The sequence below is a fragment of the Hyaena hyaena genome, unplaced genomic scaffold, assembly GCF_003009895.1.
Source record: "Hyaena hyaena isolate Hyena2069 unplaced genomic scaffold, ASM300989v1 scaffold_1372, whole genome shotgun sequence".
Classification (NCBI taxonomy): Eukaryota; Metazoa; Chordata; class Mammalia; order Carnivora; family Hyaenidae; genus Hyaena; species Hyaena hyaena.
The window spans coordinates 161533-233621 of record NW_024082006.1 but is presented as its reverse complement, the minus strand read 5'-3'; the positions used below and the strand labels follow the sequence as shown (position 1 = coordinate 233621).

Below are 72089 nucleotides of genomic sequence, written 5' to 3'. Positions count from 1 at the left end.
CTAGTTTTAGAGTTGGCTCAAGCCTCATCCATTTTGGGAATGTTATGAGATGGGTGTTTCCAGGGAGTTCTGTCCTATTCTGGCCCTGAAGCAACAACACAACATGATCAGCACAAGAAATTCAATACTGTTATTGTGTCGTCAGTATGAGCACGAGACACTATAGAAGATCCAAAGATGGATGTAATTGAATCCTTGTTCTCCGTGGATTCACAAGTTAGCCGAGGAGCTAAATATCTTATTCTACCTCTTATGGTAATTTGATTTTTTCCTTGGTGCTTGCACAAGGGAATGAAGTGAAAATGTGAAGGAAAAAGAATACCTATTTGGAAAAATCAGAAATTACTTCCTAGAGGCATTTGAAAGTGCAAAGGCAGGTAAGCTGGCATTTTGGGTCATAATGAGTTTAGAGGTGATGTTATAGATGAGGTAGACTGCAGGTCAGAGAAAACTAGCAGATGAATAAGTAGAGGGTCATTCTATGGAAAATCTAAAATGCTGGTTTAATAGGAATGCAGTGTGATCTATAGATAATTGAAACTTATGAAATGTATTTTTAAAGAGCACTGACTGAGCTTCTTTACGTACAGTTCTAACCATATGGTATCTTGACTACAAGAAACCTTGTATACAGCAAGTTCTTCTCTCAGGAAGGACCTGTGCTGGGACTATATTATCTCCTTACCCTTCATGTTGTCCCATATTTCTTTCCTCACCCTCACTCGTCCCCAACAAGCTTTCATATGCAGGGTGTCCAGGCAAGCCCCCTCTGGCATCAATCCTATCCCACTGGGAATGTTTCATAAACAGTGTGTGCTGGGCAACACATCTGTATCCCTAAGCATTTAGATAGAGAACCGGTCAACAATCAGCCTGATACCAGGGGAATGCTTTCTGGCTAGTACAGTGGTTAACTACAGAGAAATGTTGTCCACAGTTTATTTTTGAACCACCCCCATCTCCCCAACAGCCCAATCTCTGGCCCAAACAGCCCTATAGAGATTCCTGGTGCTTCCTAATGTTGAGAGGGTACAAAATGGAATGAGAATGCAGTGAGGTGATGCTCACAGAAGAGCACAAGTAGAAAATCTAAAGCCTAGAGACCTTGGTTATGTCACATTCAATGTCGCTCCTACCTCAGAGATACAAATCCACAGAGCACGCATTTAGTGGGGATGACATCACCCCCAAAGGGAGAAGATTGGTTCTCGGAGAGTAAAACCATCAAACTTGTGTGATGTGTAAAACGCAGACACACATACAGTATATGAACAGTATAGTATATCTGTGGTATTGAATTATCATGAGGGAAATTTTATTAACTTACTAGTTTTTTAAGAAAAAACCCATGTCTTAAAAGGCTCCTTAGGAGAGTAACAATGAAAAAGAGATTGAGAAACATTGTCATAGGGGCATAGGAGTCTCAACCTTACCCCACTGTGGGTTCACTGGAAATGGACAGAGGGAGAGAGAGAGACATCTGTGAGCCCATCTTGACTCTATCCCTGGAGCCAAGGCAGAGCTGTCTGAATACATAGCATCCACTCTTGACAAGGCTGACGTAGGTATTCAGAGAACTGATGGCAGAATGGAAAACTCCCGGGTCTCATCAGGCTGCAGAGCGAGCTCACCGAGTGGCAGCTGGGGAAAAAGCAGGCTCTGCCAGCTTCAAAGTGTGCACTCAACTTGAGGGTGGGAATTTCCCAGAGCCCGCATTAGAGTTCAGGTCCATACAAACCTGGGGTTCCCCAATTTGCTGTGTGCCTGGGGACAAACGTGCAATGTTGAGCTTTGCCATGAATGCTGTCTCTCCCAAGCCTGCAAGTCTCCCTTCTCATGGGATATGGAGATATTCCAAAAGGAAGTGTTTGGCTACATCGGGCTTCCCGTAAGCTAGTGGACTGGAATGGAAGACTGCTTTGGTAACCAAATTCTGCATGGAGTGATGACATATTCGCTGCTTTGTAACTGAGGGACAAACAGATGGAGAGTACAAGCAGAGGTCTGAGGCCATCCATGACATCGGAGAAGGACTCTTCCTTGTTTCTATTAGAGTTTCTGTGTAATTGTTCTGTCCACCTACAAACAATTGGAGTGTTGCCCAGTATCTAAGACTTGGGAAGAGGGTGGGAAAATGAACAGAACCAGGGAGGGAGGAAGGAGGTGGCCGTGCGAGAGAGGCATACAATATGAAGGATGGTGGAGGAGAGCTGGCAGTGAGGGGTAGCTGAGAGTCAGACCGCTGAAAATGGAGGTGGCAGAGGGCTCTTAAGGCCATTTTAGCTAAGGAGAAAGAAAATATGAAGAAAACTGCTCTGAAGACTAATTGGCGAGATATGTAATTTTCTCTAATTATGTTGTGGGAGAAAATTATGCATATTTATATATGCCGAGACTGTATATCCCATACAAGCATGCAAACACATGTATATCTCATCTTATTATAATGTGTGGAATATTTGGGTGTGCAATTTTCTAATTTGATAATTATTTAATGAAGTTCTTTCAAGGTACCTTCCTTTGAATTTCTTTTTGTGTTCCTGTATGCTAAGCAGAAAGTGAGAGGATACTTCCAAAAATGGAAATGCATCAAGGTAGACAGTGAAAACTTGATGAGGCTGTCACCCTTTAGATCTTTAAGGGATTTCTCGTGAAGGATGAATAAGACTCAATATAATTACTTGTTGAAGGATTAGGATATATTTTTTTAATTATAAGTTTACCCAGGTAAATGTTTATGGGCTTGCACTGACAAGCTCAAGACAGGTAAAGGAGTTTTAAGTCTTGTGGGGAGAGAAGCAGGTCCACAAAAGGAAGTAATACTGTTATCCCACGTCACTTAGTGTGGAATCATCTTTGGAATTTATGTTCACGCCTTTTATGGTTAAAAAAATGGAGACTTGATTTGCATTTGTCATATGTGCTCAGGTTCATATCCTGTTAAATCCAACTGAGCTCACAAGCCCCATGTCGTTCTGACAAGACTGAGGTGCAGAGGAAATTAAGGCTTTTCTAAGTTATTCAGACCAACGTTAGAGCCATGCCTGCAAAATGTAGTGGAAGGGCCGAGATTTTTACCATGTGAAATTCAGGAAGGAAAAGGTCTGGGCTTTCCACGTTTCTGACGTGTTTTAAACCTAGGTTGTCCACACCATATTCACTACCCTGGTAAGACAGAATCCAGCCTAATCTAAGTTTCAAAAGGGAAATTAATTATACGAGGGTGCTAATATGGCGTGGAGAAAAAGAATTCTTAGTCATAAATCAAATACGCACCATTGAAACCACATGCTTAAAAAATAATAGCTTCCATCTTTATAAGGAAAAAAAATTACAGTACTTGAATACTGCAAGCTTTTGTGCCCAACTTTGCCTCTCCATCCCCCAGAGCGGGGAAGAGTCAGCTTGTCATCAGTGCATTCCTCTCCACAAAATGTCGGTACCACTTAGAAAGGCGCTGCCAGGAGCCAAGGTCATTCCCAACAGTTGCAGGGGCTCTAGTTTAGGGTGCTGATTCTCTCCTCCAAGCTTGTACTTATGTAGGGATGAAATGTCTTTGCATGAGCTGCGCTTCAGCTCAGTTTCTCAGAATGATTTTGCTTCCTTGGTACGTTGGTATCCTGTGCTCACCACTATGGGAGAGAGGCCATAATGTTGTCAAGTCTCAATGAATAGTTAGGTATATTAAAGCTGAAGAATGTACGACAAGTGGTTTTGGTCCAGGCTCGGTAAACATACTCTGTCATTTCCTTTTTTTTTTTTTTCTTTTAAAGTTTGTTTATTTATTTTGAGAGAGAGGAAGAGAGAGTGCAGGAGGGATAGAGAGAGAGGGAGTGGCAGAGAAAGAGGGAGAGAGAGAATCCCAGGCAGGCTCCACACTGTCAAGACACAGCCCAACACGGAGCCAAAATCAAGAGTCAGATGCCTGACTGACAGAGACACTCAGGTGCTCCTCTGTCATTTCCTTTCAAACATTACTAAAGAATCTTTTGCAGTGAAGACCTTTGGTTCACAACAGTTTTTTCAACATGTTTTTATTTATGATCAGGAGCAAGGGTGAAAAGAGGTGAGCACATGCCAAGACTTTTTTTCTGTATTTTCTCTTTTATTGTTTCAAAGAATTTTGGGTGATTTTGTTGTTTTCTCTTTTCTTTTTTTTTTTTTGAATTTTTTAAATGTTTATTTAGTATTGAGACAGAGAGAAACAGAGCACGAGTGGGGGAGGGTCAGAGAGAGAGAGACACACAGATTCTGAAGCAGGCTTAGAGCTGTTAGCACAGAGCCTGATGCGGGGCTCGAACCCATGAACCAAGAGATCATGACCTGAGCCGAAGTCGGATGCTTAACCGACTGAGCCAGACAGGCGCCCCTGTTTTCTCTTTTCAAAATCCACTTGATACACACTCTTTTCTAACTGCAGATTTGGCGCTGATGTCTTGTCATGAGCCATTCCTAAGGAAGTACAAAGTAGAAATAACATGACTAGTTACGCTTCAGTTATTAATTCACCTTTCCACCATGACAAAGCCCAATATACAGTGAAATAAAAGTCATCAGTTCTCTATGCAGTACAAGGAATTAAGGTCTTTAAAAAAAACAAAACCAAAATATTTTCATATGTAAAATTGTGATATTTGTGGCTCTAAGTATGGGATCATTCATTTCTCAAAAAAAATATTTTGATGAAAATGCAATTTTCCAGATAGAAATATCTACATGAGAAAAAACAATTTTTCTAGAAAATGTTAGGGGCACCTGAGTGGCTCAGTCAGTTAAGCGTCTGACTTTGGTATAGGTCATGATCTCACAGTCCATGTGTTCGAGCCCCATGTTGGACTCTGTGCTGACAGCTCAGAGCCTGGAGCCTGCTTCAGATTCTGTGTCTCCTTCTCTCTTTGCCCCCCCCCCCCACTCTCTCTCTCTCTCTCTCTTAAAAATAAATAAACATTAAAAAAAGAGAACATGTTAGGTTTGAGCCTATAACACCAATACTGATGGGCTTTCTTTTAATTAGTCCCACATTTGAGCCAAATTTGAGTCACACATTTGAGCCACATTTCCTGAGGAAAAACAAACTGCATGAACTATTGGTTTTCACAATATTCCACCTTCCCTGGAATAGACGCTAAAAACACTAGGATAAAAGTCAGATTTTGTGTTGAAATAGCCTGTCTTTTTTTAAGGCCTGGGTCACTATGGTCCCCACGAAAACAAAGTCAGAAGATCATGAATCATACATGAATGAATGCCAAATGTTTTTTCTCCACCTAAGGAGATGTTTGAAAGGGCAACAAGAGACTTTAAAGTATGCCATATGTCCTGTGTAATCGTAGTAATGTGTTAAAATATTCAAGTGTAAAAGAGTCACCAAATAGAAGAACCCATTTCTTCCATATCAGAAACCAAAGTAATAAAAAGTAGAAGCAGAATATCACGAAAGAAAAACAGGCTTATCATTTACTTTAAATACATGGACTGAACCTATAAACGTGGAAGAATTTCCATTTCTGCAGGGAGGATTGCAATGTTACTGAGAATTGTGGGTGCAACTGCTTGCACCGTCGTGTTGGAAAACTATTCAGAATGGTTCTAACTTCATTAAAAATATAAGAAGGGCTTATGGTCACCTAGACAATAGGAACTCACACTACCAAAGCTTATTAAAATCTCATTTTTATGATGTTGCTGCAATGTGTAATTTTTTATTCAGGTAGCCACACCAAAATACTCTGGGCAATATCGTCCTACCACCTTAGCCCATGTTCATAACAACAACCCTTTAATTGGCTGATCTGGTGACCCTTGCCATGTTCTCCTTAATATAGTCTTTTACATGGATGACTTTCAAATATTGACACAACCATTAGTAATAATACAAGTAGGATAAAAGAAAACTCTTGCAAGGCTCAATTCAGATAATCTAGGTTATTCTTCAAGCTTCCTCACTTCTTATCTTTAATGTAAACGGTGCCTAAAAACAGCTTCCTAAATTCCAATCCAGTCTTTAAAGTCAGCAGATCAAATTGCCCAAAGCCACACAGCCATTTAATAATCAGTAACAACCTCTAGCAATCTATTCCTTCGTCTGTAATATTAGAAGAATGAATTGATTGATCTCAAAAATTCTTTCCAGATTTACAGTTCTTGTTCTAACAGCAAAAGAAATACAGAAAAGTTTCAAACAAAGTTGGATGGGAAGTCAATATTTGTATTGTCACATGGAGCGATTAGCTCAGCAATTTCCATTAATAGGAGTCATATGGTGAAATCTCCCAGAGCTATTTAGAAACAAATCTCTGATTGCTTAGAACTATAGGTAGAGCCAATTTACTTTGACTTTTTTTATTATTATTAAAAAATTCAAGGTATTTGAGGGTTATGCTCTATCTTTCTTGGGGTGGAGTGAAAGGGAGACATTTAGAGAAGAAATTTTGCCTAGGTCAACACTACTTTCTACATGAAGTAGAGGTTTCCTTAAAAATCTTTTTCAGATGAATCTTGAAAAAAGACTGAACTAAGCAGCAGATGGGGTAGAGAAGAATGAAAAATGTTGTAAAGGTCATAAGGGCAGAAGAGGGCTTTGGATTGGCATGTGATAAGTGTTTCAATGCCTTATGGTTTCTCCTTGATAGTAGGCTAGCCTTCCAATTGTATGTAACACCTTAAATAATGAAAGAGATTTTGAGATATTATGAACAGTTGCATTCTTCATTGTGTTTTGACATCATTGTGGAATAGCTCATGCAAGACAAGGCAAATGCCAGAGTCAAAGAGGGAGGACCGAAAAAAGAAAGTTTTCAAAGATTAAAGGAAACACTTTATCATATTTTCCTCCTTTAAAGCGGGTGTGTTTGGATAGAGGTACCGTGTAGGGTGTTGGGAGGGAGTGTTATTTTTCATACAACGTGCATTTATAAAATCGTTCCTAGAAAATATTGCTAAATGGTTCATATCCTTGCATATACAAAGAGTTTTGGATTCTTAAAAATAGGAATTGAAATATTAGAATGCATACTTAAAAATGGAATCGTTTTTGTGTTTCACATTCATGTGACTCTCTTCAATTGTTCCTTAAAAATACCTACATGATTTAATGGCAATAAGATATATACATTTGAAGAATTCGCTAATCAAAATTTTGAGAATAAGAAAATTTTAAGGTGAAATGTACTAAGAGGTTGCAAATCATATTTGATTCATATACTAATAGCATATAATAGGAATTCAACAGTCAGGCAAATTGACGTGTACAAAAAGCTAAGAACTCAGAGGAATAATAAACGTGGCATTCTTTCCCCTCTGCTCCCAGTGTATACTATGTTATAAATTTATTATAGTGGACTTGTGTATTTACAGGTCTATCTGCTCCTTGTACTAAATGATCTTTATATTCAGGGATCATCCTTCTTTTTTTTTTAATAGTTTACTGTCAAGTTGGTTTCCATATAACACCAAGTGTTCATCCAAACAAGTGCCCTCCTCCATGCCCATCTCCCCCCTCTCCCCCCACATCCAACAGTCCTCAGTTTGTTCTCAGCATTCAAGAGTCTCTCATGGTTTGCCTCCCTCCCTCTCCCCACTATTTTTCCCTTTCTTCTCCCCCATGGTCCTTCGTTAAGTTCCTTCTAATCCTCCTCTACGTGCAAACATACGGTATTTATCTTTCTCTACCTGACTTATTTCACTCAGCATAACACCCTCAAGTTCCATCCATGTTGCTACATGTGGCCAGATTTCATTCTTTCTCATTGCCACGTAGTATTCCATTGTATAGATAAACCACATCTTGATCCATTCGTCCGTTGATGGACACTTAGGCTCTTTCCATGTTTTGGCTATTGTTGAGAGTGATGCTATGAACATTGGGGTACATGTGCCCCTGTGCATCAGCACTCCTGTATCCTTTGGGTAAATTCCTAGGAGTGCTATTGCTGGGTCATAGGGGAGTCCTATTGTTAATTTTTTGAGAAATCTCCACACTGTTTTCCAGAGGGGCTGCACCAGCTTACATTCCCACCAACAGTGTAGGAGGGTGCCGATTTCTCCACATCTTCACCAGCATCTAGAGTCCTCTGATTTGTTCATGTTAGCCACTCTGACCAGCGTGAGGTGGTATCTCAGTATGGTTTTGATTTGTATTTCCCTGATGAAGAGGGATGCTGAGCATCATTTCATGTGTCTGTTAGCCATCTGGATGTCCTTTTTGGAGAAGTGTCTGTTCATGTCTTCTGCCCATCTCTTCACTGGATTGTTTGTTTTTCCGGTGTGGAGTTTGGTGAGTTCCTTTTAGATTTTGGATACTAGCCCTTTATCTGATATGTCATTTGATATGTCATTTGATATGTCATTTGATATGTCGTCTTTTCCCATTCCGTTGGTTGCCTATTAGTTTTATGGATTGTTTCCTTTGCCGTGCAGAAGCTTTTTGTCTTGATGAGGTCCCAGTAGTTGATTTTTGCTCTTGATTCCCTTGCCTTCGGGGATGTGTCAAGTAAGAAATTGCCGTGGTTGACGGCAAGGAGGTTTTTTCCTGCTTTCTCCTCTAGGGTTTTGACGGTTTCCTGTCTCACATTCAGGTCCTTGATCCATTTTGAATTTACTTTTGTGTGTGGTGTGAGAAGATGATCTAGTTCCATTCTTCTACATGTTGCTGTCCAGTTCTCCCAGTACCATCTGTTAAAGAAGCTGTCTTTTTTCCATTGGATGCTCTTCCCCACTTTGTCAAAGATTAGTTGGCCATACATTTGTGGGTCCAGTTCTGAGTTCTCTATTCTGTTCCATTGGTCTATGTGTCTGTTTTTATGCCAGTACCATACTGTCTTGATGATGACAGCTTTGTAGTAGAGGCTAAAGTCTGGGATGGTGATGCCTCCCGTTTTGGTTTTCTTCTTCAATATTACTTTGGCTATTCTGGGTCTTTTATGGTTCCATATAAATTTTAGGATAGTTTGTTCTAGTTTTGAGAAGAATGCTGGTGCAATTTTGACTGGGATTGCATTGAATGTGTAGATTGCTTTGGGTAGTAGTGACATTTTAACCATATTTATTCTTCCAATCCATGAGCCTGAATGTGTTTCCATTTCTTTGTGTCTTCTTCAATTTCCTTCATAAGTTTTCTATAGTTTTCATCATACAGATCTCTTATATCTTTGGTTAGGCTTATACCTAGGTATTTTATGATTTTTTGTGCAATTGTGAATTGGACCAGTTTCTTGATTTCTCTTTCTGTTGCTTCATTGTTGGTGTATAAAAATGCAACCGATTTCTGTACGTTGATTTTGTATCCTGCAACTTTGCTGAATTCATGAATCAGGTCTAGTAGGCTTTTGGTGGAGTCTGTCAGGCTTTCTATGTAAAGTATCATGTCGTCTGCGAAAGGTGAGAGTTTGACTTCTTCTTTGCCAATTCTGATGTCTTATTTCCGTTTGTTGTCTGATGGCTGATGCTAGGACTTCTTTTCTTTTAAGTCTATTTATTTACTTTGAATTAGGAGAGGGAGGGACAGAGCAAGAAGGAGAGAGAAATCCCAAGCAGGCCCCATGCTGACAGTCCAGAGCCCAATGTCACAAAACCTGAGCTGAAACCAAGAGTCAAAGGCTTAACCAACTGAGAGGCCCAGGTGCCCCAGGGTTCATTCTACCTTAGTGCTCTCTGTGATTACTGAATATAGTGGGTATTCGATAAGAATTTGCTCAATAGGTTGGTATGGCTTTATTTTTAATGCAGATAAAGAGAAAGGTCATGTTTTAATCAAGTTCTTTAAGACCTGAATGGTAATATTTCAACACTTACAAATTAAAAACTTAAAAGAAAAACAACAGCCTGGAAGAAAATATTTGCATAATGTATAATAAAAGGAGTACTCCTAAAGAATAAGGAACTACAGAATAACAGGAAAATCACAAACCGCCAAATAGGAAAATAATAATAATTGAAAGATATGAATAACAATATGAAATGGCTAATAAGCATATGAAAAGAAGATAAACCCCACTAATAATAATAAAAAGTCAAATTAAAACAATAATGAACCGTCATGTTTGCTGGTTTCACGACACCAAACTTTACAAGGTTAGTAACGTCAGTGATTGGTAAAAATGTAGGGAAATGACTACTCATATATTTTTACTGTGAGTGTAAAATTGTACAGCCTATTTGGGAGAAGGAGTTTTCACTTTCTAATCTATTAAAATGTAAAACACATGTGTCCTTTGAACCAACAATTTCACATCTTGAAATTTATCTAAAAAAAACCACTTCTACAAAGAAGCATGTGTCTGAATGTTTCTGGCAGCATTTGTTGCAATAGTCAAAAATTGGAGGCAATCTAAATACCTATTAATAAGGTGCAGGTTAAATAAATTGTGGTCTGTACATCGGCAGAAACCTGTACAGTCATAAAAAAGAATAAGCTGAATGTGTGCTCATTGACAAGGGTGTGTACCTGTGACAGAACGCTGTGTGAAAAAGCAAGTTGTGAAAGAATACATATACTACGATCTTTTTTATTTTTTGGTAAAACATTGTAATAAAAACTATGCCTACTAGAGTTCAAGAAGGTGCATAACTTTAATAGTTATTGACTCCTGGGCTGTAGGAGGCAGCCAGAGACTTTCACTTAACATTCATACACTTTTGCATTGATTGATTTTACCATTAAATAATTTTTTAAACACACAATGTTTTAAAAATAGAAATGCAGAGGGAGGATTTTGTAGGCTTAGAAGAAAATTTGTAATGTTAAGTATGCCTTTTTTTTAATCTTAAGTATTTCTGGTGAATATAATACAGACATATGCTTTTAAAAATCATGTAATATGGGGAAAGAGGGCCCTTCTTCCTTCCATCTGTGCCGGTCGCTCTGTCAGCCTCCTAGGGAGCTGCCCTTCTGGGACTTCTTCAGATGTTCTTCTGCTTTGGATACACTTGAGTTCATGCTTTTCTTTTTTCTCAGTCTGTTCCATCATTTTGCTGAAGACTCTCCTCAAAAACTCCTGAAAATGTTTGCTTCAGAAATGGGATCTCTGAAAAGAGATTTTTTTTAAGTTTATTTACTTATCTGGAGAGGGAGAGCATGAGCAGGGGAGGAGCAGAGAGAGAGGGACAGAGAGAATTCCGAGCAGGCTCTGCACTGTCGGTGCAGAGTCCCCGACACGGGGTTTGAACCCCCAAACTGTGAGATCATGACCTGAGCCAAAAGCAAGAGTCAGTCAGCAGCTTAACCAACTGAGCCACCCAGGTGTCCCTGAAATGAGTGTTATTTTTTTTTATCTTAACTAAGAAGTTGCAAATTAGATTTGGTTCATATAGTACTGGTATATAGTAAGAACTCGACAATCAAGGCAAACTGATGTGTATAAAAAATTAACTCGGGACGCCTGGGTGGCTCAGTCTGTTAAATGTCTGACTTCAGCTCAGGTCACGATCTCATGGTTCATGAGTTTGAGCCCTGTGTTGGGCTCTGGGCTGACAGGTCAGAGCTTGGAACCTTCTTCAGATTCTGTGTCTCCCTCTCTCTCTGCCCCTCCTCGCTCACGCTCTGTTTCTCTCTCTCTCTCAAAAATATATATTTTTTAAAAAATTAAGAACTCACAGAAATAACAAACCAGCTCTTTCCCCTCCATGACTTTTCTGATAGTCCACAGATAGCTGTGACACTTCTAATTTAAAAACATAAAAGGCAAACAACAGCCTGGGAGAAAATACTTGCATCATGTATAATAAAAGGAGTACTTCTAAGAAATAACGAACTATAGAAAAACAGGAAAACCACAAACAGCTAAATAGAAAAATAGTAATAATGGAAAGACACAAATAAAAAATACAAAGGGTTAATAAGCATATGAAGAGATTCCACCAACAATCAGAGAAAGTAAAATTAAAACAACAGTGAGCTATTTATGCTTGTCCATTGCATAAAACAAAACATGTACTCAACCCGCCAGAAGTCACAGATAAGCTTTCAAAGACAAATTTTCAGGTCCGTGTTCACATTATATTTGCCTTGTCACGTGATATTTCTTAAATTTTCGCCACAACTTCATGAGACAGACAAAATTATCTCTAATTTACAATTAAAAATGAGATGCAGTCACATTGATTTCCTCAGGGTGAAAACACTGGTTAGAAATGCAAAGTTAAGTATTGTAATTCCACCACCACCAACACAACTACATTGAGAGATCACAGCTTTAGAGATGGGCTTTCAGTCACTGGCATATTTTAGGATGTATGATGGATGGATCGTGTAAAAAGCCCTGGACTGGAAGAGTCAGGAACCCTAAAATCTAGTCTTATTTCCCCTACCTATATCAACCACATCACCATGGACTTTTATTACCTCATCTGTAAAGTGACAGGGTCATACGTGATCACATTTCCAGCTGTAATGGCTGATGTTTCTATAAGCCTAGCGAACATGTCACCCAATGATATTGTTTGGGACTTAAGAAACATTATCATAGAAGTGTTTTCTGAGCAGGTTGTTGAGTATTTACAATGCCCTGTCCTTAGTGGGATGGGCTTCATCAAGAATTTTCCCGGGGCACCAAATTAAGTCTAATAATATTTAATAGTGAGGACTCTTACCTAATTGGGACAGTCATGCTTACTTAGTTGACATGCCTCTAGATGATTGTGTGGTATTATCTGCAAAATTTGAGGTGACTGAAGACTGGTGATGCCTTGGGCTTCTTCAAATAATTCTGTAGGTGCCAAGTCAGCAGAGCAGCCAAGAAAGAGCAAGCTCTTCCCCAGAAAAATCATCTCTCGTAGGTGAGAAGAATCAATTCTCCCAGGAAGATTACTCTTTAGATCTCTGGTAAAGATCAATTAATAGAGGGCACCCTTATTTCCAGAGAGAAGGTACTCATTGAGAGCCACATTTAGTGTATTGAGTGCTCACTCAATATAAGTGCATACCACAGCAGAATAGTTGTTTGGTGTCTACTAGAGAGAATTTGATAATCTACATTAAAAAAGCAAATCCAGGGGCACCTGGGTGGCTCAGTCAGTTAAGCGTCCGACTTCAGCTCAGGTCATGATCTCAAAGTTCGTGGATTTGAGCCCCATGTCGGGTTCTGTGCTGAAGGCTAGCTCAGAGCCTGGAGCCTGTTTCAGATACTGTGTCTCCCTCTCTCTCTCTGACCCTCCCCTGCTCATGTTGTCTCTTTCTCTCTCTCTCTCTCTCAGAAATAAATAAAACATAAAAAACAAATTCAGCAAAAAAACAAATCCATATAGAGAAAGGAGGCAGGGGCTGAAGCTGAGACCTAATGAAAATACTTCAAATGTACACAAACATACATATACACTTAGTAGCCAAAATTAAAGGAAAAGCACAGGGTCATATACTGTTTTTTACAATCTCCATAACTCAACAGAAAGTGCTAAATTTCACACCTGCCTGTTTTTTGCCATCAGTCTTCTCTCTCTTTAGATTAAATGAGGTCTCTCTTTCTTTGGTTTCTTAAGCTGTTGTTATACTGAGTTTTGTTGCCTTTATATAATGAAAATCTTGACTTTTTGCAAGCTAGTTCAATATAGTTTCAATATAGTTCAATGTAATCGCAATATAAATCTTGACTTTTCCTCCACTTGGCCTATATGACAATATTTTCCTTATAAATGGCATTCAGGGAAATTTTATAATAGAGAATTTTATTATTTTAAGATCTAAAGGATAGCACATTTAATTTTTTGTCTTTTTTTTTTTTTTTGGACATACAGACCCAGGAATTATGAATTGATTCCTTTCTGGCAAGATTTTGGCTTTATCTGATATATGTTTATATCATGTAATAATGAACATGCCTTTAGAAGAATCACAGTATTTCCTCAGTGGTTGAATACTCTATACATACAATTTGTTCTTAATCCAAATAATCCCAGACTGCATGTCCTGTATAAGCACTGCAGTTGCCAACAGCAGACTTATGCTACTCAATTTATTTTTTTCAGACAGAGGGGTGGAGCCTTTAGATAATTCATTTAACAAAGCTAAAGGTGTAAGTTTAATTATTGCTTTTCAGCATTTTACATTACATTTGAGCTCAGTACCACCTTTGAGATTTCTGCCAACCAATGCAAGAACGCTCCATGCCCTTGATTTAACCCTCTCTGAACCAGGTGCTTACCCACACTATTATTAGCAAAAGTGTTTTACAACCTACAGCTAATTCCAAGAGTTACTTCTCTCCACTGTCTCACTGAGGCACTCAGGCTAGGGCAAAAGACAAGTGGAAGTTAAGTGAAATAGTCTGCTGAAGTCAGGTGGATTTCAGCACCCCACAGAGAGACATGAGTGACTCTTTAGCAGGGACAAGCGTTTATTTAGAGCTCCTTCCTTTCCTTTTGGTGCCTCTTCTCCCTCACATCTGACCTGTTCTGAGTAGTAAATTGACAGCTTTCACTACAAGGGAACTCAATAATTTTGAATGTAATGAAATATTTGCTATATATGATTTTAATTTTAAATTTTTAATTATTTTGCCCTTATTATGAAATCCTTCCCTTATGAGACAACATCTGTATATTTCATATTAGTTTCAAGCACAGTTGGTGACATTGAAAGGTTGTTTCAATTTAGAAAGCAGAGCAATTATGCCATTTTTCTATTTGATACTGTGTTCCTAGCAGGTACTAAATAAATGACAATTGTTGTTGATTAGATAACTTCTAGATATGTATTTTCTAAAATAATCCATATAATACTTTATCAGTGTTCTGATCCAGCTGATGATTGTTAAACATGCCAACAATTTCAAGTATTAAATAGCTTGTTTTAGTCCAGAGTTGATGTCTTTCTCACTGTGTATTATTACATTATTGGCTGTGTGTTATTATATTATTTATTCTTCTGAAAAAAGGTATCTTGTGACCTACTGAATTCCTAAGAATCTCTACTCACTTAGAAATTCAGATTTATTGGGGGCACCTGGGTGGCTTAGTCGGTTAAGCGTCCGACTTTCGCTTAGGTCATGATCTCGCGGTTTGTGGGCTCGAGCCCCGCGTCGGTCTCTGTGCTGACTGCCAGCTCAGAGCCTGGAGCCTGTTTCAGTCTGTGACTCCTTCTCTCTCTGACCCTCCCCTGCTCACGCTCTCTCTCTCTCCTAGAAATAAATAAAAAAACATTTTGAAAAAAAAAAAAAAAAGAAATTCAGATTTACTGGATCAATTTATAAGGTCAAAGGCCCGCCACAGCTTCACAGCTCAAAAATTTTTTCAGCTCTAGACTCAGGTTACACCTTGTATGCATTCCACAGATGAGCTTTACACTGAATTCTGGACTCTAAAAGAACCTGGGTAGGAGCAAGAAGGATTGTTGATTAATTAATGAGGAAAGCAAAGTTCGGTGAGACTCTTAGAGCTGATCAGGTTTGCTAAAGTGCCTCAGCCACTTCTGTGTCTGTGATTTTCCTTGGACCTCAGGTCTGGGAGCTTTCCAGTCTTCAGAAGGCACCTAGCTCTATTTCTCTGGCTTTACAAGATGATGTTCATGGTTCTCGCTCCCCACACAGTTTTTCTAAAAGCACTTTATAAAGCTATGGTAATCTTTAGAATCCAATAGCTGGTGACATAACAAAGGTCATTTTCAGATTTATAACATATCTAAATATACTTTGTAAATATAAAACTCTAACAAAGTCTAGCAAAGATACAGAAGTATTTTACCCTTAAGACTCCAGTAAAATTTTTAAAAAAGTCAAATCTCACTTAATTATACATATAAGTAATTGCCTTTTAAAAAAACAAAGACATTAAGAAATCGAGACAATTCCAGTAAATCTCCATATTTATGATTGGCTACGGACTAAATTATGCCCCTAAAATGAATATGTTGAAGCCCTAACCCTCATGTGACCGTATTTGGAGATACGATCTTAAGGAAGTAATGACATTAAATGACATCATTAGGTGGAACCCTAATCAGATGGTACTGATAGCCTTAGAAAAAGAGGAAGAGATGTCTTTCCCTGTCTCTTTGTGCACCCAGAGGAAAGGCTGTATGAGAATACAGCAAGAAGACAGCTCTACAGACTAGGAAGAGAGGCTTCACCAGAAACAGAACCCTGTTAGACCTTAACCTTAAACTTTCCAGCCTCCAGAACTACGAGAAAATAAATTTCTGTTGTGTAAGTCATGTAGTCTGTGGTATTTTGTTACAGCGGTTCAAGCTGACTAAGACATTTTCACATCTATTAAAAGTGCACCGAAATGAATAAAATATGTCATAGATTTCCAAGGGAGTCTTCAGAATAGCTACAGTGCTAGTCTGTCTAGAATGCTTGGCTGTTTGGAAGTCATGGCATGTAACTCCAAAAAAAATCACTTCATTGGGTTGCAAGAAGGAAGTTCTGACTCTGGTATAGCTCTAATTACCATAAACCTTTGTGGAATTAATATTCAGATAATGTAAACTAAATGCGTAATTTTAAACTAAACAATGGCAGGGCGCCTGGGTGGCTCAGTCGGTTGAGCATCCAAGTTCAGCTCAGGTCATGATCTCGCGGTCAGTGAGTTCCAGCCCCATGTCGGGTTCTGTGCTGACAGCTCAGAGCCTGGAGCCTGCTTTGGATTCTGTGTCTCCCTCTCTTTCTGCCCTTCTCCCACTCATGTCTCTGTCTCTGTCTCTCTGTCTCTCTGTCTCTCTCTCTCAAAAGTAAATAAACATTAAAAAAATTAAACCAAACAATGGCAAAGTCTATTTACAGATGCTCAAGGTGATCTCCTATGATTCATTTTGTCCAAGATAGAGAGAGGTAGAGCTGCTTCCTCTAGGCTGGAGACTACTCTGGGGTACCGGTACAGCTACAATGTTGTCAGTACCAGCTTTCTTGGACTTGCAGAGGTAGTTCTGCCTTCTTTCATTCGAATAAGCATGGAGAAAACCAGAAGATATTACAGAAGTCAGAAATGATTACTGGAATCAAAAGAATGCAACTGAGTCATGATCCACAAGCACAGAGAAGCTAAAGGTTAAGTGATTTGCCCATAGTGCTCATTCGTGGGAAAGAAATAGTCAAATCTGAATCCAGGTCTCTCAAATTCCATTGTTCATGCTCTTACCAGTCTATCACACTTAACTCTTTTCTTTCTACAGGAAGAATATGACTGGGCATAAAAAATGTGTGCTACAGACTCCATGGCATAACAAAATACTTTATAATATCCTGGAATAAGCGCATGTTACTCAATGGAAAACAACTTGAAATATAAGATGCTTTTTTTTTAAACACTATAGCTGTTTCAAACAACTACATGTTGTAGTGTAATTGTTTTCTTTCCTTTATAAATTATCTGGGATATGGACAAGTCAAATTGTCCTCCCATATGTTCAAAAGAAGTCAACAAACTTATTTGCTTTCCTCGGCTGGTTTTTATTTTGTTGTCTCTTACAGAGGTGCATTCTTGAACGAAAAATAATGATTTGGTTGTGTGATCTTTGTCAAAATAATTTGTAAACACTCTTCCATAATGGAAAAGAATCAACCTTTAAATAAACTAAATCACAGTTATTTTCCCTGACTGAAAGTACTTGCCTAAAAAAGAATTTCAATTTGCTTTCAACTATCAAGGATGCTATATTGTACTTTTTTCCAGTTTTGTTGAGAAATAATTGACATACATTACAAGTTTAAGACATACAGTGTGATAGTTTGATTTACACATATTGTGAAATGATTACCACAATAGATTAAGCTAACATCCCTCTTCTCATAAGAATACAATAAAAAGGAAAGAAAGGAAAAACTATTTTATTTATACCACAGGAGTTTTGAGAAGAAGATAAATAACAACAAAAAGTAATCTCTGACAATTTCTAAGACAATCATTAAGGTTGCTCGAAGTTTATATGTCTGAAATTATGTAATAGAGATATTATGTTAATTGAACTTCTTTCCATTTAAAAAATCTTTGTCTTGGGGCGCCTGGGTGGCTCAGTCGGTTAAGCGTCCGACTTTCGCTTAGGTCATGATCTCGCGGTTCGTGGGTTCGAGCCCCGCGTCGGGCTCTGTGCTGACTGCCAGCTCAGAGCCTGGAGCCTGTTTCAGTCTGTGACTCCCTCTCTCTCTGGCCCTCCCCTGCTCACACTGTCTCTCTCTCTCTCTCTCTCTCTCTCCTAGAAATAAATAAAAAAACATTAAAAAAAATTAAAAAATAAAAAAATAAAAAATCTTTGTCTTATAAGCAAAATCCACAACAGGTAATTATTTGTAGTTTCTAATTGTAGTTTTTCATGTAGTTTGTAGTATCTAGGGTTTTTTTTTTAATTTCCTTAATAAACTGGTAACAAATTATTATTTTGAACAATTCACAACTTGACAATTTAAAATTTTTGCTATAGCATTTATCAAGAAGAATTCCATTTGCTGCTGAAAAGTAGTGTCATATTTTCCAATAGATCTTGGCCAGCCAAGGAAGTGATTCAGTAAACGGTCTCTCCTAACACCACAACCCTGTGGTTCATAGTAGAAGATGAAAGCTGGAATCATAAGAAAAAGTCAGCTCATTCTGGGAATGGTGTTCGACGGTAACAGATATTGTAAGTTACCACACTAATGAGTAATGATTCTTGCTGCATGAAATAATTCCCCTGTGTACAACCTAAATTCCTCCTGTTGCACTTTATTGTGCATTTCCTCTCATTTAGTCCTCAGAAAAAAATGAAATTCCTTGTTAGAGGAGATGAAGAGTGTCTAGTCGCTAACCTTTAAATAAGAAGTTTCCATTGGCTTGATAAGTATTATATATAATCTAAACATTTTCTTCTCTATAGTGAATAATCTTGCTTCCCTGCATGTTTCCTCTATTTCCTCTCATTTCAAAATCCCTAATTCACTCTGAGAACTGGAAAGAACACTAGATAAGGAATTAAGTGTTAAGGCTATAGTCACAGTTCTGCCATAAATCAACCGAGTGCTTTTGGATAAAATACCTCAACCTTCTGAGTCTCATCATCAGTCAAATGTTGAGTTTGGACAGAATTATCTCTAACTATTCATCTATCTCTAAAACCAAATTTCTGATGCTCCCCAGAAATCTATCTAGTTCTCTCAGATTAATTAAGGAAGCTATGACTGGACACAGAAGGTTGGTGCTAAGTATAGAAATTAGTGTACAAGACATGCTGTATTACTATTTCTGAATCCTGGTCTCACAATATCTTTAAATTATTGGACTCAAGTGGAGAAATAATCATTTTAGTATCTATGTTAATCTCAATACATTTTTCCTCACTAATCTTTCTCATCCTTACTAGCTTTGAATTTTTTTCTCAGTTTTATTTTTAAGTGTATCAGCTGAAGACATACCTAATTAACATTCATTTTGTTACTACTGATTATTTCTCCAACATACTATTTTATTTTTATAATCTGGGCAGCCATGGACTAACCAACCTTTCCACCTAGTAGTACATCATTTACCTCCTTAATTATTATTCTCACAAATCACCAAGGAAAATATTTAGCAGTATCAGGGATGGTGTTGGCCCCAGAATAGTACCACCAGTGTTGACACTGATCCTCTGATAAGTCCTCTCTGAAGAATGACCACAGGTGTGTCATCCACCCAAGAACTATGTTCCCAATAGACTTATTTCCCGTTTCCCTATTTATCTGATTATATTTAGTGCATATATGTTGTATTGGTCTACTTTTCTTGAGAGATAGAAAAGTAGCCCAAGCTGAGAGGATGACATCTAGGAACCTATTTAGATAACATACAACAAAAGGAAATTTAGCATGGAAGGAAAAAGAGAAAACAACAAAAATATTATAGCCAACTACACTATGTTAATTACTATATTAAATGTGATTGCATTAAAATTTCCAATTAAAAACAGAGATTATCAGAATGGATAATAATATACGACTGAAATATATGTTACCAATATGAATACACAGCTTTAAATATAGAGTTACAAATACTTTAAAAGTAAAAAGAGAAAAAATATACATCATCCAAACACAAATCATAAGAAAGCTAGTATAACTGAATTTACATCGAAGTAGACTTCAAACAAGAAGTATTGTCTGAGATGAAGAGAGATATTTTAGAACGATAAAATATTGAATATATCAACCAACATGATCATTTTGAACATAATGCATCTAACAACAGAGCTTTAAAGTACATGAAACAGAAACAGACAAAATTAAATAAGGAAAGAGGTAAACTCACAATCATCACTAGAAACTTTAACAGATAACTCTCAGCAACTGATAGAACTGATAGATTTTGCTATCAACAATATCCAAAGTATGGAAAGAGCCCAAATGTCCATTGATGTATGAATGGATAAAGAAGTGATACATATATATATATACATACATACATACACAAAGAATGAAATCTTGCCATTTGCAACCACATGGATGAAACTAGAGTGTATTATGCTAAGCAAAATTAGTCAGAGAAAGACAAATATAGGATTTCACCCATTTGTTGAATTTAAAATATAAAACAGATGAACATAAGGGAAGGGAAGCAAAAATAATATAAAAACAAGGAAGGGGACAAAATATAAGAGACTCTTAAATATAGAGAACAAACTGAGTGTTGCTAGAAAGGTTGTGGGTGGGGGTCTGGGCTAAATGCGCACAGGGCATTAAAGAAGACACTTGTTCAGATGAGCACTGGGTGTTATATGTACGGGACGAATCACTGGATTCTACTTCTGAAATCATTATTGCACTATATGCTAACCAACTTGTATGTAAGCTTTAAAAAAATCAATAGTAAAATATAAGATTTGATCAGCACTATCAACAAATTACCTAATAGAATTTCATAGAACATGGTATCTGATAGCTGCAGAATACATATTCTCTTCAAGCACACAAGGAATATTAAACCAAAAAGAACCCAATATGCTAGTCTATTAAAAACTCAATAAATTTTAAAGGATTAAAATCACAAAGTATTTTATTTGACCTCAACAGGATTATATTATAAATCAATACCAAAAAAACCCAATAAATTCCTCCAAATATTTGGAGCATAACATATTTAAACTGTAAGACGTAGCTAAGAGAGTGTTTAAAAGGAAACTTACAGCTTAAGTGCTTATATTAGAAAAACAATAAAAGACTAAATTATCTACACTTCCATTTAAATTTTTTTTTACATTTATTTATTTTTGAGAGACAGAGACAGACCACAAGTGGGGAAGGGGCAGAGAGAGAGAGGGAAACACAGAAACTGAAGCAGGCTCCAGGCTCCAGAGCTATTAGCACAGAGCCCAGTGCAAGGCTTGAACCCACGAACCGTGAGATCATGGCCTGAGCTGAAGTCGGACACTTAACTGACTGAGCCACTCAGGCGCCCAACTTCCATTTTAAAATTATAGAAAAGAAAAGCAAATTAAGGAAATCATAACTATAAGAACAGATCAATGAAGTAATCTTAAATAATAAGATTAACACATTTGGAAGTAGCAGAGGTTGGTTTTACTAAAGAATTAATATGACTGATAAACCTCCATCAAAATTAATCAAAAATTAAAAACAAAAATGCCAAAAAGAAAATGAAGAGGGACTATCACCACAGACCCTTAGAAAGAAAATAAGAATATTCTAGGGACACCTGGGTGGCTCTGTTAGTTAAGTGTCCAACTGCAGCTCAGGTCATGATCTCACAGTTTGTGAGTTCAAACCCGCATCCAACTCTGTTCTCATGGCTCAGAGCCTGTAGTCTGCTTTGGATTCTGTGTCTCCTTCTCTCTCTCTCTCTCTGCCCCTCCCTGGATTGTGCTTGTTCTCTCTCTCTCTGTCTCTCTCTCTCTGTCTCTCTCTTCCACCCCCCAAAACAAATCAATAAATTTAAAAAGTTTCTATGAACAATTCTCTGCCAACAATTTTGACAACTTAGATGAAATGGAAATTTTTTTGAGAAATATCATTTCCAAAACAGATATAAGAAGATATATAACCTGAATAAAAGCATCTCTGTCAAAGAAATTGAATTTGTAATTAAAATTTTTCTGCAAAGAAAATTCCTGGCTCAGACACTGGCTCAGGCTAAATTCTATTAAGCATTTCAAAGAAAAAAAATCTTACATAAAACATTTTTGGAAAATATGAGGGATGGGATGCATCCCAATGTGTTTTATGGGGCCAGAATAACCTTATAACTGAAATTTGAAAAGGACATTACAGAAAAAGAAAATGATGGACCAATATTCCTCATGAATACACATGCCCACAAAAACCTTAACAAAAGCCAATAATATATTTAAGAGATAATACATTATAAGCAAATAGGGCTCATCCAAAAAATGCCATATTGGTTTAATATTCAAACATCTATCATTTAAATCACTGTATTAAAGTAAATGAGAATATCACCCAATAATTTCAATAGGTAGAGAAAGAAAACATTTGACAAAATCCAACAAATTCTCAGCAAACCAGGAACAGAATGAAACTTTCTTAATACGATAAAGGAAATTTGTGATAAACCTGCAGCTAACAGCACACTTCATGGAGAAATATTGAACTCTTTTGACCAAGGCAGATATCAAGCTAGGAATGTTTACTTTCACCCATCCTAGCCAACACTATATTGATTCTAAGAAAAATTTAAACTGTCTTTATTTCAGCCAACAGGTATAAAAAGAATCCTTAGGAATTTAGTAAAAGCAAAACAAAACAAATCCAGAACTGAAACCAAAAACCTATTAAATGTAATAAATGATTATGTGATTTCAACAAGACCACAAGATTTAACATTAGTATACAAAAATATCAATTCTATTTCTATATGCTAGCAATAGATGGGAATAAACATTTCAAAATGATAGCACCAAAGCATAACATACTTAGTAATATATTTAACGTATATTTAACATATATTTAACATATAAATAAATAGTTATTTAACATAACTATTCAAGACCTATACTTTGAAAATGATAAAATATTGCCGAGAAAATTAAACACCGAAAAAATGGAAAGGTGAGCCATACTCCTGTGTTAGAAGATTGAATATTGCTAAGATCCAAGTTCTCCGCATATTCATCTATAGAATCAGTGCAATTCTGGCCACAATCCCAGCGACAGTCTTTTTTTTCTTTTTTTCTGATAAGCTGAAACTAAGATTGATACTGAGAATATAAAGGGCTTAGAATAACTAAAATAAAATTGCAAAAGAAGAATAAAATTGGAGAATTTTCTCTGCATATGAAGAGTTCATATAAAGTTATAATCGAGAAGGTGTGGTTGGTATTCATGTAAGGATAGATAACAGATTCATGGAATGATACAGTGAGTGCAGAAATAGATCATACATTTATGGTCAAAATGTTTGTTTACAAAGATGACAATGAAATTTAATAACAAAATAATTTTCCCCAACAAAAGATGCTAGATAAGCTGGATATCCATCTAGTTTTTTTTTCACACTATACATAAAAATTAACTGGAAAAGGATTACAGACCTAAGATAGAAGTTAAAAACTAAGCCTATAATGAAACCAGCTGGAGAGTATACTTGTGAAGTTGGGGTAGGAAAATATTTATAAACAGAATCCAAAAAAGACTCTCACTACACAGGGAAAAAATTGATAAACGAAACTTATCAACATTCAAAAGATACCATTACAAAAATGAAAAAGTAAACCATGGGCTGGGATAAAATATTCACAATGCATATACGTGACAAATAACTAGCATAGGAGAATATTTTTTTAAACCTACAAATCAACATGAAAAGATAATACTCAATAAAAATGGGCCAAAGCTTTGCACAGATACTTCATAAAAGAGAATATATAAATTCCCAATAGACATCTGAAAATATGGAAAATACATAAGGGAATGCAAGTTAAAACCACAAAGAGATATCATTATACATCCATTAGAATGGCTAAAAGTAAAAATACCATATGTCAGGAAAAATGTAGGGCAATGGAATCACTCACAGATTGCTGATGGGATAGTAAAATAGTACATCAGTACTGGAAAGTTGTTTGTCAATTTCTCCTTAAGTTAAATATGTACTTAACCTTTGACCCAGCAATTTCCTCCTAGGTATTTGCATACACACAGCCCTCTCCTGCCAATGACACCATAAGTCCCCAAAAGCCATGTACAGTAATAGTCACTGTAACTTTATTCATTATAGAGAAACATTGGAATGGAGCCAATTTGTCTATTAACAGAAGCATAGATAAGTTGTGGCATATTCACACAATAGAATAGTACTTAGCAATAAAAAGGAACAAATTACAAATACATGCAATCAAATAGATAAATCTAAACATTATATTAAGCAATACACAAAGTTCAGGAATAGGCAAAACTAATCTATGGGAATAAAATCAAAATCTTAGTTGTTCCTTTCAGAAAAGAAATTGACTGGAAAAAGATCTAAGGAAAATTTCAAATGCAAGTGTTTTATATCTTTTTTGGGACACTGATAACATGAGCATATACATTTGTCAAGATTCACTCATCTGTACACTCAAAGTCTATACTTACTACTGTATGTATTATACTTCAATAAAACAAAGAAAAAAGTCCTCAAACCGCCAAATCAGTATGATACACATCATCATGGGCATGTATCATAGGACAGTTATGTTTGCAGGTGTGCATATAAAGAAACCGGCTCATTTGACCATGTGGCAATCTGCTATTCTGCATTGGATTTGAACGGATTTTTTCTTAATGCCTTATAAAAGATACTATTTAGATAAGACAGAAATTACATGCCTTATAGGCCAATGACCTCACCATATCACATACTTGGATCCTTGAGTCAAAATATAAAATACCTCTGGAGGATCTGGGTCCTGGAAACGGTATCAGTGTTCAGAGCCCTAAGTTTGGGAGTCGGGTGCTGGAGGCTAATAGAAAGCAGGCAGTGGAGGACATAGTTCTTCCTATTGATCTAAAACACAATCCAAGTCATAAACCATGACTTATTAAAGCTGTACAAAATCTCAGAGGTCATCTATGTCAGGTGGAGAACTTGACACGCAGAGAGATTAAATATTTGCCCAAGATCACACAGCTAGTTAGCGGTGATTAAAATATCCATATTCCCAATACCGTGTGAAGTCATTTATCTGGATGCCTCTCACGCCTATAATTACCCGCAATTTTCAAAGTAAAGTGAGAAGACCACCAGTGCATACACTCTTCCATGTAAACACTGTCTTTTGAGTTTCCCCCATCCCCTTCAGTCTTCCTTTGAGAGATATTGGAACTGTATTTAGATCGAAAAGATAAGCGTGAGTAAGCAATGGTGTTGCCTGAGCCCATAAGCCTCTAGGACTGGCTCATGACTGAGAAAGGGTTTCATTGCAAGGACCGCATTTCAGTTACTTACGGCAGGTTTTCCGCAGAGGTTTTAAGATCAGACGAGGGAGTGCAAAGCGTCACTGATTCAAAACTGCCTCCGTTTCCGGAGAACAGAACCGTTCATTTGCACTTAACTGAAAATGTAACTTTATTGGGCTTTTTAAAACAATTTAAGGATCACTTATAGTTTCAAGATGTAAGCAAAAGTTTGCTTTCCAAATGTAACTTCATTGGTTTTACTCCTTTGTAATTTTAGGAAACCTAAAGATCATGCTTGTACCCCAGATTTCCTTTGGAGGTAGGGTTTATAGTCTAATGGTCTGTTTATGTTTTAATACAAACTGCTTTTCCTCATAGTAATGAAAACCCTTGGGGACTTATGTGTGTGGGGACAGTGAATAGCAGGGACCTGGAATTATCCTAACAATTTGCCCCTCCTTTGTAAAACATTACGCTTGCACCCAGACATTTTGGGATAGTACGGAATGAATTTTCCTGATGAGAATTGCTGTTCTCAAAGTCTTCTGTTTAAGGGCCCCATGGTAAGTTCTCCCAGCATCAGTCAGCTGTAGAGGCTTTAAGAGGTCTTGCAGATCACAAGGTGCCCCAGTAGGTGAGTTCCAGAAAACTGCAAAGTCTTCTGATAGTCTTTTCTTCAATTCTTTTGACCTGACTTTCCAGTCCCTCTGACTGAGAAGTATAGGCCAGTTAGCACTCAACAAGGCTGTTGAAAATGCAAACTGAGAACTCTGGGGAGAAATAAAACTATGAATTTATATAGGTGGAAAGCACCATTTGGGAAAATTTTCTAATATGTATTAATTGGGCAATCGCTGTTGGCTTTTTGGGAAAGTGAATCAAAGTTGAATGACTTCCATTGTACATAATAATAAATAAGCCTCACTTTAGCATGCTAATCTTAGCCTTTCTAACTCATGTCTTTTAATAAAAATAAATACATTCATATTTTCCCTATTTTTTTCTTTTACACCATGCCAAAATCTCTGATGTACTATAAAATTTGGTTTCAAATGTCTGTTTTAATTGTACATGAGCTGCCATAAATGCCCTGGTGCCAACACGTTAACAGCCTTAGTGAACTTGTCTAACATGAAGCTAGACTTCTCTACGTGGGACTAGATGACACAGGGGACTCCTAAGAGCAGTCATTTGACTGATTCCATAGCACTACTGGGACAATGTGGAAGCACCAGGAGACATATTCAGAGGCAGCATGGAGGCTATACGCCAGAACCATGTGTACTGCCATAAATCCTCAGTAAATATTTATTAAGATCAATGGCTATATACAATGTGCTGATGGTAGCTTTTTGCTCTGAGCTAAAATTAAGAGGAATTGTATAATTGATGTACTACGACCTCCTCTTTGCTTTTAAAGCACAAGACAGGTTTTTTTCCCATATAACTTACACATCTTGCTGGTTACCAGACATTGCATCATAACACTTACACATTCATTTAACCTATGGCCTGCCTGTAGTGGTTTGGTGACAGAAATGTGACCTACCGAAATGTCTTGGATAAGGGCCAGGATCAGATTGTGGTGAGTCATTTGACCTCTACTTAGGTGGCTGGTTTTAAGGCGCTAACAGTTAGTTCATAATCACATTCAACAACACTCGGTAGGAGCTAGCATTATCAAAAGCTGTGCCTTTCAGAGAGGGTTCCTTGGAGGTTGGAGTGGAGGAGGGTATAGAGGGCCCTCAGGACTAGAAGATGTTTATAGAAGACAAGATTCTTGCTGGCCAGGGATAAAAGAGTAATTTTCTTCTCCCTCATATATGTTTTCAAAAATTAGTAGTTGCATGACCTTATCTGGACCTGTATTATCTTGGATATTCTTAAGTACCATTTTGAGCATTTGGGCTATATTTTCCAGAATGCCCTTTTCCCTTAAACAGGTGTCCTCCAAAGGAAAGAATAAGATTTGGGATTTTAATTTACAGCCAGATACAAAGAAAATTTAACTGGAGCGATCTTTTAGGATAACACATAAATTATTTTGACTAACTAACTGAAAACAAAGAAAATAAATTTGCTCCCAGTTCGGCAACAAAAAGGAAGAAAGAATTGATACTGTCATATTCTCTATAGTCTTTAACAGGGAAGGCGTAAGCTCTTTGGTAAGTGCTACCCCTCCAACAGAAAATATGAGCTAAAGTATTGAATCTGGTCTGCTGCAGGCAAGTCGGTAACATCAAAAAAGAAACGTTCCCCCTCTAAAATCTGGTTTAGAACAACAATTCTTAAACTTTAGATTTGGTTCTTATTCATACATCATGCACGATTCAAATTTAAACATAACTCATCTAAGGTACTCACCTTTTAAATAAATATTATAGGCAGAGTACAACACCTAGACACCCCTTGAGAGGCTTACCATCAGAATTATTGCAATTTGACCTCTAATTCCGGAGGTAGTTTCCCAGAGAATATCTGTGGACTGTTTTTCTTGTTTGGTTGGTATTTATGAAAGTAGTAGCCCTCTGCCCAATCATACATGGAAAGCTACTAGTCTAAAGTACAGTATCTATAATTTAAGGTTAAATGCGTTGAAGTTTACTGCCTTTGTCTTTGCCTAAGCTAATGAACCCTTTCAATTCAACCTAGCCAATCATTTTCTGTTTCTTCATACTGAGCTCAGGAATAATAGAATAGTAGCTCCTGGGTGTTTTTAAGTTTGATCTAACAATCACTGCCTTTTCTTTAAACAAACAGTAACCTCAACTTGTTTTTGAGCATTTCATCATAAGGGACAAAAATTCCCACAAAGGATTTTTCCAGAAACTTGACAAGACATCTCTGTCTCCATCTTTTAAGTCCTGGATTCAAAAATGGAATGCCACTTGACCATGCATTGAGCCATAAGTAACTCAGCTTTGTAAATCTCTTCAGATTAGCAATGCGGCTCTGGCAGTCTCTGAAAGATGGCCTGATCTGTGCTCAGTAATAATCTTTGCTTTTCTTTGACTACTCCCAGAATACTGAAAAAGGTATGTTTATCTTTTGAATGTACTATATGCTTTTCAAAGGAAACAAGTTACCAAGCAGTCATTCAAAAATTTTTTTTCTTTAGGGAAGTTTCCTAAATATTTTTTCATATTGCACTGACCAACTGATATAAAGTATATACTGATGTTTAGTATATTAAATAATCCATGAGTCTTATAATCCTGTATTAATCCTTTATGTGTTGATCTTTTTGTTTCTCCTAGGAAATACTGAACTATTTACTAGAAATACTAGAAATGCCATCAGGATTCAAAGACACTGAAGTTGGGGCGCCTGGGTGGCTTAGTCGGTTAAGCGTCTGACTTTCGCTTGGGTCATGATCTCGCGGTTCGTGGGTTCGAGCCCCGTGTCAGGCTCTGTGCTGACTGCCAGCTCAGAGCCTGGATCCTGTTTCAGAGTCTGTGACTCCCTCTCTCTCTGACCCTCCCCTGCTCACGCTGTCTCTCTCTCTCTCTCCTAGAAATAAATAAAACATTTAAAAAAGAAAAAACAAACAAACAAAAAAAACAAAGACACTGAAGTTTTGGAAGGGGCACTAGGGAAGGGTTATGGGTGCCCTATAATATCCACAACCAAAATTATGTGGTCCCGGTCTCTGAAGAATGCAATGGATTCTTTGTCAAATTTGTTATAAACAGAGGAAAGGATGATCACTTGGGCAATCACTTATTATTCAACATTCACACAGCTGTGTCATTTCCTGTTGGCTAAAGGGTGAGAGCTAAGTGTACACAGCAACAGTAAATCATATTAGCAGTCGACATTCATGAGGAAAAACAAGACCAAATTCTGCAACTCGACCAGAGTACTCTCACCAAACAGACTACACAGCTTCCTGAGATGCCCTTGACAGGGCAATCAGCCATAATTTTAAAAAGAAATAAAGAAAAAGATTGCCTTCCAAGAGAACAAATTCTTCCCACATAAAAAGTTCAATCCACTGAATTTTGTGAACCTTCTTTCCTCAATTCCTCTTTCTCAAAAAAAAAAAAAAAAAAGCCTTCTATTTTGTTGATGTTACATAAAGGCAGCTGAGCGACTGTCCCAAAGAGACAACTGTGGAAGTGGCACCCTTCAGAGCAGAGGGTAGTCCATCCTGCCCTTATTTTGATATTGAACTTCATGTTTTTGAAGCTATTGCATACCCAGCATTTTATTAAATTCTCAAAGAGAATGCCCATGACTCATGTCCCTATCCTCTGACATGCCGCCTAGGAAGGTATCCTGCATGTTTTCTGGTTTCTTGTATCATCCTTCTGCTTCGCTGACGATACCTTTGAGAGACCTGTGCTTTCTCCTCACGGTGGACTCGGTGGACTCGCTCCTTTCAAACACTTCTGCTGGAGTCTTCAGAGAGGCAGCAACCATGAACAAACACCTAGGGGCATGCCTTCCACTATTCCACTGTGAGCCGAGATCTCCATAAATACCCTGAACCTGAAAAGCAGAGTGTCTGCAGTGTGTTTCTAAAGAAGAATGTTTTAAAGTATTGGGCACATGATTTTCTAAGCAGCCTTATTTTACAATTTGAAGGAGGCAGATGTCGTCATCCTCTTGCAAGGATGAAACTAAGGGAAATAATTCAGTCAATGTTTGCTCAAGGTCAGTGCATTAGCGTAACCTGGACCAAAACCCAAATTTCCTCACTTGTAGTCACATAAGAAGCCAGAGTTACTGCTTATCATTTGATTCTATCCCAAGATGGCTATTCTCTGTCAGTTAACCTCCTCTCCAGACCTGGAACCAGCCCTGTTTGTGTCAGATAAAATGTAGTTTCTGTGGGAGGGGTAACTTCCCCCTAGTAAATAAAAGGTTAACGACAAAGGAAAGAATTCTTAAGCTCAAACCTCTAAGGGCAATTGGATGTTGAATACACATGGTTTATCACATCACAAAGGCCCAATTATTTAAATTCTTTTTTTTTTCACTTTTTTTTTAAATGTTCATTTGGTTTTTGAGAGAGACAGAGGGAAAGTGGGGAAGGGACAGAGAGAGATGGTGACACAGAATCTGAAGCAGGCTCCAGGCTCTGAGCTGTCAACACAGAGCCCGGGCTCAGGCTCATGAACTGACTGTGAGATCATGACCTGAACCGAAGTTGGATGCTCAACCAACTGAGCCACCCAGGCTGCAAGGCCCAGTTGTTTGCTTCTTGCCTGCTCCTTTCTGCTCTGCTACCCATTTTCTCCCTCCTTCAGGGGCCCCAATCCTTCTGGCCCTCTATCTGTTCCTCATACCTGCCAAACTCTGTCTCCATGTGACCTTTTCACTCTCAGTTCTCTTGCCGTCCAGTGGACCTTCACATTGTTGATTTGCTCTCACCATTGAAGACTCAACCTCCTTAGAGAGGCATTGCCAGGTCACTGGGTCTAATCCCTATCTACTATAGTTTAACATGCCATCCTGTTTTTCCTTCATAGAGCTTAGCACATGCATTCTTATTTATGTACTTGCTTCCTTATTTATTGTCTGTCTCTTGCCTGGAATGTATACTCTGTAAGAGCAGCAAACAGGCCTGGTTTCTTTACTGTTACATTTACAGTTCCTAGAAATGTGCCTGGCATATAGCAGGTGCTTAATAAATATTTGTTGAACTAAATACAAAATGAATTTAAAAAAAATTTTTTTAAATTTATTTCAGAGAGAGAGAAACAGCATGAACAGGGGAGGGTCAGAGAGAGAGAGGGAGACACAGAATCTGAAACAGGCTCCAGGCTCTGAGCTAGCTGTCAGCACAGAGCCCGACGCAGGGCTCGAACCCACAAACTGTGAGATCATGACCTGAGCTGAAGTTGGACTCTTCACCGACTGAGCCTCCCAGGCGCCCCATAAATGAATTTTTAATTGAATATCTATTACACACTGAGCACTAGACATTCAAAGAAGTAAAGCAAAGAGTTCTTGCTCTAACGAGGCTCAGAGACTGGTAACTTCAGGCAGTTGGTTTTCTACTCTATTACATAGCCATTAAATTTCACTCTGCAACTGGCAGTTTCCTGAAGATTCGGGTCACCTTATTTCCAAAAATAGTTATCCACTATGATTTTAGATTATTCACTGGTAAAGTGATTATGGCTCTCATTTTGCCTGAGATAGACCCTGTTTACAGCCGTTGTTCTGACATAATCATTAGAGTACTCTCTTGCTCTCACAAGTGCCCAGTTTATACGACAAATTACATAGCTATCCTATTCATTGTCGGCCAAAAACTAATACTTCATAATTATTGCTAGTTAGAGTGGTTTAACCACATAGACTACATCAATTCTGTAATGTGGAAGGTCAAATCATAGCTCTATAAAAGGGCAAATTCTTAAGTTAAAAATCTGAGAAAAAAAAAGGTGGGGGTGGGTCTATTTCTCCCAGTTCCAATTAGTGAGTCCACTAATGAGGCCAGTATTTCCCAAGATATGTTCCATAATTTTAAGACGTGTAAATAAGAGTTACATGCAAAATATAAAATAGATTGGAGATGCTTTGTTGTGCCAGAAACTATTCTGCAAAATTCACTTGCATTTCCTCATCATTAGTATTTTGGTTCCTATTTTACTGATGATGAAATTGAGACTTAGAGAGGTTGAATAAGGTCACACAGATACACTTCTTTGTGATCTCCTGCCCCCAACCACAGTGCCCATTGCTTCTCAAATGAACTAGCAAATAATTCGATAAAAAGTTTCTTATACTGAAGTAGATTTGGGAAAAGCTGGGTTAAACTATATTAAGTAGGCTACTTTTCCCTAGAACTTTTTAGTGTCTGTGACATGTCAAAGTGCTTGGTGCATCTTCAAGGGGTGGTATGGGCACAATGTCTCCATTACTTATTGGGACACAGGACACTTTTTGTGAGAAGAACTAAAGTTCTGCAGAGGAATCTTTGGCCAATGCTGTTTTGGGAACCTGATTAGGGCCAGCTATCCCTTTCTCTGTGGGTCAGCCCAGCATGTATGTAAACACAGACCCACAGGCTGCGGGTTAGAGCACCGTTTTCTCAACTCTGAAAGGAAGACTAGACCATCCTTGGACCCATGAGGCTTCATGGTCTTAGCCTCCAATACTTACATTTGTGCTTTTAACCCCCTTTCAGTATGCCTTGTCACTCTGCATACTGAATGCTGTGGATTTTCACCTCACCTTCTCATTTATAAGTCTAGAAGTCTCCATAAGGGTACCTATGAGATGTTTAGCCAATGTCCTTACTACAATTTGGGGAAAGGGGAGAAAACATGGGAAAGGGGAAGTGGGAGAGGGAGAGAGAGAATCTTAGGCAGGCTCCATGCCCAGCACTGAGCCCAAAGTGGGGTTCAACATCATGAGATCATGACCTGAATGGAAATCAAGAGTCAGAGCACTTAATTGACTGAGCCACCAGGTTCCCCTGTCCTTACTAAAATTTAATAGTAGAAATCTTTCCATTTGAAGCACAGAAGATGAAGATGAGAAAAGAAGGGCTTCTGATAGGGAAAAAAGAACAAATGCGTGGCCATTTTTACTCTTTTAGACTTTTGGGGTGGGTGGTTAGAAGGGTGGATGTAAAGAAGAGGTAGAGAGGGAAGGGAAAGTTTTACTTGCATTTTCCAACTAAGCGTATTTGTGTTTTCTGGGTACAGCTGAAGTTGCTTTAATTCTAAGGAAGGGGAAGCTACAGAGAGAGGAAATAAGGGCAGGATCAGAATCCCTCCTACACAGTGTCCTCACTGCAAAAGGGGCAACGGCTGCCTTGTGTGTTTCCGTGCCCAGTGTAGTAGGGCTGAGATTCTAACGCTTTTGCACTGAGTTAGAAGCATCTTCTGCTTTCCTTTTTTCTCTGCTTCCACCTCTTCTACCCACTCCCCCAAACCTTTCTGCCTCCTCCTGAGTGACTGAAACTGACAGCTTTCAGAAACCAGGGTGTTGCTGTGACCCAGAGAAGCTAGTTCCCGCATCTGAAATAGCCTGGCTTAGTTATTGTTCCATGGCCTATATACGTGATACAAACCATTTCTTTCTTTAAAAAAAAAAAAAAATACAACCACTTAACCCTTTCCAACCCAAGATTTGCTTCTCATGTTTTTAAACTATGTTTCAACTTGGGTGAGAAATGGTTTTGCTTTCATCAATGTTCATGAGGCTTATGGAAAGCAGCCCCTACGAAAACGTTTTTAAAGGAATCTTAATAAAAATCAATACGCACAGATATCCCATTTCCCACCTCCTTCTGGACTTGTACCATCCTATCCATCAGCAGAGCAAGGCTGGGGTCTCCGAGTTGCCCTAGACTTAGTATGGAAATTGATCCCGCACGGTCACCCTAGAGGGCGCACTGTTTACATTTTCCGCGAGTAACTAGACGGCGCTTGCTCCCAGGCTCCATAAAAGGGGAGGAGGCAGATCAGTTTCCTTCTCTCATTGAGAAAGAGGATTGGAAGGCCGGGCGTATAAAGCCGCGCAGAGAGCGTGAAACAAAGCAGTCGGATCGGAATTGGACTTGAGAAGCGCGGTGTGGAGTCAGGCATAAAACTTGTTGGTGGCGAGTAAGGAGCCTGCTCCTCAGGCCCTCGTCTGCGCTGCGCTTCAGGAGGTCCCACCAGCTTTGCGTTTTATTTTTATATCTGTTTTTTATAGAGAGAGAAATATATATTTTTTTCCTCTTAAGAGAAAAATTCCTGTTCCAAGAGAAAATAAGGCAAGATCAATGAAGGAGAGAAGAGCCAGCCAGAAATTATCTAGTAAATCTATCATGGATCCTAATCAGAACGTGAAATGCAAGATAGTAGTAGTGGGAGACAGTCAGTGTGGGAAAACTGCGCTGCTGCATGTCTTCGCCAAAGACTGCTTCCCCGAGGTGAGTGTGACCGGCCGAGGCTTGGAGGAGGGGGTCGGCCCTCGGGAGCCCCTCCGTCCTGGGTTGGGCTTCTCCTTGCTTTTCCTCCTTCACCCGATTTTCTTCTTTCAAGCAGTCGTTTTTTTACTACTTTTCCCCTGTTTAGACTGCCTGGAAAGGGAAAGTGAGCTGGAAGCGTGTAGGGGACGCATCTTCACATTCTGCTATTAGCTCCTGAAACTTGTTCGGTCATGTGTGCGGAACCCTGGGTTGGGAGGTTTGGATCCTCAGGTCTTGGAAAGCAGGGTGGTGCGGGTGGTGAGTCAGGGGTTTCGGAAAGGGTCTGCGTGTTTAGTGTGTGATTTGGCGTGTGCGATATGTGTGTGTGCATCAATTTTTAATTGGGGAGTGAGGAAGCGATTTTCATAGGGTGTTCTGCGGGTGTCGTGCATCTTGGATAATCTCTTTGCCCTCTTTCCTTCCTCTGTCCATTTTGTCCAGAATTACGTCCCTACAGTGTTTGAGAATTACACGGCCAGTTTTGAAATCGACACACAAAGAATAGAATTGAGCCTGTGGGACACTTCGGGTAAGAGAGTCCTCGGACCGCGTGGCGCTTGGGGCGGGTTTCCAGCAGCTCCAGGGCGCGTGGCGGGTCTCGGGACGCCGCGTGTGGCTCACTGCCAAGCACACAACCGCGCACCACCAGCGCACTCGGCGCCCCTGGGTTAAATTTGCCTCTTCCGTGGGATTCCCGCAGTCCCTGCTGGGTGAAAATCTTGTCCCCTCTGGGGAGAGGTGGGGGGGCGACAATGGGTAGGGAGGAATGGCGGGGGGGGTGGGGGGGGAGAAGGGCGCTGTGTGCCCGCTGGGTGACCCCGCCGTGGGAACTGCTTGTAGCCAGGTGGCCGCTGAGCCGCTGGCCGGAGGTGTGGGTGTCATGCCGGAGTTGCCTGTGGGCGGCCAAGGTGGCCCGGTATTGGGGAGATGCGTGCGACGCCCCGAAATACCAGGCTTGTAGCGAGCGCCCCTCCGGGATCTAACCCGAAGGCTGTCGGAGAGGCGGGGAGCGCAGCGCGAGTAGTGGGAGGTGGGAGAAAATCCCCGAAGCGACGCAGTAACGTGTGTATTCAGCGCTTGGAGCGAGAGTAACGTGAGCGCGAGCAACCGCGGCGCTCGTGACGCCTGCAGCCAGGAATGCGCTGGTGGCGCGGGCAATACCGGGCCGAGCGGCCCTAGTCTCCTGCCCCCGGCCAGCCGCGTAGCCTCGGTGCGAATCTGTAGACCCACAGCCAACCCCAGCTGGCCCCCGCTGATCACGCCGCCACACGCACCCACCCCCCACCCGCGGCCCTCGCCCTTTCTTCCTGACCCCCATTGCATCACCCTCTGCCAGCCTACAAGGCCGCGGGCGGCACAATTTGCCCTTGACCCTCCTGTCCAGTTGAATTATTGGCTTCGTGGTAAATTATTTTCAGGGGTCTGGGGTTCAAGGCCGGGTTATCGCCTCCTATCCCCCGCGCCCACCCACCTATCTGGCCGCGCGGTGGTAGAGAGGGCCGGGTACCCCGCGGCGGGGAGGCTCCCAGCGCCAGGCTATTAGGGGTTTGGGCTGGGCCAAGCTCGGGGAGGGCGGGAGGCACCACCTGGAATCACCGGCTGGCACCGGTTCCCGCCCACTCCCCCACCCCTCGCAGTGCTGGGCGGGGGTGGGGGGTGGGGGGGTGGAAGGGAGGAGTCCCCTTTCCCAGAAGGGTGTCACTTCTGGAGGAGGAGCCACCGGGAAGGGCGGGAGAAGGCTCCTGTGCTTGGGTCTGGGAGGTTAGCGGAGAATTGGGCTGCTGCGGGCAAACCGAGCCAAATCCCGGGTGAAACTAGCTTGGAGGAGCGCGCAAGTGCCAACACGCAAGCGCTGCCGTCAGGCAGGGAGGCCCGGAGGTGGACCTGCGCCCAGCTAGGAGTGGCCTCGCAGAGGTGCCCCTGGACTATGCGAGCTTCACGCAGCCCTCGTTTTTCATCTCTCGAGTCTCCGAGAGACTCAGGAGATTAAAGAGCCTAAGGAAGATACCAGACTGACAGGGTGGCCGGAGGCAGCCCTTGCACAAAGGCAAAGAAGTCTCGCACCAGCGCCTCTCACGGCCAGATGCCAGATGCTCCTAGTGTTGCAGTGAGAGGCATGGATTCTGTTTCCCCTTGGAGAGTCAGGCTTTTCCTCGAGCTTGGCCAAGGGCAGCAGAAATAGAACCTCACCCTGTTCTGTATCGGGGTGTGCACACAGTATCACTACTATGGGGAAGGTGTTGATAGAATTGCAATGTTTTCTTATTTCAGTAGTTCCTATTATCGGAATTGTTACATAGCCTAGTATTTAATAGGCTCTAATTCCCACCATATCATGATATTTGTTATGCCTAGAGTGCAGTACAGCTGGTATGGTACCAGTAATTAGCATCGGTACTTACCCTCCCCTAATCTGTGTGGACCTCATGCATGATAAGAATTATTTAGGCATGGGATCTGTAAACCTGATCCTGTCGTCGATAAAAACCTGTATTTAGATCTTAGCTACTGGTTACCAGGGCTTTCTGTGCGCAAATTTCTACCTCCCCGAGTTTCATTTCATCATCTGAAAAGATACAGAGCCAGACAATGAACAGGATTTCTCCCAGCACTGTACTTCTTGGCCTTAGTACACCAGACAGGCAGGTCTTTTTGTTTCCCAGGATGTTGGTTGCCTTCAGCTCTTAGTCTCAGTGGATCTGGCACCCCTTGCTGGGGTTTTCACACCTACAGAGCAAGCTAGCTTCAGAACAGAGCCACTGCTCCCTAATGGAGTTAGGATGGAGGCTCATTTGGGTAGGGAGGAGGCGTGGCTGGGCTTACTTACAGGAATGCTGGGGTATGCCTCCCCTGTGTTATGCCCCATGAGTCACAGGACCACCAATGGAGTTTTTAGATTATGTACCAAAGGGCTAAAGTGACTTTTTTTTTTTAAGGGGAGAAAAGGCACATTGTTTTTTCAAATCCAAAAAACAAACAAAATGTGGTCAGTTTATAGTTGAGGCTGTGCTTCACATGTGCAGATAAATAGCACTTCAGGTATCCTTAAACTGTTTAATCCAAACCTGATAGTCTGTACACCTGATAGTGATGCTAAACACATAGCATCATGCCTTGCACACAGTAGTCACCCAGGAAAATCTGTTAAATGAACAACTGAATAATCATATGCATAGTTTCCAAGGAGATAAGATTCCCTGACATTCATTACCACTGAATTACCTGTGCGCAAAGAATGGCAACTTTATAAACACTGCCTTTCATCAGATTAAAGATAATCACCTGAAATGAAGTCTGTAATGCAATAATCACATGTATTTTTATTTAACGAAACAAAAACTATGCATGTTTAACTCAAATATAAAGATTTGAATAAACTGTGATTAAGAAAACATCACACTGCAGAATTAACCAGTAATGAAATCTTAGTCAGAATTTGGACTTATACAAATGGAAAAAAAAAGGGACAAGAGTATGATTTAGAATCCTCTTATGTTGTCTGTGAAGTGAAATGTTAATTAAGCATGGCCACCAAGTACTGGTCAAGTTCTATGAAATAGATTGTTTGCACCCAAAATGGTTTATCATTCATGAGTGAAAGACATCTAGTGAGAGCCACTGCGTCAGCAGGTCATCCTATTAAATACCAAACATTTTTTAATTTCATCTCAAGGTTTTCATAACAAATTTGCAAACAGAATTATTTTTGGACACATATTTGACATTTTCTTTGCCCACGAGGACATTTGTTTAGTTCAGGTTGTGAAAATAATTGCATATGCCTGTTGCATTCCGATACATTTATTTTTTCCAACTGCTGTCAGTTTAACTCTGGAGAGAACATTCAAGCCAAAGACTCTAAAGTCCTAAATGTCAGATTTTTCCCCCTTCTGGAACTTAGTGAAAGTTAAAAATTAATAGGAATAATGAGGTATACCTAACTTCTGTTAGGTGGGAAGAGAGATGGCTTAAACACCCTTTGCATAGCATCCACATCTTGTTTAGCCTCTTAGCAGAGGGCAGATATTCAGGAGACAGAAGCAGTTCTCTTTGCTGGCTTCTGTACTTGGACAGCTTCTCATAAGGGGCCTTCTTCCCCCGCCCAGCAGTCATGGAATTATGCATAGGCAAAAGTGTCAATTTGGGTAGAGGAAAGAACATCAAAAGGAATTAGAATATGTGGGGCCTCTTTGCACCAAGGGAAGAGAATTCATTACCACTTTTTGAGGCACATTAACTTAACAGTTCTTTCCATACCACCCCCCTCACCTTTCTCTCTCTGTCTCTCTGTCCGTCTTCCTCCTTCCATCCCTTCCTCGCTTCTTCTTTTCCATACCCACCATGAGCAGGCCTTCTGTTAGGCCTTAGAGATGCAGTATTAATATATAGTCCTGCTCCTAAGAGTCACAGAGCCCTGGGGGGAGTTGGGAGAAGGAAGCTCCCCCTGCCTAATGTAGCTCAAATTCAACCTACGGTGAGCTCATGTTGTCAGGTTCTTGAACTCAAGTCCACTGTTGCACCTGGTTGCAGTGTGTTTCCCTTGTCAGCCATCGCTAGTGCTGATGCATCCTTCACACCCTCCTCAGGTAGGAAACACTCCCTCCTCCCCCCTCAGTGCACACACCAATTAGAGCAACCGCAGATGGCAATTTGCCAGCTGCTTGAAGTTATTCCAGGCCCGCCCCCTCCAGTAAACAAAGCCTGTTAAATAATGCCACTGTAAGTCCTCTAAAAGGGGGGTTGTTTAAAGGTAGTCTTTGGATGCCGATTCATCCTATCTTGATTTTTAATGAGAAATATTCCCTTTTCATTGATGAGTATTTGTGTTATAGTTGCAGAAATGCTCTGAATGATTCTCAGATTCACTCGTGAGTTTTCTGCAAAACAATGGTTAACAGTTTTAACATTTTGAAGGGGTAAGACCAAAGTCGTTCTAATATCTTGAATGTGAATGTTCTAATATCAGAATGTGCCACATTTGCCAAACACAGAGGCAATTTGTAGCATGAAGCCAAATGCCTACTAATAATAGAAACTTAGCCATTTGAGGATCACCATATCTTTTCCTAAGTGATTTGATTGCAGTATAATTTCAGCACATGTGATTTAGGGAGTAATAATCGTTCATGCCAGCTTTTAACCAACACACGTTAATGTACACTTTATTTAAGGCATATTATTAGTCATAAAATACTCAATTCAGCTGCTAAAATTCCCCCACAATAACTATGCCATTGCCTCATGAACACTCTTTTGAATCTTGTCATGATTCAAAAGCTGCTTTTAGTCCATGAGTGCTAAAGTTAGCACTTCCTGTATTCGTTTTTAGCAAATTAGCAGAGAATGTAGTATTCTTTAATTTTTATAACTAAAGGAAAAGGGAAGAAAGAAACATGTTAATGACTCCTGACCTGACTTTGAGGACATACTCCTCTACAAACATAAATCAATGCATATTGTATTTGTACCTTATACATCATCACATTTGAAGAATGGTCTTTGTGACAAGCACTACTGAAATAGTGCTTAACAGAGATAGAAGGGTTGGGGCAGTGTTGGGGATGAGTATGTACTTAGTTCAGAAAACAGGTTCAAAATAAATAGTTCATTGGTCCCTTTTTTGTGATTTAACATGTAAATTAACATAGCAAGGCAAGACTTATAGAAATGATTATAAAACCAGTAAATGGCTTTTTAGGGTATTCTGTGTGCAGGCATTCCACTAGAGGCTCTGGGAACAGGGAAGGGGATATTGTAAAGCAGTTCCTGCCCACAAGGTAGTCATGGCCTCCTCCTTGGTACTGACTGTAGCCCTTGTTTATAGGAGGGCGAGTCCAGAGGCCCAAAAGCTAGATTCACCTCCCAGGAAGAAGATCCAAAGAATAATTGAAGGCCATCATGGGGCCAACCCAAGCCCCCTGACTCATTCTCACTCCTTTTCACTGAGGCCCACCACAATTCCATTCTTATCTCTAGAAGTTGACTCAGTCCTTAAGTTAAGAAGTCTTTAACATCCCTCCCACTTGGAAACATGCCTACATTTAAGGGCTATCAGTGAAAACAAGATTCTGAAAGTTGAAAAATTCTCACTTGACCTCGTGAGAGAAAGGGAGAAAGAAAGAATTTAGAAAGAAGCCAAAGAAGCATGAGAACTTGTGATGTGAATATCAAGGGAAAAATCGCAGAAAACCAGTTAGACCCTAAGGGGGTGATGATCCCTACTAGCTTAGAGTTTTAAAACCAAGCTCAATGCAGTTTTCACCCTGAAACTCTGTACAAAATGCAGATTAAGGGAAAACAGAGAGCTCTGAATTTGTATGATGATTTCTAATAAGCAATATATAAAACTACGTTTGGAGATTTGTCCACTATGTATTTAAAAAAGGCATAAATTCTCTTTCTAAGTCCATATCTATCTCTAGACCTTTATTTAAATCTCATTTACTCTGGTTTGGGTCTTTCCTCCCAATCTTGTTTCTTGCTAAGTTGCACATTTCAGTGAGGTGTATAGTTTAGTTATTCTGACGCCACCTGAAGTAGCCAGATATTTCCTCATTAATCCGTTTCCCACATGGGGATATGACACAAAGGACCAATCGTTTCTCCAATTAGCTCATGGTGACTGGTGGCTATGCCAAATGAATTGGTAGTACTTTAGCCATTTTCTGATGCCCTTTATTTTTTTACTTGCTTAAAAAATGTTTATTTATTGAAAGAGGGAGCATGCATTCACAGATGTGAGCAGGGGAGGTGCAGAGATAGAGAGGGAAGGAGAGAATACCAAACAGGCTCTGCACTGTCAACACAGAACCCGACCTGGGGGCTTGACCTCACAGTTTGATCTCACGAACTGTGAGATCATGACCTGATCTGAAATCGAGAATCTGATGCTTAACAGACTGAGCCACCCAGGCGCCCCTGATGCCCTTTAAACATCTTCTCAGTTACTATATATGGGCAACTTTATTCAAAGACTCTCTTGACCAAACAAAAGTTTCATTGACATGGAGTGTTATATACATTGGTTTTAAAAAATGAACCTGAAGACATAGCATGTGGCAAGGTGAATTTACTCATGGGCCTCTCCTCCAAGGACTCAGACACTTACGTATAATATAAAATACAAAATCTTCAATCTATTACAGAATATAATGTAATTTTTTAAAAATGTCTGTCTACTCTTATCCCACAAGACCTACCATGATTCCACTTTATGTAAATCATTTTTATTCTTCTATTTTTAAGTATCTCAATAAGATTAAGAGTTTAAAGTTTAAGCTAAAGCTTTATGTAAAGCTCAAAAGTAGCAATCCTTTCTACCTCTTTGACCTCCTCTCCAACTATATAGCTGCATTGCCCCCAGAAATTGAGAACATTGCTTGTATTTTTATAGCAACACAGAAATGCCCTCACATTTTCATCTGTCTGTTCATAAGTCTGTTCATAAGTCCTATTAATCTGAATCTATAAAGAAATAAAGGAAATAGCCTCTCTGGGAATGCTTGCTACGTTTTTACATGCATGACTCTTATCCTGCAGACTACTTGGGAAAATGAATTCAGCAGAGTCTAGTACTGAGCCAGACACAAAGTTCTGCCCAGACTTGATTCACATTCTTGAGATTATTGCTGACTTGAAGCTTTCACTCTGATTGGAGATGGCACGAGGAAATGGAATCTGGTAATAATTGGGCAGATCGTAGAGGTTCGCATGGCAGCTGCTGTTTGGTACAGATGTTCTCCTGCTAGTCACTAAAAATACCAAAAGTTAATATGTTTTCTCTGCCAAAATTATACACATTCCTCATTTTACTGTGGTTGGTAGGGATTTCTTTTTGGGAAGAGGTGAAGCTTTTCAGGTTCAGGTTTAAGGAAAGGAGTATTTCAGTTATGAAATATTCAACTAGAAAGGTTTGCAGTTCTCAAGCTCCTGTAAAGCCTCAGTGTTTGAACTGGTTTTGCAAAAGGTTCCATAAAGCCTCCCTTTTGGGCACGAATCTTCTTACATGTACATTTAATTATGTACATATATGGTATGTTCTATCTTTGTGCAAGGATGACTTAAGCAAGCAGGTATGTGTCTTCAGAATTAGTTTCTGGGTGAGGCATTTGGTGACTGTTCTTGAGCTGGAAATAAATGCCGTCACCCAGAATTAATGATCCTGAAGACAAAGATGGTTAGACCTGAAGTTTCAAAAACCTTTTAGGAACTTTGCTGATGTTTGCCAAACTTGAAGAACTCCGAGAACCCCAAACATGAACTTTTTCCAGTTCACCCAGAGCAAAGCTCTCTGACTCTATGGGGGGGAGGGGATGGGCACTTTTTGCACATGTGCCATAGTTGTTTCTTTACAACATAGAGTTTCCTGGAGTTTTCCCTTTGATAGTCTGATAGGGAATTAGAAGGGACTTTGGAATGGTGCCATGCGCTTAAGAGTTTCATATAGTGTAAGAGACATACAGCATATGGGAATTCTCATATGCATGGAGGCTATTCCACATGCTGAGAACGAGTTGTATTTGACAAGCAAAGCTTAGAGTAACTGAATTAGGCCTGAGAACATTCTTGGATACTCGAGTACCTACCATATGTACCTCAGTACCTCCCACATACGGCCATTCTAGTTCGATACTTGACTACATGATTGGCGCTCTTCCGTGTACTGTGTTCGGTTCTACACTTACCCTGGAAGCTTTTCACATGCATCTTTTAAATCTATAGAAGTTTTTGTTGTTGTTGTTGTTGTTGGGGTGTTTTTTTTTGTTTTTTTGCTGTTTGGCTTAACAGAATGTTTTAAGACTTTTCTGGAGGGATGGAGGAGTCAGAGGCAGATACTGTCCGTTTCATCAGTGTGTTTTCTGCTCCTCACTTTGGTGTCACTTCTGCCCCTCCAAGTTGCTTGTCATTTCACAGGGACATTCCAGGAATTCCTCTTCATTTCTCCTTGGCTGGTGAGTTATCCCCCGGATGCCAGTGATTACACCCTGAACTCTTCAGCTTTGCTTTTCTTACTTCCTTTGTGTCCTAGCGGGGACTTCATAGATAGGGAAGAAGAGGGAAGAATGCAAAGTGCTTAAACACAGAGTGAACATTGTCAAATCACACAGGATTTTTTTTTTTTTAACTGAAGGTCCTGCTTTGCTGATGAATTGCTAGATTTTTCCTGGTGGAACAATTCTCTTATAATTCTATATTGTCTTTTGTCTTTTTTTTTTTCTCTCCCACAAAACAATACAGATTTTTCTATCCAGAAAAAGTTCTAACCTTACCCTAGCAAAAATATAATGAACAAATGGCCTTTTTATTTTTAATGCCAAATTACTCTTGCAGTTAGTGGTTGGACAAATTACACCGATAAGTAATAAGCATGAGGATCAGTTTTATTACCACCTTTGGACACTTGTTGATCTAAAAGTACCGTTCATTAGCAAAAGTAGTAAGACAGGATCAAACTATCATTCCTAATTAGGTCTTGTTAAAGTTCTTTAAAATTACCCTTCAAGCTCATCCAGCAAGGAGCTTTACTTCCCATGAACCTTTACATACAATATGTCTTTTCAGTCACAATATTAAACCAAATAAAAACAAAAGCAGCAACAAACCTCCATAAGAATTTGTTTTCAGTTGCAAACTCTGTTTCCTTTTCCAGCCAGGCTGCCTTCTCTGTTTTGCAGATATGCGGGTATACCCACCAAGCACAGAAGGCAGCTCATTTGAAAGTAGTGAGCAAGAGTTTCCAGCCTTGACTGAGGGCTGTAGAGAAAGCCAGATCCTCTTCCTGGCCTTAAAAATGGGTGGGGGAGGGGAACCCAGGACTCAAAGGGAGGGAGGAGTATTCTCCACAGTCACCTGATGACCTACATGCTGAAACCATTCCTCTGGAATTTACTGGTAGTCCTGGTGTTATTCTATTTTAGCACCTTTGTAATTCTCCGGTTGTCTTTCCTAAAGTTTGTATTTGGGAAAGATAGTCTCCATTGTTAAGGCGAGTACTCTTAGTACAGGGAGATCCAAGCACTCTCTGTTATGCAGAAGACTCTCATCCAGTCATAGGTCATGTTCTGAAGGCACCTGGATAAGCCTTTCATCCAGTTGGCCTGATTGAGGCTGGAAAGTAGCCACAGTGAGATAGTTGTCTTTTGTATGCGAGTGATTTCTAAGAAAGACCTCGGAGGCCCAGTTAGGGTCCCGGCCGTCAGAATTGTCGAAGCTGTACTCTATGAATTTGGGGTCATGTCATATCTTACTAACTTGGAAGAGCAGAGGAAGTCTTCATGTACATGTCTGGTATTTGTATTTCCGCTCTGTGATCTGAAATTTTCTGACTGTGCCCTCGGAAAAAGATTTCCAAACTGTTTACAGAAGAAGCTGAGTCAAAGTTAGACTTTGGACACAGAAATGAGAGAGGTTGCAGCTGAACTTCCTGGGACAAATACAGAAATAACCATTATCCCTACAAACAGTGATAAGCCATCTAATTTCTGATGCCTCTCAAAAATGTTTACATTAGTGAGCTGCTTGTGAATTATTCTCTTGACCTTAAATTTCTTCTAGTGGCTGAAAAAGCAGTCACAACTTGTTTTCAGAGACAGCGCCGTTCCAGTATGCCTGGAATATTTAAAAGGATTTGATTTTTTTTTTTAAACTCTAAACCCTTTAAGCTTTAGAAAAATGTCTTTCAGTTGTCAGTCTCTGTAACACCAGAGTCCTGATTCTAGATGTGTATAGGAAGCTACTGTAGCTGGTGAAAAGTTCTGGTTTAGATTTCTTCTTGGTTCCTAGAATGTTCCCTTATTCCTTGCTTGTAGACACAGCTGTCTTGAAGTTGTCCCCTGTCCGTCCCGAAAGCAGCTATCGAAAAGGCCACAGAGTTCCTGGGGTTGCACAGTGAATGCTAGAGGCACCCTAAGCACAGTAACTTCTAGGTCTCAGAAGCAGCCTCCTGAAGAAGGTTGTTTTGATAGAATTGTAAAAGATTATTTTAAAAGCTTCTTTATAGTATTTCTCTCCTCCTGACTTTGACTATCGAGGTTTTGATTTATCAGGGGACAACATGTCACGTTTTTCTGCTAGTCATGGAAGGTGATGTCAAAATGAAATTGGGTTTCAAAAACCTTTGGTAGCTTAGATTTTCTTTTCTCTCCTCTGGAGTCAAGTACCTACATATATAAAATGATTTTTCAGGCTATGCGTATAAGATGTTAGTATACTGAAAATGATTAAAAACAAATAAATAACGTTGGCGAGCTGTATTTAACTTTATAGTCACACCATTGTATAATAACTGACTTCGTGTAATTGCACATCGTTTGGGATTCTAAAAGAAACAGAAATTTTCTAAACAATGAGACATTTCTGTAGTTAAGTGAATTGGCTGGTAACTTGAATCTTTTGGGTACCCTGGATGTAACTCAGGCTGAGACCCTTGCGTCATGCCCCAGTGTCAGTCTCAGAGATGGAACTGTGTAGAAAAGTGAGTGAGATGACCCATATGGCATTTATTACATTCTTTAGTTACAACAGAGAGTCCACATAGGGTTTGGGGGTAAGTGTAAGTAAGCAAGCTCACAAATCAATGGCTTATCCAAGCATGTAACTTTGAGATGGGGTGACTCTGTGTTTACTACAGTGCTCTTTTCAAAGCTGACCCTTCCCTTCCTCCCCCACTCGTCCCATCAGAGATCTTGAGTTCTTGTCTCTTTCCCAAGAAGTAGCTACATTTATGGTGCTTGCTACCACTCAGCTTATAATAGCAATACAACCATAACCATAGTTAAGACTCATCAGTCCCTTACTACCTGCCAGTCACTGGCCGAGTTCATTAAATCTCAGGTGTAGGTATTGTTGTCATCTTCATTTTAGGATGAAGAATCAGAGACACAGAGTTTATATCTACCTTGCCTCCCTCCTTCAGTGATGGAGGTGGATTTGCCCACCAGGCCACCTGACTCCTGATGCTTCTGCTCTGTACTTCACCCAGGTGCCTTCGGGGACCCGGAACCATACAGATTTCTGCTTAAGGTCCTTGCTCCTCCCCTTGAATTTAAGACAGAGGCCAGTGAGGCTTCCTTATCTTCTGGTAGAAATGAATATATTACCACTGGGCTGTTGGTTGTTTGCATTCTTGTCTGAGAATTTGAGAAGGAATTCTTGAATGGAGCCTGTGATATTCAAGGGGTTTAACTCAAAAGGGTAGAGTTAATAGATGACAGATAAATGGGATTTTTTATCTGAAAATGTGTGTTTTTTGTTTCTTCTCAGGTTCTCCTTACTATGACAACGTCCGGCCTCTCTCTTACCCAGATTCAGATGCTGTGCTGATTTGCTTTGACATCAGTAGACCAGAGACTCTGGACAGTGTCCTAAAAAAGGCAAGTGCTGGAGACGATGGCACAGTGTGGGCTGGCCCATGTGTAAAACACAAACAGAAGGTTGGCTGGGGAGCTCCAACGCGCTGGTTAATGCCTCGCTGTATATTTTGTCATTAAAACATTGTAAACAGTGCTCTCATACTACAGCAGCGTTTCTACACACATGTGTCACAAGTTTTGAAGATGAACCTGCTTAAAATTTTCTTTCATTTTAAAGAAAGTAGATGCCCTTTAGAGAGCCTCTGTCTTTATCCTTTGGGTGGAAATGGTGCAGCCAAAAAAATTAATATTTGATTACTCTCAAGCAAGTGTTCCTTTTTTCTATCCTTCATTTCTCCTATAGATTGTGCCTGAATTTACAGGTTTCCTTTTGACCTCAGTTTAGATATTGATATGAACATAATAATAGCTGTTTTAATAAAGAAGCTGTGCTTCGGTTATGATGTTATTTATTAGAAATAGTACTGTTAAAGGAGGAATGGAGAAGGTGTGTTTTCAGACATTAGACAAGGTGAATTGTGATCCGATAGATGTCAGAGAGTGATAAAAGCAGTCGTTGTAAGCATGCTGCAGATCACACACCTGGTCCCTGGAGGTTTGTGAGCTTCTGTAGGTGGAGAAGGGACCTTGAGCAAGCTTAGGCTGGAAGCAGGGGGAGGTCAGGAAGAAGGGAGCCTGCTGCAGGGCAGATCATAGGCCCTAGGGAGGTCAGTGGGAGGGAGCCGTGTTCCTGGGCTTCCACCAACCTAAGACAAAGCACCTGGCTAGCCACAGAAGGCGTATGCTTGTCCATGGATGAGCATGTATAAGCCACTCACTGTTTCCTCAGTCCCGGCCTGAGTGCTGTGACGTTTCAGAAGCAGATCCGTCTGTAGGTCACCCACCTCTTCTCTAGGCACTAAGGCTTAGATGGAGGCCATGGTTGAGAGCAAAGTCATGTTTCTGTATTTTGCTTGTTTTTATTACTTTACATTCCTGTTATATTTGACTGCTCATCTTAGATGTCATTATGAAAGTAGGATTTGAAGGTGATTTATTCCCCCCTCACTTCGGTCTCTTTACCAAACATGACAAACACAGTTAGTTAGCTTCATGAAATGAGAGTTTCTTGAAAGATCAAAGGCTCTTTTTAACTCCTTTCAATTTTGAGTTGTGTGCTGTCTAACACAGATAATGCTAATGTTTGTCAGATTGGGGCAGGAATACACCTTTGCTGTCTTCAGTGCTTGTAAACAATTGCTAGACAAGCAGAAGGAAGCCTGAGTCATTACACAGCTGAAGAACAGCAAAACGACACATCTACTGCTTGTCTGTAGATAAAAGAGATTGCTTATTTACTGGCGTTTTTACCTGATGTAGTATCAGGTTATGCATCATTTATGATGAAAAGCCTTGCTTTCCTTTTATTTTGCTTTTGTCTTCGAAGAACTAATGAGTAGTGACTTTGGCCTTAGAGATATTAATGAATGTGCTTTACATTTGTGTGAAGTTTAAGGATCGTGATAACCCGTGTGGTGGTTTGTCTTGATTAATTGACTCTTTAAGTCCTTGAATATCAGAGAGTTTAGGGTGACGTAAAGCAGGATAGATCTTTTTTTTTTTTCCAGTTCATCTTGCAGTTCCTACTCCAGTGTCATCTAGCAAATGGTAGATGCTTCTAAATAATTCTGGAAGGAAGGGAGGAGGGAAAGAGAGGGTTGGCGGAATAACTAGGCTCTTGTGGAAAGCATGTTTTTTCCTTTTAGTCTGCCCAAAGTACACCTCGACATCTGGAGATGTCCCCTCTAGTGGTCTTTTAAAAGACTCTGGCAGGATGTCCCTCTTATCTAGAATTATATACATGACCTTGTCACCCGTGCTCTTGGGTGAATTCCACAGCTATGTCTTAATCATCTCTGTAATGACCACAGTACTTAGTAGATCACTGAATGTGCAGTTGTGTGTGGGGACTGGGCGAACCAGCCTGGTCCCTGATCTTGGCCCTCCATTCCCCCGTCCCCAAGAGCCTGGGCTCTCCTGGGAACACTCTGAACCCCTGACTCCCATCCTGATGGTCATCTGAAGCTTGAGGAAATGAAACCACAAAAAGTCAGCTGTTTGCCCTTTAAGAGGACAATTGGAATTCCCTCCTAGGCATTTCTGGAGGTTCTAATAAATCTTGCTAGGTCACGAAAACAGCTAGCCAAATTGGACTCAATTGAAATATTAAACAACTTATGTAATTTAAAACTAACTCAAAGGCATACAGGTGTAGGACCGGAGGCCTTCCTGATAGCCCAGAGATGGGCCTTTGTAAATTTCATGATCACTGTTGATTCAGTCACTCGAATGGAAGTTCCTTAAAGACAGGACATTCTGTTTATTAACATTGTCTCCAGTCCCTGAAATCTCATTGGAAATTTTGGCACATGGTGGCTGTTCAGTCTTTCTTGATGGGATTCGTGAATGCATACTTGTGCTTGTGTTGGCTTTGCCTTATTCCCAGCCTTCCATGCTGAGAAGTACCAGCTCAACATATCTGAAGATACAGTCATGTGTTAGAATATATAATTATTCCTAAGACACTTTTATCTTTCAGAGATACCCCAATAATTAAGAAATTATTGAAGCTACTCTCTGACACCACTCAACAAGTCTCTTGCTTAGGGATAGGTAATGAGTCACAGAGAGGGGAAGAGATAATAATATACATAAGCGTTCCTTAATGAATCCACTTTAAAAAGTAGTAAAACTTAATAATCCACTCGAAAGATAGAGGCAAGTTTGCTTCTTCATCTGAAGTGACATTTTCTTTTAAATGTTCTTTTTGAGTCCCCATTTCTGACGTCTGCCAGTGAAAGAATTGTTTGTTGATATATAGATGCCGGCACTATGTTAATTTTTCATCTTTCTTCTCTCTTCCCACACCCTCAGTGGAAAGGTGAAATCCAGGAGTTTTGCCCCAACACCAAAATGCTACTGGTTGGCTGCAAATCTGACCTTCGGACAGATGTTAGTACATTAGTAGAGCTCTCAAATCACAGACAGACACCAGTGTCATATGATCAGGTATGTATGTTGTCACTGTACAAATGTGGATTTCAAAAAGAATGACAGAAGTGGAGCATCACTCATTATAAAAAAAGGAAAAAGCAGCTGCTTTTCTAAAGGCTCAACGAGTGGTCAGCTCCAGGTTAAAGTGCACAGTGAGTGTCATGTGTCCGGATGGAGAGCATCTGAAAACCACGGAGGAAGGGGCTCGCATTCTTTGTGCCCATGCCTTTACATCGAGCATCCCAGCTCCTCATGACAGCCCATAGCTCAAACTGTGAAGACTGCAAAGTGATCTGGGGCAGGGTTCAGCTGAGATGTTGATGGTACTTTGATGCTGGACCCTCTCAAAAAGCGTTCCAATATTTTTTTTAGTAGTTTACTGTATAAGGATTATAAAAGGATATGTGTGTGTGCATAAGTAAGATGAGTTTGGAAAACATCTTTTAAAATGAGAAGTGCTCTGTCATTCAGTAGAGTAATCACATGATATTTGGTTACTGAGTATATAAACAGTGGGTCATATCCTACCCTTTGTATATCTCTGCAACTCTCACTGGGTTTAAAGTTAAATAGACCTAAGAGAGAATGTGGTCAAATCAGTAATACTCTGTGAGAAAGTTCATCTTACTTTACTCTAGGTGGCACAATAAAATACTTAAGAGGGACATTGCCAGTAAAGTCGAACACTCCATAAAACTGTCTTTTAGAGAGTCAACATTTCTGTGGGCATTTCCCCCAAGTATCTAGAAAGAATTGGTTTCAGAACTTCTTTCTCCTAAAACTTAACAACCAGATTCTAAAGACAGTTCATGTTGAAATAACCAGAATTTTCCTTAGGATTCATCATTTTAAATACTGTAGTCATGTTTATCTTAACACGTGTAATTAATAAAAATCTAGTTACTTAAATAAGTCATTTTGTGCACACATGCTTATTACTGCATACACTGGTTGTCTGGTCCATGTTTAGAAATTCTGTATTTTGTGATTCCCAAAGTTATAGGATCATAACAGTGTTATTCATTTCCTCAGTTTATTTTGGCCCTGAGACATAATCACATACATTTCAAATTTGATTCTAAATTCCACCCCTTACCCTTATTTTCTATACAACCTATCGACTAGTTTTAAGTACCATTTAGACTCAAGAAAAATCAGGCTTTCGTACCTCCGGGAAGTCAAGCACCATCTACTGAGTGGTGATGATTGAACATTTTAGGACCGAGTCTTGACTGCAAATATTGATGAAATAATATTGTTATTACAATATATTGTGAAAGAATGCATTTTAAAAACTGGAGGGTTTTTTTATAGCAACACTTGGAAAATACAGCTCACATATTTGAAACGTTTTGCGATGCATTATTATCCTGCGGTATTAGGAAGACACTATAACTTCCCCAAAGACTTATTGCTGATTGCAATCCATTCTTTTGCTTCTCAGGGGGCAAATATGGCCAAACAGATTGGAGCAGCCACTTACATCGAATGCTCAGCTTTACAGTCAGAAAACAGCGTCAGAGACATTTTTCACGTGGCTACCTTGGCATGTGTAAACAAGACAAATAAAAACGTTAAGCGGAACAAATCACAGAGGGCCACAAAGCGGATCTCACACATGCCCAGCAGACCAGAACTCTCTGCAGTTGCTACGGACTTACGAAAAGACAAAGCGAAGAGTTGCACTGTGATGTGAATCTCCCATTCTCTTTCACGAGGACAAGGACGTCTAGTGTAAAAAACACAAACAACGAAACAAAAAGGTGAAGTCTGAATGAAGCACACAGCCAAAGTCACATATTCTGGAGGCTTAGGAGGTGTTTGGAAAGATGCTCATCTTTTTGGAATCCTGTCCTTAGGTTCGGCATGTAGAACAGGCAGTGCAGTGAATACATTGAAGAGTGTTGAAGTGTGACTTGAAAAATATGCCAAAAAAGAGAGATTCAAATGGGCTAGAGGTAGGTAAAGAGGAACGAGAGGACCTCCAAGAAGAAGAATCACGCTCTGAATGGTGCTTGCGTTTTTTTTGTTTCCTTTGTTACAATCTCTTCATGGATCTCTACTTTGATTTAATTTTTAAATGTTTTAATCTCCTTTACAAAAAAGTATATATTAATATACCGTCCTCGCTGGGGAACTGGCACTGTGACCTTAGCGTTTAGTTTTCTAGAGGATGTGATCTAATTTCCTCCTAGCTCATCATTAAAATGGAAATTATATCAGGACCCATGGGATATCCAGAGGAAACGTTTGCGAGGCTTTGAAATCTTGCCTTCCTGAAGATAGCTGAGCGAGATAGCTCTAAAGAAAGGCTTTTGGAGTCTTGCAAGATATGCAGACCAGCACTACAAAGATCAAATCGATCAAATAGAAGAAAAAGTGTCCGTTTTATTCAGTCTGATGGTTCTGTTCATCATTGTGATTGTCATTAAAAAGTGGTAAATTGCTCAATGTAATATTTTTGTGCGCTGTTTAGAAAAAAGGGTGTGTGATTTCTTTTGCCATCATTGATGAAAGTGCAAAGTCTAATGAGAGGTGTCTTGGTTTGATGTCATATAATGATCCAAGGGGGGAACATGTAGGTACTGTTTTCACCAGAGAAGATGATGAAGGAAGAGTAGCAGAAAGCACAGTTTGTGAGTAAAGCTGTCTGGAATTAAGTTACCAAAAGTACAAAGCAAAAGGCCTAGTATTTTGGGATGAAGCTCCAAAGTTCGACAGCATCTGATGATCTCTTGGTTTATTTCACTTTCTTTAAAAGAACATCTCTAGGAGAAGGACCCTCTTACCCAAACTTTAGAGAATCCTTAGAAGAAAAGTGTGTGATGTCAGCCCTGACGACACTAGGGCATTTCCAGAGAGTGATTGCTTAACCAGATTCCTCACTTAACCAGATTCAGCCAAGGCCGGTGTTCACTACTTGATTGCTGTTGTTGTTACGGAAAATAGGAAAATAATCAGCGTTTAAAATAGTTTACAGATATTTTTTTGACCAGTTCCTTTTAGAGCTTCTTTCAGAGAAGAAACCAGATCTGACCTGTTTATTGTTGGCGCTTGTTGAAAAACGAGCTTTCTTTCCAGTGATAAAGCTTCATTTTTGAAGTGTTGAAGCTGTGCTCCCGTTAAATTGTAGCAGGAGAGGAGATTAAGGTAATTACAACACTCAGTTCTTTGTCTTACAAGCACTTTGTTTTGTCTCTGCAAGAAAATACCATTCCAGTCATTTCCCACGAAATACAGACGTTTTACCAACATAATATGCTTTGATTGATGCAGCATTATGCTTTGGGCAGTATTACAAAATAGCTGGCAAGTGCTTTCTGTATTTAAATATTGTAAAAAGAAAATAAGTTATAACTGTTATAAAGCAGAACTTTCGTTGCATTTTTTTAAATGTTGAAGTCACTTTGTATGTTTGTTTGGTCAGTGTTTCCGCAGTATTTATTAAAACATACTTTTTTTTTCTTCAAATAAAAAAGTAACCATGTCTTTGTCTAAATGGGAGTTGTCCTTTATTATCTACTTCCTGGATCAGCTGTTTGGTTTTGTTCTTTACTGGAGATGACTGGAGATGATGAGAGCATCATCTCCATTTTTTTTCTCAACTAGCAAGCTTTGGAATTTTTTGATAATTGCCAGTAGTGGAAGCTTCTTGGGCAACGCTGAATCTGCATAGATAAAAGGTTTTTCATAATGATTTCAAATCACAAGAAGAAAATGGAGTGTTATCAGACTAGCTGGTTTAATCATAGACAGAAAGAGCTACAATACTGCATAAGATTAAAAAATTTGGAAAAAGTTTTAAAATGATAAAGAATCTGGAAATTCCTTGAACTCTAGTAGTGAGACAGTATGAGGCAGCCTCAGGTCACAGGTTTAATTCTGCTTATGAGCCTGGTTTGCTTTCCTACCTTTGTCCCCCTCTACCCTCCAATGGCCCTCACCCCTCACCCCCAGCCTCGGTCCCTAATCCGGCCATCCACCTTGGATTGCATGTTCTTGTTCTGAGGCCCATTGTGTAGATGACCCAGGACTTAGCTATTAACAACAGTTACAGGGAAAGGGCAAAAAAGAGGCCCAGACAAAATGGCCTTGTTTACGGTAGCAGCATCTGTAAATAACACAGGGAGACCATAGAAGCTTCTCCAGTGACTTGAAAGATGTCAGCATGGAATAGCATTGAGCCAAGAGTAGCGCAGGTCCCCATAAACCCAGTTGGTTCATGCTCTTTAGCTAAAACTCTTACACACAAGTTTTACATAAACGTCCAAAGATATTCCTTGTAGGACTTGAAACCTCAGCACTTCTCTCTGTACAGCTAAGTCACTTCATAGGAAAACTGCATCCTTGTGGCTTTTTAAAAAATGCCTTTAGCAATCTTTGGGGTACAGTTCCTTGGAAATAATTCTCAGAAGCACCAACCCAAGGGGAAAACCAGAGGAGTTGGCATGAATGAATGAACAAATGAAAGGGCATTGACATAATAGGATAGACTTACAAAAAAAATGCAAAAAGAATTACCAAAAATGTAACTCATTCTTGTCAGTAAGCAGTAAAGGAAATAAAAGTACTTTCCTAATCCTTGGTGTTGAGTAACTTCTAGGCTTAATATCTAAGTCAGGCTTGCAATAAACTCGTTTCTCGACAATGACTGGCAGAGAGGAAAAAAAAGAAAGAAAGAAAAGAAAACAGCTAAGGTTCTGCTGACCTTGGCAGTATTTTATAGGTTGTACAGTAATATTTCTCCCTAGTGAATTGTTCTTTTCCAGCGGCTTTAATTTGTTAAACCAAAAAGAAAAAAGTTTGTCTCCAGCCCTGGGCATGTATGCCTTGCTTTTCTCCTCTGCCTTTTTGCTTTAGCAAACATTTATTCTAAGCGTCCTGTGAACATTCCTTTCTATTGATTAATGATCATGATTAATGCCTCTTTAAATACTAAAAGGTGATTTTCAAACTTTGAGTAAGACTTTAATTGTGTCTCTCTCACTTCTATAAATCTTTTCTAGGAATAGTTGCTTGGAAGATTCTGGTCTTTTAGAAAATGTGCTGTAAGTGCAAATTTAGAAATAACCCAGGGAATTGTTTTTTATTAAAAGGAATAAAAAAAAAACCCACAAAATCTCATTCCCTTAAGACTCCTGAAACTCTGAGAGCTTCATATTCTCTTTTTGATGGGCTATTTTGACATTAGTATTCTGTTTTAAATCTCCCCAGTTTTTACTGATGTCATTCTTTCACTGACCACATCTTTTGAGCACCAGCTCTGTGCCTGGCACTTTCTTAGGCTTGGAACGTAATCACCACTAGAAAAATCTTCATCCCGGAGAGGTTACAATCTAACAGAGGGAGGCAGTCACCATGTCTGGGTGTGATTGCTATGGACATTAACTGAGCCATAGATGCTGGGCTGGTGGTAAACATACCAACATGTAGCCAGGTACGCCAATCCAATAGCCACATGTGTCACACCACATTTCCAATGCTGTAATACAGATGCGGCAAAAGGGATTTTCAAGTGCATCCTAGTCGCTGGAGTCCACATACAGTGATCGTATAAGAACAATGTGAACAGTGGTTGCAAGTCATCATTCTAGGGTTTGTACAATGACTTAGATTTCTGCGGCTGATTAGATGTCCAGTGGGAGAAAACGTCCTTCCCATACTGAACATGAATGACCCCCAGTCTGTTTCTTATAAAATGTGTGGGTGTTGTTATAGATTCGTACCCTCCTTCTGTGAAGTCTTTGTTGAACATACTGGAAAAATGAAAATGAAATACAGTTTGAAATAAATGAAATAAAACTCCATTAAAAAATGAAGTGAACTCTCAGGGGATTACAGAATTACCTCAGGGCGTTTTGGGTGAAGATGAACCCATTATTCATCTAATGTTGAAAATATGTGTTTGGTGGGAGTTTAAAAACTCTTTTTGAAAGTATTGACTGACAGTGAATTCTAAAACTGTTTGTTTCTGACCCCTTTGGGAACACAGGAAACAAATTCTAATGAACCTTAAAACAAAAACTTTCAGGATTGGGAAAGCCAATTCACTCTGGGATTTTTGTTTTTTCAGATTTTATTTCTTTTGAGGGGAATCATTAGTGCCTTTCTTCCATGAATAGTGAAATACTGACAGTGGGCCTTTATTTTTAACAAATTAATTTTTAAAAGGCATTCTACAATGGAAATGAAAAGTAGGTCAGTGTATGGTCAACCTTGTCAAAGTATTAGTTACCACTGCAATTGCACAGATTCTAAATGGTTTATATAATAACTCATTCCCCATCACCAATATATTCGGTAAGTTAAGCACCATCAAGTTCCTCTTTTTTAGATGAGGAACCAGATATTTTCTTCAGGATCACATGGAAAACCCAAGATCAGAACTCAGGAAGGGCAGTCTGGCTCCTCAGGTCCACCCTCTTCACCTTAACACTATCTTGCCACAGAAAAATCTTTCATGTGTATAGTGTGTGTCCCAAGTGCATGAAAGCTGAACATCATGGCCATGCATCTGCTTGCTGAGCCAGTGTGAATACCTCCACCCTGATCTCCCTAGGTCTGTACCCATACTAGCCTTTCCCATGATTCTAGCAACTTCCCAACTCTCCTCACACTCTTGTTCCCTCTTTCACTTCTGCCTTTATTTCTCTGCCTGTTTGCCCTGCTTCTTGGGTGGTGAGAGCATTCTTAGGAGACAATGAAAGGACCTGTCTGCTGAGGTTGCCATAACAAAATACCGAAGACAGGGTTGCCTACACGACAGATATTTATTTGTCACAGTTCTGAAGAATGGAAGTCAAAGATCAAGGTGCCAGACCATTGTGTTCCTGGTGAGACCTCTGTTCTTGGATTATAAATCCACCTGCTCACTATGTGCTCACATGGCCTTTCTTCGGTGTGTGTGGAGATTGAGAGAGAGATAGAGAGAGATTTTCTTCTTCTTCTGCTTCTGCTGCTTCTTCTTCATCTTAAAAAGCCACCAATCCTATTGGATTAGGACTCCAACATTTATGACCTCCTTTAGCTTTAATTACCTCCTACAAGCCATCTCCAAATGTAGTCACTTTGGGGATTAGGGAATCAATGTATGGATTTGAGGGACACAATTCAGTCCATAGCAGGACACACAGATGGCTGACACATAAAGCCTTTCAAAATCCAAGGGAGCCAATTAGAGGAAGGAGCTACTCTTATTCACTTTTGGTTTCCCAAGAGCACACCCCCAGTAAATTACTGTTTAGGATGTTGAAGAGTAGCTAGAACTTACTTTCCTACACAGGGTACTGACATAGTTATAGAGAACAGAGATGGACAGAGAAAACTTGACTCAATTCAAACAATGCAGTGATTCCATTTGACTCATCATCACCAGGGTGACTTACCTAACCACAACCAAGCTGGGAGAGAAATGTTACATGTACCTGTTATCAGGATCATGTAGTAGGGCTTCCTCTTTTTTAAGTGCCATTGTACACTTCTGGAAAAGAAATTTGTCATATTCCTCTTGTTTGCCTAGGTCTCAACTTTCTCAGGCCCTGCCCTTCCTCCACCCATTGTCCAACGGGACCAAGCAATCATTTCTAATCATTTTTTCATTTTTCTTCAAACATATGCCGTGGAAAGAAAGCGAAAAACAATCCAGCGATATGATGTTTATGAGCCTTTTTAACATCATCAAAAAGTCTCAAAAGATCTCGACTTTCTTGATCACTTTGTGTCCAGATTTCCCCCAATCTGTGAGTGTGGATCTCCTTCTGTGATAGCCATACCTCCAAAGTGTCTTGGAATGCTCTTGACTCTTAGCTCTGCAAGGAAGGGACTGTGTTTTATTTACCAATGTATACCCATCGTATCTAACAGTAGATAGCAGGTTAATTAATTAATTAATTCAAAACTTGAACTACCAAATGCAAGAGTGCTTTTTGGGTTGCTAAGGCCTGACTTTGAATCATTTCTAACAGTCTGGATTAAGCAGAATTCTTAGGATTGAATCAGCCCCAAATAAGCTTGCTGTATCTGGAATTACCCTATTGGGGGGATAAGATTACACAGGAAATCTCTGTGTATCTGTGGCCATCTGGAATATAATCAACCCACTTTTACCTCCACCCACATTTTCCCCCTTCTCCACTGCACATATCTCTACCGCCAGGAAAATGTCAATGTATGAGAATGTTACAGAACATTCTCATTTCATTTAGTGATAATGCAGAGCTCATGTGTTAGAATAATATTATTGTAATATATACTATTATATTATTACTCGAGAATCTTCCCAGTTTTCCAGCTTTCTACATAAATAGTGTAGAAATGGGATGTGTGACAAATCGCTGGTGAGGGGGACTTCATTCTTTACGCCCCCAGAGGCAACTGATGACTTGTTAAAAACTTTAGGTTTCCTTCAGTTCCAAGCACATAGTTCCTTCCCCCTTTTCTTACCACCTGTTCATACTTAGCTATATGAATTCCTTCTCTGCTTTTCCTTCTCTGCACATAATATCCATGAACATGACTCTTCCTATACAACTGTGGCATGAGAAATAAATACAAGGAAACAAACATAAGGTATTGTATAGTCTGAAGAATGGCTCCCCATGCATGCCTGCTTCCTAATCCCCATTAACTGCGAATGTCACCCTTCGTGGCAAAAGGGACTTTACAGATGTGATCAAGTTAAAGATCTTGAGATGGAGACACTGTTCTCGATTATCCAAGTGGGCCCGACATAATCATAAGTCCTTATAGCAGGGACACAGGAAGACTCAGAGTTGGACAGGGGCAATGTGATGACAGAGGCTCCACAGAGGGACAGAGAGAAGAGATGTGAAGATGCTAAGCAGCTGGCTTTGAATACAGAGGCAAGGAACCAATAGCCAAAGGATGTGGTTGGTCTCTAGAAGTTGGAAAGGTCAAGGAAAAGAATTCTCCCCTGCAGCTTCCAGAAGGAATGCACTTCTGAAGAGCTATTTTAGACTTCTGACCTCAAGAACTCTATTATAATAAATTTGTGTTGTTTTAAGCCACTAAGTGTATAGTGATTTGTTAAAGGAGCCATAGGAAGCTAATACAGGTTTGTTAAAAAAAACTCTCCTCTTCCTTTACCCCTTACACTTAGCACCTTTATGCTATGAGGTAATAAGCTTTGCTCATAGCCTTACCACCACAGACCCAAGCCACTCTTTTCACTAAATGTCTGCCTGCCATTCCTGGAGAGAGTCGGGAATCTTACCTCCAGAGTTCCTAGGCTACGGTCTCACCCCACTGGCATGTTATATGGATGGTCTCAGCAAACAGTCTTTCTACTATCTCCTGAGCTCTTTTAGGGTTAACAATATTTATAGATCTGATCCCAGAAGACATAGAGTATTTGCAGGAAAATAGTCAGTGTTCTGGAATAAAAACACATCTACAAAAATTTTCATTCAATATTTGCTGTGCACATTTGGAGAAGTGAAGGGCTTAACTCCACGCTCAAATAATGTAGGTGGGGTTTAACCAGGACATACATAGATATTTAAATGATGATAGATATCATGAGGCAGGGAGTGACCAGGGGCAATATGGACAATCAGAGGGAAAACGTATTGTGGCTGAAGAAGTTTTAGATGTTTTCTTAGAAGTATAGAAATTTTATAGGAGAAAAGGATATCAAAAGTTATCTATTCAGGATTTTCTTCACCTTTACTATTTAAGTTTTTTCTTAAGAAAAAAAACTTGATGATAATATAATTTTTTTTCAAAAAAAATGCATACATGCATTTACCCATGTAACCATATCATTTTACACCTTATTTCAGGAAGTTTACGGGATTGCTTTCATACTCATCTATAAATACGTATGCTCCCCAGGCTAGAAATTCCTGTGTCCAACTTCTCTATTATGCAAAGAGAATGGAAGCCCAGTCACATTTGGGGACTGCTGAAGGTCTCTAGAAGCAAGCTAATAGCAGAGACTAAACATAGGCCTTGGAATTCCTGAGTCACTGTTTTCCCCAACCTTGACCAATGAGCAGCCTATTGCATGAGGAGGCCCAGTCACTGTGCATTTGCCATTTGACGGGAATAGAGTACGTGGTTTCTTCCAAATCTGGATGTGGCCCTACAGAAAAATGCAACAAAACTTTTCTGAGGGTGAAAAATAGTATAACAGAAATTGTTTGGATGATGCCTTATGCTTTGGGGAGGCTGTCATTTCCACAGTCACTTTTTTTTTTTTCTTCAGACACTGTGCTCTATGCCAGGCATAGAGAGAGAGAAATCAGACCCTGCCCTTGTCCTCATGGATGTCAGTCTAAGGGTGAAAAAGACAAATACAAATAAAACCAGAATTCAGAGTGATAAGTAACATTGGAATAGTGTAAACAGTTCTCTTCTTTCTCTGTTATTATTATTGTTTTTGATGTATTTCTGCTCCTATATATCCCCAAAACAGATTCTTACACAAATTCGTAGACAAAAAATAAGATCAGATTACAAATTGCAGTTATCCCCATTCCCCCGCAACACCTCCCTGAGAATTCTATTGAGAACAATGATCAGTCTAATTCTGTCAATGAAAAAAAAAAGTGATTCTTTGTCCTCCAAATGCAAGCTCATACTTTTCCGGGGATTAAAAGAGAGAAGGCACAGGTGTTCTCCTGATCCCATATACAGAAGCAGGAGGGTATTACTTTTCATAATCAATAATAAAAGGAGTGACATGATTTCTTAATAAAGACATAAGCACCATTGGGTGAATGTGTCTTGCTGGAGAAAAGAGGGCACTGATCTATAAGATAAGACCAATTAACTTCAAGAGCACAGTAGCAGTAACAGCTGAGCTGTCTTAAAGCACAAAATTGAGCAATTCAAATCCGAAACCTTAATTCCTTAATGAGAGACAGTGGGAGTGGTGTCTTTCCTTCTCATACCAAGCCATTTTTTAATTTGTGAGACTTTCACACCCCTTACCCAGGATCTGTTAACCCTACCTTAGGCAGGACTTAGTCATCCTCTCTGCTGCTTTAGATAAAAGATGGAGGGAAATCCCCTTAATGCTGACTTAATTATAAAGAAATGGGTGTCTGGAGATAAAGAAACAGATTGCTTCTATTTTTAAAGAGTCATCTAGATTTATGGAAATAAACCTTCCAGCTGCATAAGGCTGGGTGCGTTGGCAAAGCATGGCCCTGAAATGAAGCTGTCAGCCAAGAGAAACCAAAACTTGTTGGGTTTCACGTCGTCGCTACTTTTTGTCATTCTCTGATGTCCTGCTGGGGAGGGAAGACGATATCTTTCTAGATAGAATGCTGCCAAATTCCTTGGCATCTCTTGACTCACACGAGAAAAATTGGGTTGGATTCCCAGCTCCCTAATGGCACAAAACAGGTTGAGGAAGGGGGGAATGATGATTGTCTGTGGGAGAACACAGGCAGAATAGTAAATGATAAGCCTTTAAGCAGCAGACCCCAGATCTCTGCATTTTTTGTGCGTTGTTACTCCTTCAAGGACCACCCACAATTAGATGGTGAGAAAATGTTTCTGGTGATAATGTAAATATGGATTTATTCTAATCAAACTACCCGAGAATTATCAATGGGGCTGTTTCTCATAAAACTGGCATAGGAAACAGTATCATTTCAATTCATTTTTTACTGGTGTTATTTCTAGTTTAATGGAGAAAAAAGGAAGTCATAAGAGAAGAAGGGATGGATAAAATACAAACTGCTACCTTTCCTTGTGAAACAACAGAAATTGACTTAAAACTATGGCTTCCCATTACTTTTACTGTCATGTGCTACCATCTTTACATAGTTTATAAGGTAAAACCCCCTCTGTTCCCTGTTTGCCAGTTGAACCTTATTTTTTACCACATTTTCCTCCCTCCCAGTCACAGTTTCCCCTCTTCCTGTGGTCTGCTCCAGCCTTAAGTAGCTTCTTTAAGTTCTCTTAAATCTATAACTCTTACATGGACCACTATTCCCCCCACATCGGTCATAATCTGATCTCAAAATTTATGGCAATTGCCTATAAGGGAATTATTTATATAATACTACGTATAGGATGTAAGCTTGTTTCCCCTCCCAAATTAAAGAGTACATTACTAATATATATTCTTCTGCATTCCTTGGTTTGCATGAAAACTAGGAAAAAGGCCACTGTCATTGTATTCTCTGTCACATATGCTATTCCATCTGCCAGAAATACTCCTCTGCCTTCCCATAGTTGGCCTGGGATCCGGAAAACCCATTCTGTTCCTTCAAATCTCAACTCAGGTAACACTGATGGAGGAGTATTCCCACTTACCTTACAAGTTGGATTACATATTCCTGTTATCTGGATCTAAGGGACTTCCCATATCACAGGATGTATCACAGTATGACAGGACATAAATGCCTTTTCCACCATTACAACCAAACATCTGACCTGGTTCTGGTCGGGTCACCAGAACCCACACTAGGCTTTCAAGAAATATGTGTTTATTGAACCAATCAGCAAAGTGAATATTCATTTTTCATTTTCCCTGCCAATAATACTAGCCTACTCCTGCAGAAAGGAAGAGAGCAAACCAGGGCTTGCTCATCTGTAGCTAACAGATTGAAACTCAGCAAGAACATGTGCCAAGCAGAGTTGGGGAGGACGGATGGAAAACCATAAAAACATGAGACATAATTAACACTGTTTGAGAAAATAGGTAAAGGACCTAGGACACTTTTAACGTGATTCCAAGTGAATACATGAGAAGGTAAGCAATTATGTTGGGGAAAATACATTCAGCCTTGGAGAGAGGGGTAACAATATGGAAGAAAGTCTTCAGGAAACCTGGACCTAACCTTCCACTAAATTTTCAGAGGGACTTAGTCAATGCAAATTATGATGCTGGAATCCAGCCTCTAACACAAAAGAGGGATCAGAAGGGTCTGGAGTAGACCTCATTATAAAACAAACTTCAAAACCGATGAGAATACTCTAAATATGAAAAGTAACCTCATTACTGCTTTCAAGTAATTCATGTTATTTCAAGATAAGCAAATGAAGTAACAAGACTTGCTTTTCAAAGGTGGCTCTTGGAACTCAGCTTTATTGCTCTGTTTCATTATTCAACTATGAAAGAGCATGATCGACATTTTTCATTTTTGCTTAGGAAATAAGAAATAGAAGCCAACAGAAAATGCAATTACAATACAATTTGCTTTGAAGAAGAACTTTCCAATAAAAAGCACTAAGTATTAGAAAGGACATTGAAAGGAAGCACTGAAGTCTTAGAAGAGACTTCTACCTGTCCAGAGGTGAGGTTGATGATGCTTTCCCAAAACGATCTCTTTCGGCCTTATCATCATGACTAATGTTATCATGAGCTCATCATATGCACGTACCTCAATGTGGTAAATAAGCATGGAGACACAGGTTCAAATCTTGGCTCTTCCACTTCTCCATTGCTAGATACAACAGAGACTTAATTCTTTCTTCTAAAATGTAGATATAATAATACCTACAGCATAGGTTTGCTATGAACACCTTTTTTCCCCCTTCCCTCCTTTTCTACCTCCCTTCCTGCCTTTCTCCCTTCCTTTCTCTTTTATTTTGTCATGAAAGAACACTTAACACCAGATCTACTCTCCTAACAAAATTCCCTCCCCTGCTCAAGCTCTCTCTCTCTCTCAGAAATAAATAAAACATAAAAAAAGTTTTTTAAAAAAGGGGGCGCCTGGGTGGCTCAGTTGGTTAAGCGTCTTCTGACTTTAAGCTCGGTGTCAGGCTCTGTGCTGACAGCTAGTTCAGGGCCTGGAGCCTGTTTCAGATTCTGTATCTTCCTTTCTCTCTGACCCTCCCCCTCTGCTCATGCTGTCTCTCTCTCTCTCAGAAATAAATAAAAAGTAAAAAAAAAATGTTTTTAAATTTTAAGTGTAATATATAGTATTTTGACTATGATTGGTACAATGTTGCACAGTAGATCTCTAAACCTCATTCATCTACTTCCCTTAGATCTTAGCATGATTAGCATCATCGTGGGAAACTCTTTTCACCTCATCTAATGATGTCACTTTCTTCATCAGACAGTCTCATAGCACTGTGTGCCCCTCCTTCTCAGCACCATCACAGCTACAATCTTATATTTACCTCTGTGATTCTTTGATTAATGTCTGTTCTTAGTACCTAATCTAGCACCTGGAACCTAGTAAGTGCTCAATCAATTTAAATTGATGAATGAATAATTGAAGGAATGCATAGATACCTGAATAAAGATTAAGATTAATAAAAAAGATAGAGACATAAGTGCCTTGTCTCTTAGGTGATGCCATATCCTTCACTAGTAAAATTTTCCATTGTCGCCATGGAAAAATATAATCAAGACATTGTCAATTCATTTCTTTGTTTTCTTGCTTCTTCAGAAATGCACGTAACTTTGATAGCTACCAACAAGCTAATCCAGGAGATACTTGGGAATGTTCGAGAGCTGGAAGACTTCAGAGTACAGTTTCTTCTGTTTGTTCCCCACAAGATTTATCTTTGTTTGTCCTCCAATCACTGCCTATAACCCTGCAGCCCTGCAGACAAACATGCCTCAAACAAGTCTATCTGAAACCACAGGGACCACATCCTTAAATAACAGATAATTACAGAGTAGTGACTTTTTTTCTGGCTCGCTGAACCATAATTTTTTCCTCCTCCCTGCTTTTTTCTCACTGCCTCATGGTTCTTGTGCTTTTAACCCAAAGAAGCTGCTTGTGTTACCACGAATCACTCACCATGGTTGTACTTCCCCTGATAGAATTGTCAGAGAAGCTCATTGTGCTGCCCAGGCCGAACAAAGATCGTGGGCTCTTTTTTACAAAATTGAAGAAATGTTTTTAAAGTTTTAAATAAAAATGGAACCAGACCATTGAGAATGTAGTTCTTTAAATCAGAATTTCTTTGTAAGGCCTCCCAAAATCTGTCATGTGTATTGCTGTGATAAAGATCACGGAATTGTAAGATCTGTGACCTTACATCTAGGTTGTCTAGCCCAGCACCTAACATAGTATCTTGTGTATAATGATTATCCAATAAGTATTTGTTAAACAAACAATGAAAAATTATTATACACTGAAAACATGGGCCTTCTTTATACAAGGTATATTACAGCAATGAAATACACTTGCACAGAATTAAAAAGGGACCTGCTTATGCCCTATATGAATTAGAATCATCAAATTACTTTGTAGTATAGCATAGCATAGTATTTTAGAGATGAAAGGGAATTCTGAATCTCTTCGTGTTGACCAAAGTAAAGAGTAGCATGGAGAGGCAAAAAATATACTTCTCTCAAGAATATAAACAATGTAGGTAACAACTTTAAAGGGATTTAAATTACTGAAAGTAGTAAAACTGTTACAAAAATTAAAGCCTAGATTGACCGACATCACCTGATGACAGAGGACTGAGTCATCTTCTTCTTTTTTCCCTCCATGGCATCTTTCAAACATGTTCAGTAAATATTGGTTTACTGGTTGCTTACACAAATAATGTACAGGAATTTCCCTGAGTTGATTTACTCACTGCTTTCTTTTGTACCTTCTTGATCCTTCTACTTCTAAGAGCAGCATGATTTGGTGAAAACCATTAGCTGACTTTTCCCCTTTATTTTATTTTATTTTTTTAAATTTATTTCTAGGAGAGAGAGAGACAGCATGAGCAGGGGAGGGTCAGAGAGAGAGGGAGTCACAGACTGAAACAGGCTCCAGGCTCTGAGCTGGCAGTCAGCACAGAGCCCGACGCGGGGCTCGAACCCACCAACCTCGAGATCATGACCTAAGTGAAAGTCGGACGCTTAACTGACTAAGCCACTCAGGCGCCCCTGACTTTCCCCCTTTAAAGGAAGGGTTCCATATGGGCTTGTTCTAGTTCCATATGGTTTTGTGATAGCCAAATTTTCCATAGTGTTGATGCTTGCTCACATGTTAACATAAAATACCACCGGAAAATGCCCTTTTCCTTCTTTTCAGGGGTCCAGGTCTCTGTATAAAACTAGACAGTCAAGGGGGGCCTGGGTGGCTTAGTCGGTTAAGCGTCCGACTTTCGCTTAGGTCATGATCTCGCGGTTCGTGGGTTCGAGCCCCGCATCGGGCTCTGTGCTGACTGCCAGCTCAGAGCCTGGAGCCTATTTCAGAGTCTGTATCTCCCTCTCTCTCTGACCCTCCCCTGCTCACGCTGTCTCTCTCTCTCTCCTAGAAATAAAAAAAAAAAAAAAAACTAGACAGTCAAACTAGCTCATATGGAATATGTGCTTGAAACTTGGGTTCTTTTCTCTGTAGTAAACTGTTAAGTCTGTCTCTTGTTTTTGGTGATCCTGAAAATTCCTTTATGTTAACAACAAATACTTTATTTAAATCTTCTCTTTACAGAAGAGTTTGATTAAAATAGCATATGCCTTAAAAGTAGCCTCCTTGGAGGCGCCTGGATAGCTCAGTTGGTGAAGCGTCCGGCTTAGGCTCAGGTCATGATCTCGTGGTTCATGAGTTTGAGACCCACATTGGACTCTGTGCTGACAGTTCAAAGCCCGGAGCCTGTTTCAAATTCTGTGTCTCCCCCTCTCTCTGACCCTCCCCTGCTCACACTGCTCTCTCTCAAAAATAAATAAACATTTAAAAAATGTTTTAAATCGCCTTCTTAGGTTAGGTTTTTTTTTTTAGGTGTCATTCAATTTTAGAGGAACTAGTTATCTATCTGTATAAGAGACTTTAGGTTAACACAGTTTTGAAACTTGAGAATCAGTCTAAGATTTAAAGTGCCTAAAGACTTTGGAAAAAATGTTTTGGGCTTTCACTAGATGGCTGCTTATGTAGTAATTGTGATATAGGTGAGCTTGTAAGATGTGGACACCCCAGCCACAGAGCTTGCTGTCTATGCAGATGCTCTAGAAACAAATGAATTACCTATGGAATCCACGAATGTATTCCTGTTTTAGAAAAATAAGACGTAGAAAAGAGAATCCTCTATAATACCAACTCCTTCCATCCTTGCTTCCTCTCAACATCACCCAGCATTTCAGCTTTGCTTTTTTTCCTATTTTACTTTGCTCATTCACTGGTCTTAATATCCATATCCTTCACTTTTTATTACTTTTATTTACCCATTAAATTTTGGCACTCGGCAGTGAATCAGAACCCAGATGACAGAACCATTTACTGTTGGTACAAAGGTCCTGTAGAAAATATCCACACAATTATTTCCTAAGTCTCCTTCATCACCATCACCACCACTGCCACCATTGTCATCAAGATACCATGACTTAACTGCTTCTGTAACTTCATCTTCACACATTCTCTTTAGGTCCCCTTTCTGTTTTCTTTTCCCTTGAGGAGCTTTTCTTTATTTTCCCCAGATACAGATTAAAATTAAAGTAAAAAGCAGAAGAATAATGGAACTGGATTTATGGAAGTTCATTCTCTAAATTCTTTGGTGAAGAGTTTTAAAATATTTGTTTATTCATTTATATCTTGCCATATTCCAAGAAGGATGAGAGGTTACTTGTAAAGCATATACAAAACAAGATAATAAATTAAATATACAAAAAAATAAGGAAAGAAAAATAATTTGAATCAAGACCTGTATCACATAGATCTGCCATTGTTTTAAAATGAACCACAATTTTGGCTTTGATTTTCCTAGGGAAATCAAAAAGAGAAGCCTTCAAATAGTGATAGGCCACAAAGGCCATTTAAAAAATATATAGTTTAAGTGCAGTTTTAATTTTAGTAGAAAGATATTGAATAAATATCTCTATAATTGATAGAAAAAGGAAAGAAAAGAAACGGCAACAATTCAAACTTCAAACATTTTGTCTTTAGATAGAAAAATTCTCCAAAATCCTTTCTCCTCCAAAAAGATATTTGAAAATGTACAAAATTGTATTGAACATACTGATTTTCATCGAGTCAACCTTTAGAGGGTGACATTATATATCGGGAACTGTGTGTCATATAAGCTATAGTTTCTGTCCTGCAGAACATTCCTGTCTATTTGGGAAGACAGATGTGTACACAAAATTCCAGCAGATCAAGAACATCCTAAGATATAGATGGACAGAGTCATTCAGTGTAGTGGATACACGTTAGATTGTACAAATGGTAGACAGGGGTTCAAATCTTCACTTACCTACTTCTCCATTGCTACACGTATCTGAGACTCAATTCCTTTTTCTAAGATGTGGTTATGTTAATACTTATGACAGCTTTGCTATGAATATATACACTTCTTTTAAATCTTGGCATCATTAACACCATCCCAAAAAAGCTCTTCTCAGTCCATCCCAGTGTCACTTTCCCTTTCCGCATCATGTGCCCCTCCCCCAAAACTGTAGCTTTATATTTATGTCTATTATTTTTTTATTAATCTGTGTCCCCAGTACCTAGACCAATACTGGAATCTACTGGAACCTATTGGATACTTAGGTTGATAAATGAATAATTGAAGGAATGAATATTTATAGTCCCCTTGGTACTAAGGTTAGATAATCAAATCAGAAAAGCCTTTAAAATATTTACACCTTGAATCATAGTTAATGATTACTATTTATTGTAAAATCTCAATTATGGTAGCAAGGAGAGCCTTTTTCTCTTAGATCTTTTAATATACTAGCATATATAAATAGATCTGTTTGTTCCCTGTGTGTTGAATAAGTGGCACAAAATAGGAATACCTTAAAAATATTTTTAAAAATTTTATAAGACTACCTATCTGATTAGAGCAGTTTTAACTTCGTGGTAATAGAGGAAATGCCCAAGTGCATAAGGCAAAAATCCCTTCATTCTTTACACTTAAAGATAATTACCTTTTTAATATCTGACCTAACCTGTAAGCTTAATGGGTACAGAAACTTTGATTTTTTTTTTTATTCCTTAATCTTAAAACAATGCCTTGCATAGTGTATATACCCAGTAAATATTTGTTTAACAAAAGAATGTATGATTGAATAAGTGAAAATGGATGTGAGGACTCAAGCAATACTCCATTATGCCTTGGGAAGAAAGCTTATCTGGCCAATCGAACCTCAGAATTGTCCGTTTATTTTAATTTTAATTTTTTAAAATTTAAATCCAAGTTAGTTAACATACAGTGTAATAAATGGTTTCAAGTAGAATTTAGTGATTCATCACTTACATATAGCAGCCAGTGCTCATCACAGCAAGTGCCCTCCTTAATCCCCATCACCCATTTAGCCCATCCCCCCACCCAACATCCCTCCAGCACCCTTCAGTTTGTTCATTGTATTTAAGATTCTCTTATGGTTTGCCTTCTTCTCTGTTTTTATTTTTCCTTCCCTTCCCCTATGTTCATCTGTTTTGTTTCTTAAATTGCACATATAAGTGAAATTGTATATTTATCTTTCCCTGACTGACTTATTTCACTCAGCATAATACACTCTAGTTCCAGCCACATTGTTGTAAATGGCAAGATTTCATTCTTTTTGATTGCCAAGTAGTATTCCATCAGATCTTCTTTATCCATTCATCAGTCCGTGGACATTTTGCCCATTTATTTTTGAAAGTCAGCACCTTCAGTCACTAGTTTGAATTTTGTAATCTATTAAATTTTGGTTATTACCTGGAGTCAAAGTCATCCACACAAAAGGTCACCAAGAACACACCTATAGCAAACCACATTCTCATTGCAATGAGAGAATCAGGGCTGTCTTAATGAGAAAGAGTTAGGACTGACTTATTGTGGATCTGATCTTGTATTAGGTAATTTGGGGAAGGACTCAAAGAAGAGAAAGTTCACAGTGGACTGAGTGCTGTCAGGAAGTGGAGTTAATTCTATAGTTGAATATCTTAATGACTTTTAAGTAGACAAACAGAAGGACACTAAAGCTGTCATTGGTAAATATGCAACAGTGATTCATATTATATAGACAAGGGTTTGTTTGGTATGTTGTGACAGGGACAATGTTCATGTTTTGTTATGTTCAGACATTGTTACAGAGTAGTCTCATTTTTTTGGTAAAAATTGTTTTTTACTGTTTATTCATTTTTGAGAGACTGAGTATGAGTCAGGGAGGGGCAGAGAGAGTGAGACACAGAAATCAAAGCCCACTCCAGGCTCTGGGATGTCAGCACAGAGCCCAATGCTGGGCTTGAACTCATGGACCGTGAGATCATGACCTGAGCCAAAGTCAAACGCTTTAACCAAATGAGCCACTCAGGTGCCCCTGGAGTAGTCTCATTTTTGCCTTAATCTCTCATGATCCCAGAGTAGCCTTGTCTGGTGTCTATGTTCCGTGAGATTGTTGTTTCACAGGCAACAGCAAGAACTAGCTGTGACTGTCAGCTGGCTCCTGGATGTCAGAGACTGCTTTTATCTTTCTACTTTCTAAAGTGACATAAACAAAACAATACACACACACAAACTGTTACCGTCTATTTGAGTTAGGTTGGGGGGATCATTTTCTTAGTTTTCCAGCAAAATCTACGAAGCAAAAAGTAGTCAAAGATGGTTGTTTTCACAGGGAAAGAAGAGGGATAAATTTTGAACCAGAAAGGCAGAAAGGATTATCTCATTAGAACAAACTCAGGAAGTTGGGGTGGTTAAAGACAATTGAAACATGAGAGAAAGGAAAACTGATCATAAACTTTACTTACTTTGTGTTTTGAATTGTTGAGACTGAATTTTAGAAATAAGATTTTGTAAAATAAGGACGAAGAACATTAGAGTTTTTTGTTTTACTAAATATACAAATAGGATTTTTGTAAAATTATGGGACATAGAATGTTAGAATTTCTGTTTTTACAAAGTTATGCAACACCATTGTTAAACTATGTATAAAAGTAGTGTAAAGGACAAAATAAGACTCCATCTTCTAATAAATTTGAGGTTCATACCTAGAATTTATCACTTTAATTTTAAAATAACATTTTAAAGATAATTATATTTGTGAGTGATTCATATTGTTCTCTGATTAGGTAAATAATCAACAGAACTGAAAACAGAACTTTATTTTTAGATTAAAATACTTAAGTTTTTATATATTTAAGTATATTTAAAATCTTTCTTGGGGCGCCTGGGTGGCTCAGTCGGTTAAACGTCCGGCTTCAGCTCAGGTCATGATCTCACGGTTTGTGGGTCTGAGCCTTGTGTTAGGCTCTGTCCTGACAGCTCAGAGCCTGGAGCCTGTTTTGCATTCTCCCTCTTTCTCGGCTCCTCCCCTGTTCATGCTGTCTCTCTCTCTTTCTCCAAAATAAATAAAACATTAAACAATTTTTTAAAAAAATCTTCCCTTGTAAAAGATCAATCAAGTAACCCAAAGATTATATCTCTATTCTTTACATATTTTTGCATCATCCATTATATGCTGTCAGTGATATTAGCTGTTTTTGGCTAGTTCCCAGAACTTTTTACAGGCTTTCATCTTCAGAAACTCAATTGCTTCCTGTATGGGTAAACTCCGGAACATAAAACCTGCCCTTCCACTGATTTGGACGCAAAACTTGCAGCATAACTTATGCATGCCTTTTTGCTAAAGACATGATTATCCCGTGGCTTCTCACACATGAAAGTTCCTAACTCCCCTACCATCCTCATTAAAGTGCATATTGCCAATAAGAGCTTTAAGTACACAATTAGTTTTATTTTAGTCTCTGAAGCTTCTTTCATTCACATGTGTGGTCCTCTCCTTTCCACAATTTAATACAGCATTTGCATTTTTTCACTTGAAGGAAAACACACACACACACACACACACACACACACACGTATATCCACATTCAACATGCACTCCTGGGTTTGATTCTTTGCAAAGATTCAAGAATCATGTCATTAGGGGCGCCCGGGCACTCAGGTGGTTAAATGTCCAACTTCAGCTCAGGTCATGATCTCATTGTTTGTAGGTTCAAGCCCTGCATTGGGCTCTGTACTGACAGCTCAGAGCCTGGAGCCTACTTTGGATTCTGTGTCTCCCTCTCTCTCTGCCCCTCCCCTGTTCTCTCTCTCTCTCTCTCAAAATGAATAACATTAAATTTTTCTTTAAAAAGGGAAGCATGCCATTAAAAATGGAACACTGCTCAGAGACATCTATGAGCTTTCATCTACACAGCCATAATGAGGCAGAGATTTGTAAATTTTCTGGTTAATTAAAGCTTCTCAATTTGGTTCTCCATATTAGGTTATAATAATTAGACAATGGGCACATCTTTACTTCACTATGTGTTAGGTTGGTCTGTTAGGTTTACCACATACACACTGTTGCTTCCCAAATTTCTTCTGTCATCCATTGCTGTGGGTAGAACACTAAGCATGCCCTGTTTAAAGTTGAGATAATTGACATATAACTTAAATAAAATGCTCCTGTAAAAACAATTTATTTCCCTGTTAGTTTTTGACCCTATATAATTCACATTCAATCAATTCTCTGGGTAACTTAAATTATTGACTCTATTTAAAATACAACCATACTGACAGTACAAGATATTAGTTTGGTAAAGACTAATTAAACAGTTCAACAGTTTCTTCAATAGTAATTTT

General features: G+C 39.2%; 1 protein-coding gene across 1 annotated transcript; it reads left to right on the top strand.

Annotated features, from left to right (window-relative positions):
* The first annotated feature begins 33774 nt into the window (after positions 1–33774).
* On the top strand, positions 33775–52053 carry RND3 (Rho family GTPase 3). The gene is made up of 5 exons (XM_039223566.1): positions 33775–34164; positions 34645–34732; positions 46465–46574; positions 49488–49622; positions 51052–52053. The coding sequence occupies exons 1-5, from the start codon at positions 34015–34017 to the stop codon at positions 51301–51303; spliced, it is 735 nt and encodes a 244-aa protein (XP_039079497.1). The 5' UTR covers positions 33775–34014; the 3' UTR covers positions 51304–52053.
* The last annotated feature ends 20036 nt before the right edge of the window (positions 52054–72089 follow it).

Coding starts and splice junctions, on each gene's coding strand:
- RND3 (XM_039223566.1), top strand. CDS start 34,015: ATGAAGGAGAGAAGAGCCAGCCAGAAATTATCTAGTAAATCTATCATG. Junction 34,733..46,464: donor GAGCCTGTGGGACACTTCGG/GTAAGAGAGTCC, acceptor GTTTCTTCTCAG/GTTCTCCTTACTATGACAAC. Junction 46,575..49,487: donor TGGACAGTGTCCTAAAAAAG/GCAAGTGCTGGA, acceptor CCACACCCTCAG/TGGAAAGGTGAAATCCAGGA.